This window comes from Platichthys flesus, chromosome 20 (genome assembly GCF_949316205.1).
Source record: "Platichthys flesus chromosome 20, fPlaFle2.1, whole genome shotgun sequence".
Lineage (NCBI taxonomy): Eukaryota > Metazoa > Chordata > Actinopteri > Pleuronectiformes > Pleuronectidae > Platichthys > Platichthys flesus.
This window is the reverse complement of record NC_084964.1, coordinates 18,092,654-18,164,742: the sequence shown is the minus strand read 5'-3', so window position 1 is coordinate 18,164,742 and position 72,089 is coordinate 18,092,654. Positions and strand designations below refer to the sequence as shown.

General features: G+C 45.1%; 1 protein-coding gene across 1 annotated transcript; it reads left to right on the top strand.

Moving 5' to 3' along the window:
- Positions 1–17,219: 17,219 nt before the first annotated feature.
- LOC133931718 (glutamate receptor ionotropic, NMDA 2C-like) lies at positions 17,220–53,349 on the top strand. The gene is made up of 16 exons (XM_062378659.1): positions 17,220–17,566; positions 18,134–18,232; positions 25,561–25,626; positions 25,706–25,894; positions 26,254–26,594; positions 27,205–27,319; positions 30,885–31,096; positions 33,074–33,076; positions 39,803–39,971; positions 41,259–41,412; positions 41,801–41,926; positions 43,460–43,689; positions 46,338–46,498; positions 47,504–47,691; positions 48,816–49,048; positions 50,567–53,349. The coding sequence occupies exons 1-16, from the start codon at positions 17,222–17,224 to the stop codon at positions 52,106–52,108; spliced, it is 4,173 nt and encodes a 1,390-aa protein (XP_062234643.1). The 5' UTR covers positions 17,220–17,221; the 3' UTR covers positions 52,109–53,349.
- Positions 53,350–72,089: the final 18,740 nt, after the last annotated feature.

Below are 72,089 nucleotides of genomic sequence, written 5' to 3'. Positions count from 1 at the left end.
CTTTGATTTGAGTCAAACATGCATGGAGCCACTTCCTCTTCGTCTGATACAAATGCAAAACCAGTTCAGCATCAACAGGAAAGCAAAACATTTTGTGTGTTTGCTTAACAAACACACGCATATACACACAGCCACAGTGACACCTTGCACACACACACACACACACACACACACACACACACACCAACAAACACAAAGATAGTCTCTGCAGATATAAACATGTGTCGGCCGCTGTGTGTGACCTCGCCGTGACAAGATGAATGACCAAATCAGAAGCGTAATGAAACGCTGCACATTCGCCTGCTGCTGCTTCCCCATGTTCTCACGTGTGTGTGTGTGTATGTGTGTGTGTGTGTGTGTGCGCGCCCAGGACCTCAATCAGAATCACAGGTGACCTGGCGTCTCTCTCAGCCTCCTTGGTTTGACAAAAGAAGATAATTACCAGTGACCGACGACCCCCCACCTCGTAAAATCTACCGAGGAGTGAGAGCGAGTGATGGGGAAGAGGAGTAATGACCTTGAAACTTCCACCGTATCCAGGTCAACTTTAATGGCCTTCTCTTATTTACCTCCGTTAGCCCTTGACCCCTCACGCCATCATGACCTCCTTTAAATCTCCTGCGAAGCTCATGTCTCAACTCACATATAAACACACACAAAATAGTGAAATGCAGTAAAGGCTGTACTGATCCATATATCAAAACACAGAGGTGCCTTTTTCCAGGAAGTCCAGAGAACATAATAACAACATCAGTTAATTTAAAGGTAATAACATGTACACCAATGCTCCATACTACATGTAGTTCCTATTAGTTGATTTGCAGTTTTTGAAGTTTGAGGTTTGTTGAGGTTTCTGAAGATGTTTGAAAATCTTCTTCAGGTGAAACCTCTTCAAAGACCTCAACCGAGTCCATTTGTGTTTGTTTACACCTTCAGCTGTTTCCTCGCCACAGAAATGAGAGCTGCTGTCTGATTGGTCAAACACTTAAAATTATTTAAAATGTCTTCAGCAGATTCCTCTTGTGGTCACCGAAACAAAAATGAGTTTTCAATGAATGAATAAACAGAAGAGAGACCCGATCTGACCCGAGGATAATAAAGTCTGACCCAAACTCATACAGAGCAGCTATATAATTATAATAATGACCCAAATATCCATTTAAGTCACTAAAAATAGTAATTAAAAATCTTATCTTCACCTTCTGCACCAACAATAAAACTTTATGTCACCAGATGAACCTCAGTTCAAATCGTATAGTTGTGTGTAATAGTTTCTGTCACAGGGATTATGATGTAATACCGATGCTCAGTATCGTCCACTATTGGACATTGTGGACCTGAGACAAGTGTTAGTAAAACAAACTGACCCATTTAGACTGAGTGTGACCTGGAACCAGTTCAACTCAGGTCCTGGTTCCGTCAGAGCAGACTGGACCTGTGGAGCCTTGTGATCCCGGTGATTAATTACATGTATGAAGTGGGACATCCTGCAAAAAAACTTCTAACTATGACGACCTGAACCTGATTCAAACCAAGAACTTTATTACTTAAAACTAATGAAACAATACTTAAATGATAAATAAATTCTCTAATAGGACGTTTTGATCAGTGATAAAGACGTTTATTTTCTTTTAGCTCGAAGGATTCGTTAAAATATAAACACCTCAACGAGAAAGTATTTGAAAAGTATTTGAAACCAGAGATAACCATAGTTAGAGTGAGAGGGGGTGGAGACTGACCTGTCAATCACACTGTTTCCACGCCCATTGCTGTGCTTTCTCTTCTATTTGACTCTACACAGGATCTTACTTCAATAAAACAACAACATGCTGAATTGAAGAAGACTTGAACCTAGAGATCGGGACGATAAACTATTTAGGGAAATATTTAATGACATTGTAAATCAACTGAGAAGTAAAACCTTCTTCTTTTGAATTCTATAGAAACTTATTTTTTGCAACCGGTGGAGTTGCCGTCTGCTGGTCTGATATGTTTCTGCCTCTGATTACATTTTTCGGGTAAGACGTTCGAATGATGATCCCCTGTCTGCCGGAGGAGGATCTACTAAAGGGCACCTGGCAGCTCCCCACAGACGCACCCTGAGTCACAGAGATAGAAACCCTGGGAGATTTCACCATGTCACCGAGCACCTGAGGAGCGTGCTGGTGGGGAAATTATGCAAACTTTGAGAAGATGAGCAAATGTGACCTTTTCTCCACATTTCCTCTGTCTCCCTCCTGCGACTTGTGGCCTTTAACCCTCACACAGGTCCTTAAGTTCTCCCTCTGTACCTGCAGGACTTTGCTCGTCTCACGCAGAGAAACAAACACGTCCAAACGAGGTTGTAATGAAGTGCACGTTACAATTCTCTGTCGACACTGATTCAGACGCTCTGATGTGTTAATGTGCTCAGGAGCCTGATCATGTGAACCTTCATTCACATCGGCTGTGGCCAGGTCTCACTGGCTTCTCATCCAAAACTTTAAGTGCATAAAAAGAGACAGGAAGAGAGGAGGCACTTTGGTCATGACCGTGTCAGGGTGTCAGGGTGTCAGGGTGTCAAGGTGTCAGTGGAATATGAAGCAGAACAAAACTGTAAAATCATCTGAGCCTCAGGGTGAAGTTTAGCAATATAACAATCCAAACCCCCCCCCCCCTCCCTCTGCATTACACACACTGCAAGATATGCATGGGTGCATTATATATACAAACACACATACACACACACACACACAGGCAAGCATTCATGTATTTATGCACGCCCACGCATACAATCTTTGTCTCCTGAGAAATGTTATTAATACCTGGCAGACTTTAAAATGTCAGCGAGTCTCAAACAAGGTGCACAAAGACCCAATTTATTTATGGATCTGACACTTGTCTTGTCTTTGTGATCTTGAGCTATTTTTGATTTCAAAGTGTCCTCAGAGGGAGGAGGAGGACGAGGAGGATGATGATGAAGAAGAGGAGGAGGAGGAGGAGAGATGGAGATGGAGATGTGGACATACAGATGGACTGAGGGCTGGGAGAGGTGTGTCGGCCAGAGGCCAACGAGATCAGCCCATGAAGTCCTGAGGATTTGGTGTTTTAACCTCCACATGGGGTAAAAGGTCCCTCAGGGTGATTCTTCATCCTCTGATCAAAGTGTTGTTTCATCGGGTGACAAAAATACCACAAATGTGGGCTAATCACAAATCTGCATTCAGCCCTGATGGCGATTTTCTGATACGTGCTGATGGTATTTATTTACTCTCTCTCTCTCCTCTCGCCGGCCGCCACTCGCTTTCCATCCTCACCGCTCTGTATTCACCTCCACACGCGTTCACACATTAGTCCATTCTCCAGAGCTGTTTACCCATTGAGTGATGATTGCCTGTTTAAACAGCTGACCTCACCAGTTTAAACACACATGCACACACATACACACAGCCACACACACACACACACACACACACACACGTAATTCCATGTCGATAAAATCAGTGTCCACCGAGCTTTAAGATCTGGATCATTTAGAGAAGAATCTGGAATATTGTGTATCTTGATGTGTCGATTGATTTTTCATTAAATAGTTGCCCCCCCCCTTCTGTCCTTACAGAATGGACGAAGACTCCGGGTTCTGTAAGTGAAGCCAATGTGCCTGAAGCCTGTATTCTCTCAATTGACCAGCAGAGGGCAGCTCCACTGGTAGCAGAAAGAAGTCAGTTCCTATTGAGCTCTATGAGAAAAGGACTTTATCGTTCAATAGACGATAGAATACTCTACGTATATAAAGTGTTTTTGTATTTCATGAAACATAAAAAACAGAATGTTGTGTCTCTACCTTCAGAGCCACCGTAAGAAACCCAACAATCGCTCAAATTCAAATTTGCGAGTAACGTTCTGGACAAACTTGATGCAGACGACTCTCCTCATCTCATTCAGGTTTCAAATGATCCTCTGCTGGCCGCTGATACTGTTCAATGTTTGATTTTTGTTCTTCTTATGCAAATAGACCGAAGCTCTGCCTCCGACACAGCTGACACTACAATCCCTGTTCAACCCTCTGGAAAGAATCGGCCGGTCACACAGACTCTGACTTCCAGTGTCTCTGTAATGGAGGCTCTTGAGTTTGTGGAACTGCTGCCTCATCTCTGGCTCCCACTCGACACTCGTCAGGGTGGATCTTTTGGAACGCATTGTTTTTTTTTTTACATTTGCATTCCTCCTTCAGGGCATTTCATTTGTAGGCACAGTCACGTGTGAGCATAAAATTGTTTCTAATTGCGATGCAGATGACACTTCATTGTCTGCCTCTGCAACACAACCACGATTGCAGCTTTATTGTCGCTCCACGGCTTGTTGCCTCGCAGACATTTAGTCTGGCTTTTCTGGAAACTTCCCTCAGCTCCGATATTAAATCACAGATTGTTTATTCATTCACCTTAAAAACCACAATCAACGACAAAGTCCACATCGAATAAAGATTCTTCGCTCCGAGCTCTCGTTTATTAATCAGCCCGAGATGGTTGTTCGGCCTTTTTAGCTGTGGTACATCTTCAGAAAATTAAAGATGATTCACTTCAATAGGTTTTTCTTTGCTTTTATCTGTAATTATAACTCTCTACACTTTACACTATCAAGGCCATTCCTGTGAGGCTTTTATCACAGAAATGGGTCATGTTATATATATCAGTGCTTGTCTTTATGGTTTTAGAGGCAGTAGGATTTATTCGTTAGAATGTGGGCATTTAAACATATTTATTATACAACCTGTCTTTATCTTTTTGTTTTCTTGGTTTATTCTCCTGTTATTATTCTCAGTGATATTTTATCCACAATCCACTCTTCCTGTAAAACACTTCCCACCTCGTCACTGGGCCCATTGATCTCATGCTGGTTCTTTAGCTCCCAGTTGAACTGTAACTCTGACGGGGTGGTTTCAGCCACTGAAGATTACTGATACGAGAATAGAGCGCAGCCGTTGAGAGTGTTGGCTCTGCCCTCATCACCTCCTGCAGCCGATGAGCCCCCACACAGAAAGATTGGGGAGTGATGATAGCAGACATCTCCCCCCCCGAAGAGCAAACAGGTTGACTCTGGTGGTGTGTGGGGGGGGGGGGGGGGTTCTGATTAAATGCTAAGTAGACGGTAGAGATACTCGCCGAGAGGAAGCAGCAGCTCGGGGTCGAATGAAAACAGGACATTTTAGAGAATGTCCACCTGAGGAAAGCCACAGCATCAGTTCACTGCCTCAAACGACCTTTATCTGTATTTTACTTGTGTTTGTGAGATACACATTTTTTTATTTATCGCTTAGTTTGGAGAATTATTTGTCATTTTGGAGTAAAAGAAGTCATTTCAATACCGAGGTTTTGATGTCATGGTGTCAAGTTCCATCAGTACCACTCTCTTGTCTCTATATTTTATTGGAAGCTCACAGAAGCAGCTGGCTAGCTTAGCTAAGCATTCATGGACTTAGCATAGCATACACCTCTAAGCTGGAGGTGCAGGTGGGCAGTTGTTATTACTTTTGGACAAGGGACAGGCTAAGCTGACCAGATGCTGATCATATTTCCCAAATTATGTGTGAATATGGAGGATGTTTCCTCTTTCCTTCCCATTCTTCACCCTGAACGCCTGTTCTATGTAACTCTGGTGAGTGGGTTTGATCTCCTGTGATAAGAACTGATTGATTGTCACAGCTTGAACAGAATCAGATGTGGGTCAATATGTAGATTGAACTAGAAATACATCCTTTGAGTATATGTCATGGAGAGTGGAGGTTTTTCATAGTTTTTTCATGGAGCCACTCTCAAAAACAATTTGTACAACTGGGCCCTAAAAATAATCCGACCTCTGGCTCAATAGCAGATTTGTCAGAGGACGATTCCCCGGACGTGTCAGGACCTCGAGGAACGCCGTCTCGCCCGAGCTTCTGGAGTGACCACATCGTGAAGAGCTGTCCGTGGTGCTGAACCCTTCACCAGGTGTTTTACACATGAAGAGGATTATTTCAATTTTTGGTTCACTTTCCTCTAATGAACCTCTTGTACAAAATGTTTAACACGTCCTCCACACATGCTGATGACATGTTTGCTGTCGTCCTGATCAACAGAAGGACTTAAAATGCTTGTGCCTTTTGAACTCTAATGCAAAAAGCTTTGGTTAAGCTTTAGTTAGGTCAAAGTCCCACGTTAGAGGTTATGTTTACTCTTATTTGGCAAAAAAATGTATATAAAACCTTAAATTCCTACGGCCACTCAAGTTCTTTGTCACTTTCTGGTCATTTTCTGTACCTGTTTTAAAACTGTAAAAAGTTTCCTGGGTCCAATATCAACACTGCACTTCGTGGGTCTTTAACAAAACACATAACAAGTGAGAAGCTGATAAGATAAGATGACGTTTCTCAAAATATGTGAGTCAGAGACAGACGGATATATCTGGAATTATTGATTCAAGGTTCAAACTTTTTTGTTTTTTTTAGGAGGACAGTCATTAAAGAATGGTGACGTCTTCCAATAGTTTCTTTTGTCCAATCAATCTTCCAAAACCCTGAAAATATTAAAGTTAGAATGACACAGAACAGAAGAATACATTAAATCCTTTAAACGTTTCCCACTTTTGCTCGAAAATCACTTTTCTTGATGATTCAAGTTCCGTCGATAAACTATTTGTTTAGTTGACAAATTGCTTCATATCCACACATGACAGAAAATGTGTTGTGTTGTGGGGGCTGCAGATGGTACAGACGGGAGCTGGATTTGTTGGGAGCCAATACTCTATTGGTTCTCAACAAATCCACATCTCGCAAGAAGCATATAACATAAATCCTTCTTGACAACACATAAAATTGTGGAATTAATTATTTGCTTGTCGGCCAGCTTTCCCCAGTAAACATCATTTTGTTACTTGCTGCATCAATCTGAGTTAATCTGTGGAAGTGATCGTGCTGCCGGCAGCCGGACACATGTTCTCCCCTGGCTGGTTCTCACACTGTCCAGCTGCTGAGGGCGAGCGAGCCTCGATCCTTCGACACATCTGTCCGCCATCGTCTCTCTCACTGTACCTATCCACACACGTCCCATACGGATATAGACGCCGCATCACGTCACACATCTCGCATCTCAAACACTCTATTTTAACACTCGTCAGTATTTATAGTGCCGTGTTAAAAGGCCTGTCACCTGACCAGGCTGCCTGCCGAGGAACAGAGAAGAAAGCAGCTTTTATTAGGAGTGATGGTAACCTGCGGAAGACAGAACTCTTTAGAGCCGCGACGCGCCTGTCCGACAGAGTGAGGGAGAAGAGGGGAGGAGAGCAAACAGAAGTCGTTTGTTCTTCCTCCGTGAAAATCACTGTCATCACGAGCCTGACATGAAAAGACGAGAGAGGGAAGAGTGAGAGAAATCCGATAGTTCTCTCTCTTTCTCTCTCTCTCTCTCTCCTTCTCTCTCTCTCTCTTTCACACTCAGCATCCCCCCCCCCGCCCGACACACAACTTTCACATGTCAACACCAGTCCAAATTACCCTAAAAACCCCAGTTTGCGTTTTCACTTTGCAGAATGAAAGGAATGAGAATTATAATCTTTCGTCTCCTGCTGATAAGATTCCTAGAATGCCTTTGTCAATGAACGTATGCAACACACATCACGCAACACAACACACACACATTAGTATGGATGCAGCTGTTCCAGGTTCATTGTTGTGTTTGCTTTTTTATCTGGAGGTTAATGTGGTGATTGTTGGCTCGTTGATTTTACGGGCTGCAAACAATCATTAGTTTATTTATAGATTCATCTGTCACTTATGAATAAAACCTCTGAAGTACTAAGATCACACTTAGTTACTGAGAGGAAATGCACGTAGAGCAATGACACTCCTTCTGTTGATCAGGACGACAGCAAACATGTCATCAGCATGTGTGGAGGACGTGTTAAACATTTTGTACAAATCATAAACACTGCCTCCTCCATGTTAGTGGATGGGCCGTGGACAAAATTAAAAAGTACATTTTCAATGAGCTCACTGAGCGGAAAAACTTTATTGTCACAGACTTCACGTTTCTACTTCACCAATACAGAGATGTGAAGAAAAAAGACACAACTGGATTTCCTGGTGCATTCTGGGAGGATAAGGTGCCACAAAAAACGCACACACAAGGTCAGTTTGTACGTTACAAGCAAGCGGGCCGGGAGTAAATCGGCTCAGACAAACATTCTGCACTGGAAATGATTTAGCACTTTCTCTTGCCTTGTAAATATCTTCTTTCAGATTCAAGCTGTTTTCAGTGTCGTTCTCTGCAGAGAAAGAGAGAGAGAGAAACCAACACGCTGCCTCGTTAATGGACCCGTAGTTAAAGCACCAGCAGAAGTTCGCTGTGATGTTTGGTTTGTCTGTTTATGGGCCACTGGCTGCAGAGTTCTCTGTCAATGCTCCAAGGTAAACGTGACGTCTGTTGACTCATTGGCTTTGTGAAAATGTATTCTCACTGATAAACAATGGTCAGAGCCTCAGGGGAGGGGAGGGGGGGGGGGCGATGCTATTAATGGGATTCATTTTGAACCTGTTGATAGTGAAGTGAAGGGAAAGGAGGCAGAGATTGGGGATGAAACAGCAGAGCAATATATTGAGGTGATTTGGGGAAAAGAAGGCAGGATACGTGACAGGATGAAGGTGAATAATAAAGAGAAAACAGGAGCAAAAGTGGGCTGGGGGAGGAGGAGGAGGAGGAGGACTAGGACGTGGAGGAGGAGGGGTTGTGCTGAAGTGAGCGAGGGAGAGGAGAGGAAGGGAGGCAGACTAAATCCTCACACCATTATTATCAGGACTCACATGCAGCCCCTCCTGTGATGGAGTGAGAGCAGATAGAGGGCGATAAAGAAAAGATGGAGTTAAAAAGGAAATGGAAAGCAGGATTACTAGTGTGACAGCGCTGGCAGATGAGCGGCGGAGCGGTGTTGAGGGAGGGAGAGAAACTCCGGTGGAGAGAGGCAAAAAAACAAATCAGTGCAACAGGATGAGGACCTGCTAGTGCACAGCCCGACCCCGCAGACCTGCCATCTGTCCCGCCGTTCTCTCCGTTCTCCCAGCGCTCCCACCATCAACCAACATCTGGACCAGCTCGCATCCATATGGGGAAGAGGGCGAGGGGGAGCTAACAGAAAAACCCAAATATCATCCTCCCCTCATCCTTTTTCTATCACACAGGACCTGGAAGGTGCAGCATCTCTTTTGGGGGGGAGGAGGGGGGTCCCTCGCTGCGGAGTACCACCAACACCACCACCACCACCACCACCACCACCGCCACAGGGGCTGATAACTGGATTGGAGAGAGGGAAAACTTTTGCTCCAGAGATGCAGAGGCTGGCACAGGACCCTTCTTCATCTGTGCGTGAGATTCCCTAACTTCCCATGGATCTGTCGTTTGTGTTGCCCCCGTGCAGGGAGAGGGAAAAGGAGACGGAGGAGGCGGAGAGGGGGAGAAGGGGGGAAGTGGCGGGGAAGCGTCGCCGCCACCGCTGAAGTGTTACCGGCTGTTTGTGCTCCTCTGCTGAAGAGGCACTGTATCATTCTTCCTCCCCCTCTTTTTTTTCCGCTCTCTTCTCCTCATCCGACCAGCAGGGAGCCTGAAGGATACAGACAGAGAGCTAAACACAGTGGGTCTATGCACATATGCACACACACACACACACACACACACACACAGACACACACTTACACATTTTGGCTGGCTGCTCATCTAGGGGCTCCGACACCTCTCTTCTTCTGTCACCCTGTCTCTTCCCTCACTTTCCTCTCCTCCCCTCATTTTGATGTCCTGTCTTCACCTTCATGACCACTTGTAAATGCTTCCTCAGTGACTCACACACACACACACACACACACACACACACACACACACACACACAGAAAAAGAAACCGAGACGTGAGATGAGGGTGAAGAAAGTGAGGAGTTGGAAAGAGAGAATTTTTGTGCGTACGTCAAAAGCTTCTACACAGACACAGTCACAGTCACACACACTCTCACATACACTCACACACACACACAGTCACTGATAACTCACACACGCTCCCTCTCACACCAAGCCTTGGTCTACATGCGTACTCCTACAGGTGCTGAGAGCAGAGAGAGGCAGGTGAAAACCAGGCGAAAAGGAAAGAAACAGAAATAAAGAGAGAGAGAGAGAGAGAGAGACATTTGAGGAGAAGAAGTCGGAGGACGATGGAGCAGCAGGAGTTCAAGTTGGATGACAGCAGAGAGCACAGGTACGTCTGCCACACACACACACATGTACACACACACACACACACACACACACACACACACACACACACACACACACACACACACACACACTCACATACACTCCCTCACACTCTTATCCTGTCACTTCACCCTGATCCACTGCAGGAATCCATAGGTTCTGTGTAAGTGGCGGGGACGGATGTGCAGCAGCAGATCACCACAGAGCTGATAGACGGGGGGGGGAGCTCAGGGGGAACGTGAGTGTAGACACAGTGTAAGTGCACTGATTCCTTCAGGTTTCACAAGTGAAGAGTTTCCTCAGGAGAACGCTCCCATCAGCTGCTGCTGACAGAAACAGAGCGGCCGATTGTGATTACACCAGGAACCTCTAGAAGAGCATTTTATCTCCTTGAGCTTTGGTGGTTAGCTGCGATTGTGTGTGTGCGCGTTTGTGTGCGTGTGTGTGTGTGTGTGTGTACGTACCTGCGTGCTCACTCAATATGACTCATTTACTTATTGATTGGATGTTATAGTTGCATCAGTTACCTGGTGATGCTCTTTGATTCGTCCCATTAGCTGCAACAAGCAGCTCTCGTTTTTATTCATTACTGACCGGAGCTTTCTCTTCTGGTTCCCACGGATCATTTTTCAACACCAGTCGTAAACCACAGCTTCTGTTAGCTGCACGGTAACAGAGACCAGTGGTAGATGTATATACCTCCTCGCTTGCCTGAAAGTACTCCGCTGAAAAATGATCATGTTCAAACACCTTTTGCCACAATTTCTGGTGGTTTCCACCTAGATTTGTCATTCCTACATGGGGACATCAAGATGGTTAAAGGATAATATATTAAAAAAAAGATATTTAACGCTTTAAATTCAACATATTGTTATCTCCAATTCTTGCTCTGATTTGGTCTCCACCTTGAATCTGGCTCTTTAGCAGGAGAAATGACTCAAGGGACAATACCAAAATTAAACTAAAATATACCTGTGATATTTTACCCCCTCAATCTTCTGAGAATATTATCTTGTTGCATTATAATGTTTCACAATGTCTTTAAGCAGCATAGTTCAAAGTCTCATTGGTTTCGGGGTAGATAAATGTCTCCCAAGACAATTTACTAGAAAAATACATATTCATACACATTTTCTGACTTTTTTCCGCATTTTTGCTTTTTGCTTCTGAAATATTGGACAGTATGAAAACTGCTCTTGTTTATCAGGTTGCAAGTTATTATTTTGACATGGGTCTGTTTTTTTTAATTTAAATTTGATTTCTTTAGGCATCTGAAATCCTGAAGCTACAAACTGTTGTGGTTTCCAACATAGGGCTAGGGGTCTGATTACAGGGTCACACGATGAGAGGACTTAAGGACGTTAAAATACAGAAATTGTTTTCCTAACGTTTTTACTCTTAACTGATGGAAAATAACACAACTCATGTCCACATTGCAGATATGAATTTATTGTGTTAAAATTTGCAAACCAATTACATACATAACCAGGAAATGTTTAAAAAATAAATTTTGTATGTTTTCAGTAGCGGTAGCTGGAGATTGGTTGCCGCCGAGATTTGCTTTACATTTTGAGTGGCAGGGGGCCAAGCCAGCGTAGAAATACCCCCTCCCCCCCTCCTCCTCCTCCTCCACGTCAGTGTCACTCATACGTCGGGGGCCACAACGATTTCCTATAAAGCTGTCAAATCTTTATGTGCGAGAGCAGGAACCCACAGAGGGATGAGGTTACGATGTTACCAGTTAAAACCTCTAATTATGATAAATTCCTGAGACGGGCGTTATGTGAAACGTTTCGTAAGAAGCTCGGGGGGGGGGGGGGGGTTGAGTGCGACACGCTCATTTATTCATATTGTGATTTTAATTTGTATGTGGATGGTTTATTAGCCGGGATGATACATGAGCGTGGCGTGGTGAGAGAGCTGCCTGTGACACTCGCTCGCACATCAGCCTCCGCAAGTCATCCACGAGGAGCAGGAGGAATGGAGGGATGAGAAGAGGAGTGGAAGGGTGGAGCGGTGAAGGTGCTTGACGTTGACAGAGCGCCGGCGCCTCGTGAACGGTCTGTGGTGCGTTTACTGTCGTACACATAACTGATAGTGTAACTGATTTAATGATGACTCCAGTGACGGGAGAGCTTCATTCCCTCGGGTCTCATGAACCCAAAGTATGAACAGAGACAGGGCCTTTCTTACACAATATTAATTGAAGTGTGTCGTGTCCAAATGTTTAACATGGAGCAGCCTGCGGTGGCATCTAAGGGAGCTCCACCATAGACTTGACATATGAGCTTCCCAAAAGCCAAAGTGTAGTTATTTCCTGGTGGTTGGCTGCAGTATAACCCCTGCTTCCTCCATGTTAGCAGATGGGACCTGAAACAAACTGAAAGGTCAAAGTACAAGTTAAATATTTTTTAGTGTATGTGTCAGCGGGACCTTGCAACCGAGGCTCAATCCCTCGGTTGCTACCATGCAGATTGATTTCAACGTTTATGGCTTCATTTCTCGACAGTGGGAGGATGTAGAGACGTATTGTCCATGTTTCTATACAGTTTCCATCAACTCGGAAGATCTCTGGCTCTAGTTGCTAAATGCTCCACTATCTCCACCGATACTTTGTCATTCGGTGCAGAGCAGGTAGCAACAAGTGGGATCTTCAAAGTTTTTTCTCTTGCAAACAATTCACATTAGACCACAGAGAGTGAAGCACAAGAATGAGGCCAAAGATGGTAAATTGCTCCCATGAGCTGAGGGGAGCAGCACAGTGGGTGAATCATGAGTGTGTTTGTCACCATGAGCGACTTCTTTCACTTGCACATGCATCGTTTGATCCACTTCGGCTTGTCTACATTACTGCAGATATGTTTTTGACCTGATATTTTACTCTCCTTGTAATTAGACCGAGCAGCGGTGGCCAAACGTAGAGAAACCGGGACTTAGCCGCAATTGTTGTTGTTTCTGACACATGCTCATTTGACAGGGCAACACAAATGTACAAAGAAATGGGAGTTTAAAAAAATGCTGCTCCGTGGAATTTGTATAATATAAAAGTTATCTGCTATAATAGAATTCAGGTGATACAAACCATATTTAATCCAATATGGCAGATAATTTCCTCCTCAGTGCTGCCCCTGGTGGTAGTAAGTTGTGACACAAATCTTTGAAGTGGTAATATACAGTGAAATACTTGCTGAATTTCCAGTATCAACCTAAATATGACTAGAAATAAATCATAGTTGCTGGATACATTTTCACACAGGGATCTTTTTGTTGGGGACTTCTCAGGTTCGCATAAGTGAGGCTCTGGAGAATCCTGATGTTTCCTGCAACTGTCAGAGCGCAGCGCCGGCAGTATGTTGATGAGCGTGAGGCTGTCTACTGTATTAATACTACCCCACTAATTCAACACCCCTAATTAATGCAATCAAATCACTCTTTCAAAGGTACCGGGGAATAAAAAAAAAAGAACAAGGTTGAAGTCAGACATGTTGATAATTCTGCAGTGATGATGCTCATCCCATCAACTAGATCCTCTCCGCTCATTTCCTCTCCGCCCCCTGGGGACTCGGCATAGGGACTCCATCATATCCCCGCTAAGTAGTTAAATGACTGTGAGTCCCAGGAGCTTCAGTATGTGGTGCTTTAACAGAACAGACCTCGGCATCGGCTGAAAACGTGGTGCGACACGTGGTCCGACAGATTAACGTACGCGAGGGGAGACAGAGTTGACGTTGAGATTTTCTGGAATTAGTAGAACAACATTATCGTACAAATTTTCCCTTTATCTTAGGGAACTGAAAGGATTAAGATGATTATGGTCAAATACGACTTTCAAACAATGCATCCAATTCAATTCCATCTCTCTATCAAGGCCTGTTCTACTCTTCTACATGAGCAGGAGGAAAATATACTTTTGAATAACGTTTTGTTTGTTTCATTGCCCGACACTAAGAGGATAATAAATGTTCTGTATCAGTTGAAAAACAATAATAAAAAAAGATTATATATTTGTGTTGGGCTTCTCCTGAGTAGGGGGAGATGAAAGTTGTCGTCATGTTTCTCAGAGTAATCACGTTGTTCATTTCTACCCTCGCTCCGGCTTGTTTTCCAAAACGTGTGTCACTGCAGTTACGAGTTCTTTTGAATAGTACACTGCTGTGTGTGTCTGTGTGTGTGTGTGTGTCTGAGTGTGTGTGTGTAGTCATGTCGCTGACGCAGGTTCAACCCTACCTGAGTCACAGGGAGTTTATCTTCCATGGCAGAGCTGTACTTCATCTGGAAATCTCCATAATAATGTAAAACCTGCTCATGCACGGCCGTACTCAGTCTGCACATATATTAATATTATTTTACCATTTAAATGCACAAACATAACAGGTGGGATTATGCAATATTTGACATCAGAATTTTTTTTTCCATATTCATCTCCATAGCTGCTCAATTCATCTAAAATATTTGTCTTTATTGAATTTACTTGTGCGATTCAGTTAAAAACAAGATACTGATCAGATTCCTGTTGTGTGTTTATGTGTGTGATTGAAATTCAGAGGCAACACATTGCGGTCGGTCCCTGGTGGTCACAGCCTCTACTTGGTGTAATCACACTCTGTTCTGCTGCTGCCAATCTGGAGCAGATACACTTACACTCCTTTAATTTACTAACTACCACACACACACACACACACACACACACACACACACACACACACACACACTCACACTGCTAATCTGAGGCACCATTATGCTGCTTTTTTTTCCAGAGATTACGATGTTAAATGAACATTTGACCCGCTCTCCAGTCATGTGATCCACCCAGTCAGCGCTGCCTGTTCCTCTCTCTCTCTCTCTCTCTCTCTCTCTCTCTCTCTCTCTCTCTCTCTCTCTCTCTCTCTCTCTCTCTCGCTGTTTGACCTTCGTCTCCACATTTAACTCAACTCAACTCAAAGCTGCTATTAGTAGATTTGAGTTGCTACAGGCTGGCGAATTGTTACCGAATCGTATAGGGATTTCTGAGATCTCCACATTTTTTACGATTATGATGCTTATGCAGAGTTGTGCCAGGTCTGTGCGTTTTCTGCCAAAAGTTGCTTTCAGTTTAATGATTCACTGGATACAGATAAAGTCTCAATGATTCAAAACCAACAATCACAGGATTATTAGAAATATGTCTGATTCTGATGAAGTCTCTCAAATCTGCTCAAACTCCCCAGAGGATCTGTATAGAAACCAAATGGTCAGATGAAGTATTTTTGCCTTTTATTCTCAAATATTTTCTTGATTTAAGTATAAACTGGAGCTAAAATAACCAAATAAATTTAATTAAAATGTCACTATATGCAGACGACACTGCCTGATACATTTCTAAAACAAGGAAAACATGCAAAATATCTAATCTAAGAAAACTTTAAGTATCATCCACCTGCCCACAGAACATAACCCACTAGATCTATGATGAAATCCTTCAAAAAGCCTGTTCCACCTCCATATTCCTGCCGTGACCCTGTATTGATCGGGGCCTGTATCTAATAACGGGGATGGATTGTCTCTAAAAGGTTCAAACTGTATATTTATTTCTTTGGGCACCTAAAGCCTGGGAGCTTCAAACCTTATTAAAGAGAATGATTGATATGCCAGGAGCATGAACCGTGAGGGAGTTGGGGGGGCGGGGGGGACACGTGTTGCTTGAATCAAAGGAGGGAGGATCTGTTAATTAACACGGAGTCTCTGATGGCCGCGGATGAGACAGACACTCTATAGAAAACTATAACAAAAAGCATGAGTGTGTGGAGATCTCCTACTTGCTGTAAGAAAAGGCCGCCTGCCTTTATCAAAGGTTCAAAGGTATTGATTCGCTGAAGAAAGATCTTCAAACAGCAAACGTATGATTGAAGTGGCTCCAGCAGATGTAGCCCAGAGATAAATGTATGTGTAGAGCGAAGAGGACACGTTACGGCTCAACAAGATGTTAATGCCCAAAAGCTGAATATCAGGGATATTTGGAAAATACATGTGAATATTAAGGTGTCGGTTTCAACTCATTGTTAGTACTCGCAAACGTTTTAATTTAACAGAGTTATAGATACAATCTGGAGAATTGTCTTATCGACCCCACACTTGTCTTGTGTGTTGTTCAGGGTCCAAACAAGAGCAGTGTTGAATTTTGTACTTTTTTGGAAATGTAATGGTTTCAATTTTAATAAACTTTGGATAAATAGACGACCAGTGCTCTGTAGCAGCTGCGGCCCGGACTCATCGATGTAAATCACGTTGTTGATAATGACAACAGCAAAACAACCGGTTCTCCACTCATGGCTCCTGTGTGCCGAGTCAAGCTTCTATGAACTCTGAACAAACCGGTGAGCAGCTCTTTGTCCTGTGGAGTCCAGCAGCAGGTCTTCACTTCGACTCATTTACTCCACAGGGCCACTTTGACAGTTTCAGAAGGAAAAGCTGGAACCAGGTCAAACAGCTCATGTTTGAAAAGTTTATTTTACTGAAGTAAGGTAATGTAATCCTGGTGAGGACAGTCGAGGACCTGTGGGGAGATGGCATGGCATCATGCTTACTCTGCGTCTGTGTGCGTGTGTGTGTGTGTGTGTGTGGTGTGTGTGTGTGTGTGTGTGTGTGTGTGTGCGCTGAATTAAAGATATGTGGAGATGGAGAGGTGATTACAGTCATGACACTGGGGGATGGATTACAGAGGATTACATGCACGGACACTTACACACTTACACACTTACACACTTACACACATACACACACACACACACACACACACACACCCACACACAGTTTTACTCATGACACAGGAGTCTAAACGCGGAGCTAATACTGAAGTAGAAAAAAGTCAGAGAGCAATCGACAATCGATGGATTATGTTCAAAACATCATAAAAAGTAAAGCAACACATTTGTGTGACTGTCGTTCTTTCCCTTCTCTCTCTGCCCCCTTCCTTTCCAGGCAGTAGGCTGGCAACATGGCCATACCTCCTCCCTCTCCTTGGTCTCCACTCTTCCTCCTCCTCGTCTTCCTCCTGCTCCTCATCTCCTCCCCGCTCCCCCTGCAGGCCCGGCCTCTCCTCCTCCAATCGTCCATCAACGTGGCGGTGGTCTTCAGCGGCTCCAGCTACCAGAATGAGGTCAGGGGTCGTCTCAGCGGGGAGAACTTCGTGGACCTGCCCGTGGTGGTCAGCCCCGTGACGGTGCTGGTCAACGACACCAACCCCCGCGACCTGCTGACGCGCCTGTGTGACACCATGACCACAGAGAAGCTGCACGGCGTGGTGTTCGAGGACGACGTGGGCTCCGGGACCGGAGTTCAGGTACGAAGCTCCTCGGCAGAGTCTCGGTGTTCAGTCGCTCACATCCTGGTTTCCTAAAGCTGCACGAGGAAACAGCTGTCCCATCCTGTCGGCTCACATCACAACACAGAGCTGCAAAACTAAAGAACCAATTGAGATGCCAGGCATGAACTACCTTTGCTCAAATTAAATGTTGTTGCCATGTTTTTTGTGAGGGAGAACATCTGAAACATTATGCAGATAGTTAATCAATCCAGGGGAAGGAGCCCTTAGTTTAAAGTAAAGAGTATTTTATTTGAAATGGGAAGTCCAATTTCCAAATGTACAATATATTTAGCACTTTACTCTTCTCACTTCACTGGAGAAAAGCTTTTTTATTATATCTTACATGATGGCGTTGACACCAGAATATTAAAAAATCACTCCACAGGAAACTTGTTAGGACTTTTCCTTCATGTGCTCTTCAAAGCTGGAATTGAAAGTGGATCAATTCTTATTTTACGATACGATCCAAAGCCTCACTGAGCTGGAGCAACATTCTCAACTTTCTCTCTGGAAAAACATGAACCCCGTCTGTTTTGTCTTCAGGTGGCAGAAGTGGCCCAGATCCTGGACTTCCTCTCCACTCAGACAGCTCTGCCAATCGTGGGCATCAGCGGTGGCTCGGCAGTGGTCATACCATACAAGGTAATGTCGAAATAATGAGCCTGTCTCTTCAGCTCCGGCCTGTCCCCGGCATGGAGACTGGATTTCTCTGCTTTCACTTGCTATGCCACAGAAACCGCATTTCACCCGGAGGTATTGATGTAACATTAGAAACATAGAGTATAATGTGCAATTAAAGAAGAAAGGACAAAGAGATTGTGGGAATGAATTGAACAACAGCCTCTAGTGGAGCCTGTCGCTGCAGCGCTGGCTCCTCTCAGCCTCCTGTCTTCGTCAGAACTCTTCCACACCGGCGTCATTCAGCTTAAAACAACTTAAGTAGGTCAGAGCAGTGAAACCTACTTTGGCGAGCAACTCCCTGCATGCAAATATTGGGATATGAGCAATACAGATGGGTGAATTGTCAGTGATGACTGCAGCCATCGACCCTCATCAGCTCCTCTAATCCCTGGCTGAGAAAAGTCGGTGAGCTGTGGGAAAGGGAAACTTTGCGAAGGGGAGACGAGTGCTGAGGGCGAATCTGCGCCTCGATCAATCATCCCTGAGCAATTGAGGAGCAGCGGGTTTTTCCTGCTATGATTTAGCAAGTATCTGGCTGATGAATGGATACGGAGAAGCAGTGAGAGCTGTGTAGTTAGACAGTAAAGAAGAGATTAATGGCGCCAGGCTGGATTCTTAATCTACGCCTTTTCTCCACTCATGAGCAGCGTAATGGCTTCCTCTCGCTCCTCCTGTTCTTCTGCTCGTCTTCCCCTTCCCTTCTTTAACTGTTTCGCTATCATCAACACCTTGTATTTATAGAAGTGACTCTCACACGTAGAAACACACATGCAAATGAGCCTCCTCACGCACGAGATCACACCCCCAAACGGGTGAATCCTGGGATCGGTGCAGAATCACAACCTGAGATTCAAAGTGTAGTAATGAAAGTGCAGGATTTCTGCCCCGAGCCCCAGGCAACATTTTGTTAACCCCTCCCCGAGTTGCGTTTATCAGATTCACATTAATCAAAAGTATTTGGAGGCGTCATGTCGTACGTCGGACGGGTGTTAAACAGAGGGAGTTGTCAGGAGAGAAGTTGATTTGCTGTATTTTGATGGCGGAGCGGGAAACACATAGTGAGTGAGTGAGTGAGTAAGAGGCGGAGAGAGGAGTGAAATGACAGCTGCCTGAAGGATGAGTTTCAGAGTCTCACAGATGCAGCTCCCTTTCCCTCTTCATTCTTGTTTCCTCGCTTTCTCCCCCACTTCATTCTACTTCCCACCTCGTCTCCTATCTCCTGTTGCTCTCCATATTTCCTTTAAGGCCCTTCAAACCCTCCAATTTTATTACCATATATCCCTCCTGAACAAATTTAAATCCAGGTTTTGGGCTCTTTTGTGCACTGAATCCATTAAGAGACAGCGCTGTGCTCCTCCCTGCTCTCTCAGAGCTCCAGGACCCTATTAAACAGTTAATTAGACCCTTCAGGAGACTGAAACCCCCCATAGCCCTTCATCATTCACCCCCAAATCAAAACCACTCGCTCTTCTCCTCCTTCTATTTTTCTGTTTAGCTGCCTTCCTTTTGTATTCTCCATCTTTCTCCTATCGTAGCTGCTTCACCTTAAATTGAGTGGAGCTCGTATCCCAGATGTGCTGTTCGTCCCCCGGGCAAAAGTATCTACGAGCCAAAGTACTCCAAAGTATTTGGGGCAAAGTTTGTCACTCGTCTACAATCTCTATTATGTCATTTTTTGAAGCCGATCACGGCCGGCTCAGTCTGGCTTATTTAACCTCTCCGCTTGACGGAGGCAGAGGAAAACAAACGCACAGATGGGACGTTGTCTGTTGTGCCGAGCGACCGCTTGCCTGGCGAGCTCAGAGGGCTGAGTGACAGTTCTCTATATAGCTCAAAGACTTATGCTCTCTCCTCTGAGGTGCGCCTGTCGAAGGCCTCGTTCAGCCCTCCTCCTCCTCGCTCCCATTCTCTCTTACACGCTCCTTTGTTGCCAGCACGGGGAGAAAGAAGCTCGTCGGAGGTGTTTGGCACAATGGGACAGGTGGATTGGACGGAGAAAGACATATGTCTGAGTGCGCGAGTCTCTTAGGGGATAAAAGAGCTCAATAGTGCTTGATTATCAATAGCCTGATGATGATGAATGTCTTTGATGGTGGGTTTAAAAAGAAGCAGCAGCCGTCCGGGGCCACCTATTTATGGCTCCTGTCTCAGTGATCTCTCTATGGCAAACAACAAGGAAAGGAGTGAATGAGACGAGGATGAAAAGACGGAAGGGAGGAGAGGAAGTGTGTCTTTTGTCAGGCGGCGCACACATCAAGCGAAAGGAAATGAGAAAGCGTGAGGAACGGCTGAGAAGAAGCATGAAGAGCGTTCAATAGGGCCAGTGAGCGAAAAGAGAGGAAAAACAACGCAACATATTTCACACAGAAGCTGGAAATTAGAGATTGAGTGTGTTTTCTCTTTATGTATATGTGTGTGTGTGTTTGTATGTATGTGTGTGTGTGTGTGTCGGTTGTCTGGTGAGTCACTGCAGTGTGCTGGGTGATCATTAGAGGGGGCTGCATCCAGATGTCGCGTCTTGGGAGTTGTACAGTCGGAGTGAACAGGAGACGAGTTAAAGGGATAGTTCCCAGAAAAAAAAAAAAAAAAAAAAAACATTATTAAGGGTTTGAGTGACTTTCGAGGTCTCAGGGGTAAACAGCGTAAATATCAATTCTTCAAACATAGATGTGTGAATGAAGATGTTTCGAGTCAAATTTGAAATCCCCTGAAACTCAATATGTGTTTTCTGGACTCAAACACATATTTCCGGGTGTACTATCCCTTTAAGAAAGGGAGGATACTGGTAAACGAGGCTGTGTTGAGGGGGGAGAACGGGTGACGACCACAATCTCTAAAGTGTAACGTCAACTTTTGGTTGAATTGTCTCCCCCTGGAAATTCAAAAAAAGTTGATTAAAGATTAATGTCTCATCCAAGAAGTACACACTTTTTTAACGGCACACTTTTTTAAGTGTGCCGTGTCTTTAATGACCATATCTGATAAATGATGTTCAAGTTATGATGAACAATGATTGTGATAGTGATTGACTTCAGTCTCCTGGAAATCATGTGTCTCTAAATTCTGTTCACGTAAAAACTACATGGTGAAAAAGACTGAAATATGATCCACATGCTGGAACGTCTCATTGTGAAACAACCTGCTGCTGTAACAGCCTCCACTCGGTGAAACGGTTCAAACTCGATTTCTCCCTGAAGCCAAACAAGTATTTTTGTTGCCCAAACAACAGCGGCTGAAAACCGGAGACGGTCGAATGTCTCTGCCCGGGAGGCCAACTTGTCCCCGACAGCAGAATGGAGGTTTCACCAGATTTCATAATGTGGCTGCAGGCATCTACCTCCCGTTCAGCCTCAAACGTGTAACAGTGGAGTCAGACGTCAGTGTTTCACTTCATCCACACTAAACTCAGAAACCTATAAATATATATCCTTGTAATGTCAACACATCCAATGAAAGGACCTTAAATACCTGTGTATTTACTGAATATAAAGATGGACGACATAACAGCTCCAAGGAAGTGAAGCCAAATCATCTGGATCGCCCCCTGGTGGCTCGCTCCATTGAAACTGGCACCAGTGACTTTATGATCCTGAGAAAAACCCCCACACACCCAAAACAAAGATTATCACTCTGCTTCAAAAACGTTGGAAAAAGATAATTTTGCATTTGTGAATCTAGTATTCACTGACTCCTTGTTAAATAATAAACGTGTCATAAAAACGATTGGGCTGCTGAGTAACGTTTAGGGAGAGAACAGATGAATTAACAATACGTGATAACTCGCATCTGTTTTCACGAAGCATTATTAAATGTCCCCGTTGAACAGAGTGAGTGTTTATCACCCGTCAACCAGATTTAGCTCATTACGGTTCTGAGCATCAAATAACGAGCGGTTGTGGTCGTAGCCGGTGATAAAGTCTGGAACAAACGGGGCTGACAGCTTTTACGTGTTTGCCAGTAAACAAGAGCTAAAGCTTTTTAAGAGAGGACCTGATGGATTTCTGAGGAGAAGCTCGAGAATTCTGAACATGAAACATCGATTATTACGATTTGAAGCCGTCCTTGGATCCGGGATGTCGGACCGAACGTCTCTCATCAGAGTTTCTTCTTTCTGGTTTTGTCTCCGTGCTCGGACTGACCTGCTTTCTCCGGTTATCCTTCCGTACTCCCGGCTCCAACCCCCCCCCCCCCCCCCCCTCTGTCTCTCTCTTGGCCTCATGGTCCAGAAACCAGAAGCTCCAGAAGCAGGACACGAGGAGCCCAGAGCCGCCGCGCTGTATTCCCACCTGAAACTGGTTTTTATCGCTGGGAATGAAATTACGTTCGAGGCCAGGCAGCCTTCCGAGTTTCACAGCATGGTCCAGTAATTTCAATAAGGCACTCTGTTAAATTGCTAAAGCTGCGGCTTTTAATGTAGTTTCAGGAGTGATTTTTTTTCCGTTAAAGGTTATATATGGAGTGGGGGGGGGGGGGGGGGGGGGGTAAGACAGGAAGGCTTCTCTCCAGTTTAGAGCCTCACGAGCTGAGATAGAGTTTAAAATCCTTTTTCTACCCATCTAAAAAGATTGTTTCTATTTAAAGGGTCAAGTCACACAAATGCATATTTTTCTACTTGTCTTAAAATGAAGAATGGTTTGGTTTGAGGTTTTGGTTTTGACATTAATATTGAGAGTGTTTCGCCCGCAACGTCAGTGCAAGAGAAGTGTCTTTTTTCATTCACTGGACAAAAGTACTGGAGTCACTTTCCATTCCAGTACTGGAGTCACTTTCCATTACTGGAAAGTGACTCCAGCGAGGGGCGGGTTCAGTGCAGAGTTCTCCTGGTGAGAGGAGTGTATGAGCAGCCACCGTGTCCACCATCTCCCTGTCACATTACCATACGCTTCTGCAGCAGGACTGCTAATTACGTGTGTGTGTGACAGCCGCATTGCCAAGGTGGTGAGAAGGCTGGGAAGTGAAGGTTGGGGGGGGGGTTGCTGGGTACCTGTATGTATGTAGGTGTGTGTGTTTGTGTGTGTGTGTGTGTGTTTGAAGTTCAAAAAGAAGCAAATTTCCTTCAGATTTCACTCAGATATTCGGTTATTTGACACATTTGCTGCTAATTAGAAAAATGATGAAACAAGTGATCGACACGTCATTTTCTATGTTTTAAAGCTTAGACCCAACTCATTGGATTTTAATGACGCAGCTCGCCACTCCTCCGTCACTGCAGCTGAAGTGGGACACCGGCTTTAACCCGGACTTCCATCGTGGAGACATTTTTTATTCATTCCCTGGCAGCCCGACATGGCTGTGTACACGCTCTTTTTATAACTATTCTGGTGCACAGCCCAGTCAGTGGTCTGCTGGAGGTTTGATCCCCTGGAGGTGAGTCTCCAACAGGCTCTGGCAGAGATAAAACCCGGTGAAAATTGAGTGAAGGAGAGTCAGGCTGTGATATTCCTGTGGTATTCCTCCGGCTGCACGGCTCCCCGGGGATTTGCAGAACTCTCTGAGCCGTGGGAGAGGGGAAGAGCAACAGGAAGAGGAGATGACAGTCAGTCACCTCTGAGCTGAGGAGAGACGATCCGAGACCTGCTCCCAAACGGCACTCGACAGTTGAACACTATCTGCTCTCTCACTCTCTTCAGCACAGCTCCCGTCCTCGGATGTCGCTGTTCAGATTGGGGATGTGACAAAGAGAGAGGAAGCCACATCACTCTGATCTTCACCCTCTTGCACCAGCTCGCTGTCCGCTATTGAGTCAAATTTAGAATATTACTCCTCGTGTTGAACCCGGCACAGTGTTGCTCCTGATTACATCACAGGTCCTCTCATCCCTCACAGAGATGTCAGGCCGCTTGGCTCTTTCATCCACGCTGCTACTGCACAGGCCCCAGATCAGAAAGGGGCAGACGGATGGTTTGAATCTGCTGAAACAGTTTTCAAGCTTTGCTGTTAATTCACATCTTGTACACGTCAGTCTCAGCTGTCCATCACAATGTTTCACCCCATTTCATAGCATTAATTAACTCATTAACTCATATCATTAATTAATACCTTTGTCATTTGAAGGTTTCATCCATGTTTTATATGTGTCTGACCCCCTTGTTATAATTGAACATTTCGCTTCTGTCCACATCTGATTGTGTCTCATCTTCCTCCCGTCCCTCCCTCACTCTTCCTCAATGGCCTACATTTTATGAATGATATTTGAAGGACATCCAATGGCCTCTAATTCAAATGGCCCTATTAACTCTACATCTCACATACGACGCACAAAAATACACATAGAAGTGTGTATGCAAATGCGTGCACACACACCAGCGGACCACCCCTCCTTGACAGAACGAGAACAGCGGGACTGAGCGTTTGTAGTTCAGAGACATTTGTACCAGACAGTGGCTGAATATGGAAAATCAAAGCTCTTTTGTAAAATGTAAGAGGCTGTAAAAGTGCAAACAGAATAAATATCCATGGTGACTGCTCTACATACTACACACAACTCAGCATCTGAGTCTTTATCAGCTTAATGGGTTTATTGTGTGTGTCTGTCCCTCCCAGTCAAACCATGTTCTCTTGTTTGGATGTGGTTTTAGTGATTTCTAAACTTTCCAATGAGGCTCTTGGACGTCATCGTAAACATGTCACAAAATCGCCAACTGGAAATATATGAAGATTTTTAAAGATATCGTGAATTCAAGTGTCCTCTGTCCAAGCTCACTTATAATTGACTTCTCTCTTTTCGCTCCATTTGTTTCTTCTTTTCAACTTAATTGGTTTAAGAGGCCGTTCCACTGTGTTGCCTGTGTGACTTTTAATGGAAACACTTTCACAAGTTATAGACGCCCTATTAATTGAGATCAAGTGATTAAGATTCAGTCCAGTTCTGTTCAGGTTTCATGTGAATTAAAACTATTCTGCAGCAGTGACAGCGTTTGATTTTGTGTGAATACCTTTTCGTCAGTTTTCTTCAGTTGTGACAGAAACGCAGATGTTACAGATCTTTGTTTTACTGATTCACTCCAGATATTTTTACCTGAGCAGAGTTTATCTTCTCACAGACGAAGAACATTTCATCACCCGAGGGCTCGTTCAGAACTCGTGATGTTCTCACAGAAGTGAAGTGAAATCTTGAAATGAAATATTTTTTCTGCATTTTTTGAGAAATAAAGTCCGACAATGACGAGACAACATTTCAAAACCATTTTCACAGCTGAAACGACGGCAGCGCTGAAGTTGCTGTTGCATCCCCCATATTTGATTTCCTAAAAGATTCTCTCCACCTGAATCCTCTTTACTCTTTACAGTCAGAGGGTTCCTCCTTCCTGCAGATGGGAGCGTCTCTGGAGCAGCAGATCCTCTGCATGTTCAAGGTACACAAATAAAAACAACTGACGATTAGACCTCATTCAAACAGTCGAGAGTCTCATCAAAACTTAATCCCTGTTTCAGATCATGGAGGAGTACGACTGGGGCGAGTTTGCGGTGATCACCAGCTTGATGCCGGGATACGACACCTTTGTGGATATAGTGGAGGCCTACACAGATACCTCCTATTTCCTGTGGAGGCTACAGGACATATTGACCCTGGAAATGTCTGTTGGGTCGAATGATGCGAGGACAAAGCGCATGCTGCAGCAGGTACGATGAGAAACACACAAAACCGTGGATAAAGCTGTTTTCAGTCAGGAACGACATGTTCTCATCTTCATCAGCATCTTCTACCCGGTCATATTTAGCAATTCAACTTTGTAACTTAACAACAGTGACAGTTGTTGGGTTTTAATATTCAGCATCACATGATTTAAGAAGTACTTTCTGTTATTCACTGTTTTGTTTCTGTAACTTAGAGAAAACTTCAAATCTGCAGTTAGCAAACTTCACTGAGTTTAGAGGAACATCTGGAGCTGCTGTCTCCTGGTGGCCTCAGGTGCTGCTCCACGTTCAGGTTCTATCTTCTCCGTGAGTCCCCTCTGAGAGGTTTTTCCTTGCGTCTGCAGGTGGACTCTCAGGTCCTGATGGCGTATTGCTCCCACGACGAGGCTCAGTATCTGTTCAGTCAGGCAGCGGAGGTGGGCCTGCTGGGGCCGGGCTACATCTGGATCCTGCCCAGTTCGGCCGTGGGCAACCCCGACAGCCCTCCACCTGTCAGCTTCCCCATCGGCGTGATCGGCGTGATAACGGACCAGTGGAGGAAGAGCTTGCGGCAGAGGGTGAGGGAGGGAGTCGCCATCGTAGCCAAGGGGGCCGAAAGCTTCAAGAATCAGTACGGCTTCATTCCTGAGGGACACGGGGACTGCAGCAAGCCGGCGAAGCCCTCCAACAACAACACTCTGTTCAGGTGAGGCGTTACTCACAGACTATTTCTATTTGAGGGATCCTCACTGATGCATAGACTCGAGAGCACAGCTTTAGTTTTCACCTTTTTTTGTTTGAAATGCAAACTTAATGCCACTGTAATCAAGTTATAAGGTTGGATTCATTATTCATGGGTGGGCCGAGACGACTCATCAGGCAAAAGCCACAACACAACCGCTAACACAACGAAAAGAGCAAAGTGACTCACTTCCACTGATGCTCTGAGCATTCAATAAAAGTTTGTGTTCTTCGCCTTGGAAGGAAAAGTTGTGTCGTCACTTTTGCGTTACTGTTTCCTGTCAATGGGCTCGTGTGTTAGTCTGTCATGGACATCAACAGACAGTGGAAACACTCAGTACTGACAGGGTGCCCTCCACCAATCACCTGCCCCCGTCGTCCCCTGATGAACCACTTCCAGTCTCCCACGTTAGATTAAACCCAGCGGAGCTTTAGGTTTAATTAGGAGCTGATGATTACGTGTGTTTATCTTTGCACATGAATATGTAAATATGTGATGTAGAAGTTTCTTTGATTACGTGCGACAGTACTTTCCCTCCCCGTGTTTGAGAGTGTGTTTTTTCTCTGGGCGGCAGGCACATGCTGAATGTGACGTGGGAACGGAGAGACCTGTCCTTCAACAGCCAGGGCTTCCTCTCCCACCCCTCCATGATCATCATCGCCCTGGACAGGGAGAGACTCTGGGACAAGGTACGAGCCCCAGAGACACACTGACACAGCACAGTAACCTGAGAGGGGCCAATGGCATCAGTTGTTCCGAGGACAACGTGATGTACCTGGGAGCGGCACGGTGGTGCAGTGGTTAGCCGGAAGGGTCCGGGTTTGAACCTGCTGGCCGCCCGGGGCATTTCTGTGTGTGAAGATGGCAGCTTAGACGGTTTATAAAAAGATGGACGACACGACTGCTCCACCTTGTCTACTCCATGTTAATTGATGGGACATGGACCAATCTAATTAGACACAGTACAGGTCAAACTATTACTTCTCAATCTAAGTTCAGTTTTGATTAGTTACTTTGTGTCATAAGAGCACGACATGAGTGACAGCTCCAACTGACTCCCGATTGGTCGATGAATTCTGTTCAGGCTCCGTCAACAAAGACACAAAATGGTGATGGGTTCATCGGTTTCATGAAGACGTCTAGACGTGTCGTCCATCTTTATTCACGGTCTGTGGTTTCCATGTTCTCCCTGTGTCAGTGTGGCTTCCTTCCACGTTCTGTGTATATCTGGAACTTAGGTTCATTGAACACGTCCTGGGTGGTTGTGTGTCTTTGTGTGTTCGTCCTGTAATTGACTGACAACCTCTCCGAGCTGTAGCCAACCTCTCGGCCCTCAGAAGATAAGGGGTAATATAAATAATGGATGGATCACGTAGCTCACAAAGTATCTGACGCTCATTGCTCTCCCTCTGTGTCCTCAACTCTGGATGATGTTGATGTCGCTGGACACAACCAGTTGTGCGCACGTAAACATTTTTAAATGAGTGATCTGAAAACAACAATGTGTGAGTTTCCTGCTGGAGCCCCGACACACACACACACACACACACACACACACACACACACACACACTCACACACTTATCAAAGCCCGAGGGTGTATTGAAAAAGTGAGACAACACAAAGAGACCTGAGTGTAATCTCACAGCTACAGTTGAACTCATTTATTTCTACCCTGGAAAGACCAACCTACTTTGTCAATGTCACCTCGCTGGCTGGTGTGTGTGTAAACGTGTGTGTGTACGAACCTGGACATTGAGTTGTGCTGCAGTGGGCCTTTGTTTTGTGAGTGTGTGGATGTTAAAGACGCACTTAAAGCCGACATCTTTACACACACACACGTCATCCATGTGTTTTGTGTTCATGTCCAGGGGCGATGCAGCCGCACAACAGAACCGGTCACATCCCAACACGTGCCTGAACTCAGTGAATCTGCTTCTCAGTGTCATTACAGCTCGGTCTGTCACATCCTCCTCTTCTTCTCCTCCTCTTCCCCTTCTCCTCCTCTCGTCCTGTCGCTCGTCTGTGAAGATGACAGCTCGTGGCGTGCTCTCTCTTTTCAAGTCTTTCTCCTCCATTGTGACACCCTGACAATTTAACATGATCTTTTTCCCTGACGAGCGCTGCTGGGAGACACTTTGGACAGGAAAGTCCACAATTCTCTTCTCGGCCCCTTCTCAGAGTTTCCCGTCTCCGTCCTCCTTAATTATTTTCCACCTGTAGAATAACCACAACCGGTTTGAAGCTGGATCTGTTTTCTGCAAGTGACATAAAATATGTGTTATTTCGACTCAGCACTTAACTGTCTGGCTTCTCTCTCTATGAACCATCAGTTTCATTTCCAGCCACAGCATACAGCTGCTTTCAGCGAAATAGCATATCTCCAGTAAAGTGACTGTGCACTGCGTTCCCAGCACTAAAGAGCAGACGGGCAAAGTTAGCGACCAGCTGGGGAACAACCAGATGTTTGCCTCGTAGGGTGGAGGAGACCAAAACACAGTTAGAGGGAAAGTGGATATTAGTTTTTATTAATCACTGGTGGACAAATGCTACTGCTGCTCAGTCTGTGTAAATACGCAGCTGTTTGTTGATATATTTGAAAGTTATTTTGGATGTGTGCAGTTTGAAGGAAACATGGATTTTGAAGTGTTTAAAGTGGAGCAATACCCAATCTGCTAAATAAGGGACCTTGATCCAATCCAGGTTCTTCATGAAGAATCTCAAGAATAAAGACTAGTGACAAACACTGAAAACAAAATGATTTGAGTAAATCCCCTTCAGCTTGTGGAGCCCAAAACAAGTCTTGTACGAGCCTCACTCCTCTGATTTCTGACTCCTCATTAATTCTCAGATAATAAAGCTGCTCTACACGAATCAACATTCCAAAAAAACAACATTATATAATACATTTATGTCCTGGAGGATTTGGGGGAATTCCTGCATTTTAACAGAGCATCCAGAAATAAAAATAAGAAGTTCTAGCTGCTTCCAGTCACATCCTCTGTGAGACGCTAAGACGCATGAGAATCCCATAAGAGACGGACAGTGATTCACAGATGGCGCCGAGGAAACAAATCACCCTCCTCCACATCAGACTGTACCTTCGCCGCAGATTTGTAAACCATCCGTGTACGGCGAGGGGAAGAGCGTTAGCGCGAGGGAGCCGAGGAACAAATCAGGAAGCCGCTGTGAGAAAGAGGTCTCATTAAAACGGCGAGGGAGCGAGTGTGGCGTGCAGTAAGTCAGAGCGGGCTGAGCTCAGTACGCCTCATTAGGCCGGGCTGATGTGACAAACAGTCCTGCTCCTCACAGAGAGTTCCACTGAGCTTAGTGCAGACTGCGATGGGATTATTCATTCCGTGATGTGATATTTTTCAGCAATTCTGGTCAGAAGTGGTTTCCCCCCTCCGACATAAAAACTCAATATATTGCCCCACCCCCCCCCCAAAATATTTGTTGCCGTGCCTGCAGCTCGTCGGCATCACATTTTTCATTTTGCAGAAACTCTTCATCACTTAAACCTTTTATTTTCATATTATTGAAGCAGCGAAGACAGAAAAAGTAAATCGCACTTAATCACTCGAACGGTTTTCATTTACGAACAGTGACATTTAAATCTGTTTCTTTAGCTGGACCAAAAAAAGAAAAAAAATCATAATTGAATAATCAGTCAACAGAATGAAAACGGATTGAAGGCAACACATGCTGGCATGTATTATTAATGTGATGCAGGCAGTTTTGCACGTTGTATTAGTTTCTGGCTTTTCCCCCCCAATACGTCTAAGTCAAAGACTTTAGAGTCTCAGTGTGCATTAACGAACCCGCTCTTCATCTTCTAATCCTCTTCCTCCAGGTCAGCCAATGCAAATTATCCTTTTTAACATAAAATTAACTAATGGTACTCAGTAGAGCCCCCCCCCAAAGGGTTCCCTTAAATCCAATCAAGCTGTACCAAATTTCACACACTCATAGATATCAGTTCTCTAAATATGCCCGAGTTCTGTCATCAAGATCCATGAAATGTTCACTGGGAAATCAATGATTATGTCAAGAAAACGATTTAAAGATATGTTTGGATCTGCCCTGATATTTGAGGGTTTCTGGTGTTTCAAAAAACAAACCTCCTCGGTGCAGGTAAACATTTTTCAACTCCCTGAGTAGTCCAAGACAGACAGGTGAAGACAGACGGGGTTGCCATAAATTAGAAGTCAACCATGTACATGAGCTCTTTCTCTCCCCCCCCTCTTGTCTGCAGGTGGGCACATACTCTCGGGGGATCCTCCAGGTCCGCTATCCTGTCTGGCCTCGGTACGGCAGCTTCCTGGAGCAGGTGTCTGACGACCGGCACCTGACCGTGGCCACGCTGGAGGAGCATCCCTTCGTCATGGTGGAGAACGTGGACCCCGGCACCGGCACGTGCGTCCGCAACACGGTGCCCTGCAGGCGTCAGTCCAACCGCACAGAGAGGTACAACACAAAAACACATGCTCCCCTTTTCACATCTGTACTCAGTCCCAGATGTTCGTATCCAATTGTTGAAGTTTAACCAACTTGTGCCTCGTAGTTGCATGACAGTGGCGTCAATCTGTTCATTTATTTCTAATAAATATAAATTAAAAAGTCGGTTTGTGGCCCCAGATAAATTTTGATGAAGCCAAACCCCCGATATCAGTGGAGCTGATAGCAGATATATCTCTGAGCTCATGATTGTCATTATTCAGATGCAACAGAGACTGAATCTCAAAGCTTTCTGTGTCCCACTGTCGTCATCAGCACATCCACATTTACTCCTTCTCATCAGGAGCTCAATGTCCACATTATTTTAAGCATTTGTCTCTCTCACCCCGTATTTGTTCTTATTAATAGTCAATCAATGAAAACATGTAATTCAAAGTCGAGCAGTATTTTGGATTGAGCTCAGAAAACCAGGTTTCTTACGGCTCGATGAGTGTTGACACATTTCAGATAATACCCAGCGCTGCACGCAGACATCTGCACCCTCCCTCTCCCGTTCCTCTGCCCTAGTTTAGTTCTGACTAGACACCGCAAACCTCCACACTTCATTAAACACAGAGTAATTTTGTGTGCTGAGTGTCTACGCACTTTTAAAAACACACCTCTGGTGTCACACACAGATCGCATTATGGCAGACAACAACCATTACACAGCTATTAGCTCTGATTCCCTACAACAGGTGCTCGCCAGGAATACACAACGTCTTCATCGTGTTCAAACAACCACGGAAAACAGAAATAGTGTTTAAATACTCAGTCGTGAGTTTAATGATGGAGGTGAGAAAGAAGCAGCTCAGCTTTATTGTTCCAAGTCTGACAAAACACACATTTTCCAACATGGTCCTCAATCAGAATCCGTGGTTTGATCCCCGGCTCCTCCAGTCCACATGGCAAAGTGTCCTTGGGCAGGACACTGAAGACATATTGCCCCTGACAGGTTTGCTGACAGTGTGTGAAGAAGCCCAGCATGTGGCAGCGCTGTGGGATTGTGTGTGACTGGGTGGGTGTGGCTCTCAAGAGGACGAGGAGACTAGAAAAGCTTTAAACACATTTATTTATCATTTTTACAATAACTTGAAAACATTAAAAGTTGTGCGTCCTGAGAATAAAAATGAGAGCAGGACTAAATCACTCTGGAGCTTGTGTATGTTTACATATCTTACTACCCTGCTCTATATACTGATATATTTAGGTGTATATTATTATTTAGCATAGAGGAAAATGAAATATGTTGTTTTAATTGCACTTGATAAAAGTATATAATGATATTATACCTTTCAGTGTTATGGCCTGAAAGTGCACCCAGTATGAACCATTAAAAAAACACACACGCAAACATCCAATTACATGTGTGTGCAGTAATAAAGGTCTGGTCTGTTAGTGTCTGCAAACATAGTTTAAAACTGGTTCGGAGAAAAGTAATAAAGAAAAGTGTGTGTGTGAGTGTGTGTGTGTGTGTGTGTGTGTGTGTGTGTGTGTGTTATGCAGATTGCAGTGCTGACTGTGGCTTGCACATTAATTACAGAGCGAGATATACAGTATGTAATGGTTGTTGTTGGGAGTAATGGCACATCGATTGCCAGTAAAGAAGATTTATTTGTCCACCATGAAGACATCTGTCTTAGCAGTGGACAATGTGACCCCCATCCCACCGTCTCCCTGCTCCTCTCTCACCGTCCCTCTCCGGCGGCCTTGTCCCATTTGGACGGTGTCCAGCAGAGAGCGGGAGAAGGGAAGAGACAGAAGTCTGCAGCTTTAGAAATCTTTTAATCTCGCTGCAGCTTCTCCGCGGAGCAGATGTTTTACGTGATTAAAACTTTTTGTCTCGCTCATTAAAAACCTTTTCTTCGGACAGATGACGGCTTCTGTTGCCAGAGTCTGAGCTGATCCGGAGTCAGAGCCCTGCACTGAGCAGTCTCCTCCACTGCAGCTCGTTCAGCTCATTTAGTAAATGATGGTAAAGCATAACATGCAGGGACCAGATGGGGAATATCCACCAATTCAAAACAAGTATTATTGTTATTGTAATTACAGTTAGATTATCTGTGATGCAATGATATTTTGTGCTTTGACAGAAAATTACACACTAAGATCTTTTTTTAATATAACAATAGATACTTTATTGATGCCGAGGGACACTTGGTTTTGTGTTTTAAATATTTTAGCCTTATTCTGCTGTTATTCTATGAACGTAAACAGGATGTACTATAAGGCCAAAAGTATGTGGACAAACGTCTTGTCTTAAAGGGCACAGGTTATGAAAATTTCACTTTTGTAGTGCTTCTAAACTTTAATTTGGGTATCTGGCATGTCTACCGTCCCCAAAACTCTGGAAAAAAACAACTCCAGCAAGTTGTTGTGGTTCCTCTATTTCAGAAACGATACGCTAGAGTGCGTCGAATGGGAATATGACCAAAATAAATGGTCACTCCATGCCCATGTAGGGAGTCTTGCTACGTGGCCTTGGATGAGCGAGCTAACGCTAGCCCGGCTACACCGGCCGGGTTAGCGCGCAAGCTAACTCTAGCTCCCTATGGCTCCCTCCGGCTAGCGTTCTGGTTGTGATGGTTTCCTTTCTGTTTCCTGTCCCACACTCACCTGAGAATCCTCCTCGCTCGCTCTCTCCCCTCCAACTCCCTCACAAACACACTGCGCAACACAACTGCTGCTAATCCCTCAGAGGAATCCTGTGCTGTACGTGTGCATGTGTATGTGTGCGGGACGGACAGACACGGCCCAGTTTGAGTGTTGAATGTGATTCCAATGTGTGTGTAAGTGTTTGTGTGTGTGCATTGTTAGTGGAGTGTGAATAATGGCGACAGTTGGCCGGCTCCAGCAGCAATTTAATTAACGCTGCCTTTATCGGAGCTATTGACTCCCATGAAAGCAACAAGCTGCTCAAAGACACGTGAAATGCGTCTAAAATTAATGATCACACTTCTAAAACATAGTCACTGTTAATTACCGGTTTGTCTATTTTCCATTCAATCTCCTGCTCATTCATTCACGCAGCACATTGTCTTTTTATTATTTGTCGGCTCTGGTGCTGTGTCATTGACATACTCACACACACACACACACACACACACACACACACACATTGTGACTGTGGTGTATCTGATCGAGTGTTCTGTGCTCGACTGTATTAGCCTGCGGTACCCCGGGTGCTGGATCGATAGCTGATGCCTGGGTGTTGTAGTACTACTACTAAAGCGTGCCTACAAGTCACCTCGCCTCCGTGTACGTTATTGATTATCAAAGAGTACTAGTAACCCACGGTCCAGTTTGAGACATACCTCCAACACTCTTTATATAACATAAAGAACCACAACATGGTGTCAGAAGACAGAGTTACGGAGTGAGCCGAGTGACTACATGCAAGGTGAAAAAAGATTAGCATCCTGCTAACACCGGACGGCTACGGGGCGAGCATGGAGCAGTTCAGACCACCGTCACAGCTGATGCTCACGGGGAATATCGCTGAAAACTGGCGCAGATGGGAACAACGCTTTCGCCTGTACATGACTGCTTCAGGTGCGTCAGAGAAAGAGGAGGAGGTTAAAATAGCCATCCTACTTCATACCATAGGCGATGAAGCATTAGAAGTGTATAACACACTCCATGTTGTTCCGTCCGAAGAAGATGACATAACGGTGGAAGACGTTCTCAAGGCATTCAAAGAGTACTGCAGCCCACTGAAGAATGTTGTGTTTGAACGACATCAGTTCTGGTCTCATGCGATGTCATCAGGAATTACAGTGGACAGATTCATTACAGAACTGCGTCAGAAAAGTAAAGACTGTGAGTTCGGCCGAAGTGAAGATGACATGATGAGGGACAAGTTAGTGTTCAGCATTAATGATCCTCGTCTGAAAGAGAGATTACTCCGTGAAAACGGACTTACACTTCAAAGAGCCATTGACATATGCAGGTCAACAGAACTTGCCAAGACACAAATACAGGTGATGCAGATGACCCCAGTCACGTATGATGCACCAATTGATGCTGTGGAGAAAACAAAAAGACACAAACAAACAAGCAGCAGGTTCAACATGGGCAAGAAGCAGACGACAGTGAACTGCCAGAGATGTGGGAGACAGCATGAGCCCCGCCAATGCCCAGCTTACGGAGCAATGTGTCACAAGTGTGGAAAAAACAACCACTTCTCCAAGGTATGTCGCGCAGTTGCAGAGAAACGTGACAACTATAAGTTCAAGACTGTGAACAACATTGAAAGTGAAATGGATTCCTTGTATATTGGCATGGTAGACAGCAATGAGAAAACAGCAGCGAGCCTCACAAAGAACGGCAATTGGTTTGAAACAGCCAGCATCCGAGGAGTACCAATAAAATTCAAACTTGACACAGGTGCTGATGCAAGTGTGCTGCCCATGTCTATTTTCAAGCAGATACCAGGTCCCATTCGACTGCGGCCCACAAAGACTGTATTGATTGCTTTTGGTGGAGCCCGCCTGCCTTCATGTGGGGTTGCATCCCTGCAGTGTGAAACCGCGAGACACACAGCCACTGTAGAGTTCCATGTAACCGGACAGGCAGACAAAGCGATTCTGGGAGGTGAAGCATGTACAGAGTTGAGGTTGGTAAAGAGGGTTGAAGCACTGACAACGACACCCCCACAGCCATCAAATCCTCCATTCACCAAAGAGGATCTGATTGAAAAGTATGCTGAGGTCTTCACCGGACTGGGCGAGTTTCCTGGAGTACATCACATACATGTTGACTCATCTGTCCCCCCTGTGATTCATGGCTGCAGAAACATACCTCTTTCAATCATGGACTCACTGAGACGCACACTTCAGGATATGGAGAAGAGAGAGGTGATAAAACCGGTGAACGAGCCAACTGAATGGGTGAACAGTCTCGTCGTCACGAAAAAAAAAAATGGTTCACTAAGGGTGTGTTTGGACCCTAGTAACCTGAATGAAGCTGTCAAACGCCAGCATTACTCCATACCTACCCCTGAAGATGTGCGCAGTAAGCTCGCCGGGAAAAACATCTTCACCATCCTGGATGAAAAAGATGGTTACTGGCAGATCAAGTTGGACGAGCCATCTTCGAAACTGTGCACCTTTAATACACCTTGGGGCCGATACCGCTTTCTCAGGCTTCCGTTTGGGATTAAGTCAGCCAGTGAAGTGTTCCAGCAAAAGAACTGCGAGACCTTTGGTGACATCCCAGGTGTGCACATCGTTGCAGATGACATGATCATAGCTGCCTCCTCAGAGCTTGAACATGACAAAATCCTTCATGAAGTGATGGAGAGAGCATAGGCAGCAAATGTGAAGCTTAACAAGGACAAAATACAGTACAAGGTTGACACAGTGAAATACATGGGACACATAATTACCTCAGCCGGACAGAGGCCTGACGATGCAAAGATCAAAGCAATCATCGACATGCCGCCCCCAGTGGACAAACAAGGCCTCCTACGCCTGTTGGGAATGACCAAGTTCTTGGCCCAGTATGTGCCAAATGAGGCCTCACTGACAGCGCCGCTCAGACAGCTGCTCAAGAAAGACGCAGTATGGCAGTGGTGTCCACACCACGATGCAGCGCTGGAGACTCTGAAAACTGCTCTCACACAGGCACCAGTGTTGAGGTACTACGACCACAAAAAGCCGCTCACACTGCAAGCAGACTCATCAAAGGATGGACTCGGTGCATGTCTGCTACAGGACGGACAACCTCTCTCCTATGCCTCGCGTGCACTCACAGATACGGAAAAGAGGTATGCTCAAATAGAGAAGGAGCTGCTGGCCATTGTTTTTGCGGCCAAAAGATTTCATCAGTATGTCTTTGGCAGACCAGTGACTGTGCAGTCAGATCATAAGCCTCTGGAAGTCATAGTCAAGAAACCACTGAACAAAGCACCAGCACGACTACAAAGCATGTTGTTACAACTGCAAAGATACGATTTGTACATCACTTACACCCCAGGCAAACACATGTATATCGCAGACGCACTGTCACGAGCCACGACGAGCAAAGATGGTGACAATGTGAACGAGAACACCTGTGATGAGAAAGTTGTGTACGCCATGGAGGCCACAGATGCATTAAGTGAGGAGACACTCAACCAGCTGAAATCCGCCTCTGCTGCAGACAGTGTATTACAAGCTGTGTGTGAGAAACACCTGAACGGCTGGCCTGCAAGAAGACGGAGCCTGGACAGAAGTCTTCACAGCTACTGGCCACTGCGACACGACATCAGCATCCATAATGACATCATCATGGTGGGAGATAGAATAATCATACCACAGAGCTTCAGGAAAGTTATCTTAGAGAAGCTTCACATAGCTCACCAGGGTGTCCAGCGCACAAAGGCCAAAGCTAGAATAGCCCTCTACTGGCCTGGCATGACACGGGACATAGAGATGACAGTGGAGAAATGTAAGCAGTGCCAGCTGTTTCAGCCGCAACAGCAGAAAGAGCCACTCATCACACATGAAGTTCCTGAACTCCCATGGATGAAAGTTGGAGCTGACATCTTCCATCTGAAAGGTCAGTCTTACCTGTTGCTAGTGGATTATCTGACAAAATATCCTGAAGTGCTGAACTTGCCCGATTTAACAGCTCAAACAGTAATCCAGAAAATGAAGTCAGTTTTCGCCAGGCACGGGATTCCCAGAGAGCTGGTGAGTGATCACGTTCCTTTTGCCAGCTACGAGATGAGGTCGTTTGCAGCCTCATGGGAATTCAAGCTTACGCACTCCAGCCCTGGATATCCGCAGTCCAATGGACTTGCGGAGAGGTCTATAAAGACTGTGAAACATGCACTACAAAAAGCAATGCAAACTGGCACAGACCCGCATCTTGTACTGCTGTCACTGAGGAACACACCAGTGACAGGGCTGAACATGACACCTGCACAGATGTTGATGGGAAGAGCTCTGCGCAGCACGCTTCCATATTCCAGTGCTTTGCTAAAGCAGTCCACCCCACGGCACATGCACAGCAGGTTACAGGTTTTGCAATCACGCCAGCGTCTATCCTATGACCAAAACGCCAAGCCGCTGCCTGCATTGGACCCAGGTACCACAGTACACATGCAGACACGACGTGGTTGGGAGCCAGCCATAGTGACAGGCCAGAGATCCGAGCCACGCTCCTACAACGTGCTGACTCCAGCAGGAAAGGCTTTACGGAGGAACAGACGACATCTTAGGAGGATACATCCGAGTCTGTTCAGAGACACGGACTTAAGTGACGGTCCAGAAGAAACACACTCTGAGACACATGAGTCTACTGACCTGTCACCCCAAGATCCACCACCACAGGTTTTGCCGCCTGTGAGCGTGAACAGTTCGGAATTCCACACCAGAAGTGGCAGAGTGGTGAGACGTCCTGTCAGGTTCAGAGACTAGTTCATGGTCTAATGATAATGAGTGTCACTTTATTTTTTAAAAAAAAAAGAGAAAAGAAAAACAGAGAAAGTGAACAGACAAAATGTGAAAGTCTTTTGTCATAAATGTTTATTGACATGTTTATAAAAGAATGCTTATTAAGAAAGCAGGTTGTTCTGTTGAGAGACATGTTCATCTGATATGTTTACATAGATGTTGGGAAGTGACTCGTTGATACTGAGTAAGCACTATATTTCAAGGAAATGTTTGATATTGAGCACATTACAGTTTTGCCAATCAAGTTGTTTCAGCTAAGTGCATCAACACATCTCATTCTTGGAAAAGAGGGATGTGGTGTATCTGATCGAGTGTTCTGTGCTCGACTGTATTAGCCTGCGGTACCCCGGGTGCTGGATCGATAGCTGATGCCTGGGTGTTGTAGTACTACTACTAAAGCGTGCCTACAAGTCACCTCGCCTCCGTGTACGTTATTGATTATCAAAGAGTACTAGTAACCCACGGTCCAGTTTGAGACATACCTCCAACACTCTTTATATAACATAAAGAACCACAACAGTGACTCAGCCCTCATAGGGTTTATTTTTCAGGAAATGCATCTTCACATCTAGGATCTGTCGGTCAGGGTCAGGAAACTTCTGTTTTTCGGTTTCTAGTTTCACCAGTCACATTTGAGCTGTGGTTTCCAGTAGGTATAGATTAAAAAAGGCAGAACACACTGAGCAAAATGCATCGGCTATCGGCTTTATGTCAAATACTGGCCCCTACACCAACAGGCTGACGGGCTCCGAGAATTTCTTTCCCTCTGCTTTCAACTTCCACCGCTGTTCTCCTTTGCTGTTACTTCTATTATTTTTCACCATTTCCTGTCGTCTGTCGTCTTCTTCTACACCCCATTAAGTAGCGAGGCCACACGGAGGAAGAATGTGTCCCTCAAAAGCTGCACATCATAATGGCCTTTGATTAGAGGCCATCACAGTCACTCAACCGCTCACCATGGGCCTTGTCCGGCTGCCTGTGTGTGTGTGTGTGTCCTCGTCCGTCTCCCTGAAAGACACCTTCTGAACAGGTATTGATTTGAGCTAATGAACCGGCCATCGCTTGCCCTTCACTTGGTGTGTGAGCCCGCGACCATTTAGCGCTCGCACCGTGAAACCAAGTGAAACAACAGCTTCAGTTTGCCGATAAGCTTCAGACGGCAGCTGCCAGCCGAGGGTTGTTTTTTTGGATCGCAAGAAGAAACTGAGTGACTCTTTCCTTATCATCCTTTTCCACAGCTTTACCGGCCAGTCGGAGTCCTACATCAAACTGTGCTGTAAGGGCTTCTGCATAGACATCCTGAAGAAGCTGTCCCGCACCATCAAGTTCTCCTACGACCTCTACCTGGTCACCAACGGAAAACACGGCAAGCTGGTGCGTGGGACCTGGAACGGCATGATCGGGGAGGTGAGTGTATTTGAAGCAGGAGAAATCCCTGAAGGCAGCAGCCGTGTTAATTTCTCCCCTGGACTTCTACTGACACTTACTAGAGCAAGGGGTTTTAAAACTAAAATCTAAAATAAATGTAGCTTTGGGCGATGGCATGACCTCATTACGCGGAAGTAATAAAGGTAATTTATTCACCAAAATACAGCAGGGAATGTTGACCCACAGTTTTCGGAATAAAAGCAAAGTTTACTTACATTTATATTTAAAAACAGAACAAAGTCTGTAGCTAAAATAAGACTTTATTTAAAGCTGCATTGATTTCATGATGTCCCACAATTATTAGCATCTAGCCTGTCACGCCCCCCAACATAGGCCAGTCAGGAAGTAGTTGACCAATCAGAACAGAGTAAGCCAGTGGGCCTCAAAGAGAAATGACCAAAAACCCTTCAGACAGTATCATTCACAGTTTTCTATTGAATAATACTTCTGATAGTCAAATATAAAGTAATTGAGTCACCAGCCCCTCAAAGCAGGACTTGTGCAGATGTAGCTTCTCACCTGTGGATGATGGTGCTGGTGTCACCAGAGACGAGAACAACGCTGCTCGGCCCAGAGAGTCAGTCTTTGGGTCTTTGATGGATTTGTATCTAGGTCAGTGGCCATGCATATACATACGGAGCTAACGCTCACTTTCTCTGCCACTCTCCTACACGGCGAGCCACATCAAACACAGCTGCATCTGAAAGTGAGATGCCCTGAACAGGTGTTCCTCAGGAGAGAGTTTTTTGCTTGTGTTTCCATGCCTGCAGGCGCTCTGCTCTGGGACTGTATCTCGCTCTTTGTGTGTGTGTGTGTGTGTGTGTGTGTGTGTGTGTGTGTGTGTGTGGTGTGTGTGTGTGTGTGTGGTGTGTGTGTGTGTGTGTGCGTGTGTGTGTGTGTGTTTACTACATCTGCGAGGAAAGACGACTGCGCCATATACCAAATTCCTGCTTTTCAGAAACGCCACCTTGAGTGTGAGCACTCCTGGGCTGCAGCCTTCTCATCCCATTTGTCTGTGCACACAGCCATTATAAGAGTCGTGGCGTCTTGTACAGCACAAAGTGTTTGCCGCATTCAGAAAGGATTGTTCATGAATTCCACAGTTTGCTCTCTTTTCAGCGAAGCACAGACGTCCTCCGGGAAGTCCTGTTGAGTCAAAATAATCCCATTCCGGTCTCTTTAAGAACAGTGTGGAACAAATGCAGAATAAATACATGAAATTAGTTTTTTTTTTCGCTCTACTTTATTTCCTCCTCCCTCTCTCAGGTTGTGTACAGACGAGCTGACATGGCCATCGGCTCCCTCACCATCAACGAGGAGCGCTCGGAGATCATCGACTTCTCGGTTCCGTTCGTGGAGACGGGCATCAGCGTCATGGTCGCCCGCAGCAATGGGACGGTTTCTCCATCTGCCTTTCTGGGTGAGAACAAAAAAACAACAACTGCAGTGGTCGCCATGATGCTTCCTCTCAGGATGGCCTACTTAAGCAAGTTCTGTCTCGGCAGCAGCTTCAGGAAACTTCCCATTAAGCTTTTATCCCACTGATAACTGTAGCCTACAACTATATCCCCTCACACACCTAAATCCCCCCCTTTCCCAAAACCCCCAAACATTCAGCAAAAAACTGAACGCTGCAATTTCACTCTTCTCATTGTCACACCGTCGGTTTCTCCTGCTATCCTCCGACCACACATGGTGACCTCCATCACCAAAGAAGTTTAGAAGCAGAGACTTACTTTCATCTTTTTTGTTTGTTCCTCCTCCTCTTCCTCCTCGGCCTCCTCCTCCTCCTCCTTCTCCCCCCCCAGAGCCCTACAGCCCAGCAGTGTGGGTCATGATGTTCGTGATGTGCCTGACCGTTGTGGCGGTGACGGTTTTCGTGTTCGAGTACCTCAGCCCAGTTGGCTACAATCGCAGTTTGGTCAGGGCCAAAGGTGAGTGTGACACGTCTTTGTGACACTTTCACTGGTGGAATCCCTCCGTCCTGATTGGATGCAGCACAGAAGAGTGATAGAGATAAATCTGTAGCCAATAAAGTTCATTTTTACCCACGTTTTCATATTTATTTAGTTAATCCCACACAAACACACACATCTGCTGCTGTTTTCTGAGTGTAAAATGACATGGGTATATCTAGTCTTCTGTATTTATTGAATCTAAATATATCCACGGCTGTAGAAAACAAAAAAAATCAAGAGGTCATACTTAGTTTGGATCTTAGGAGGCGTTGAATCGGTGAGCCTGCGTGCGGTCCGCTAGCATCCGGTTCCGTCTGCACGTCCTGCGACGCCAAGAGTTCCTCAGCAGGATTTTGGGGGGAGAGGGCTAATCAATCCCAGAATGCAGCGCTGACAGAGCATGCCTTGTCTCCAGGTCCGAAAGGTCATTTTCCTGTTTTAATTAGCATTCGTCGCAGCGTTAATCGAAGTGTGATTGATGGCGGCGGCACCCGTCGACGCTGCACATGAGCAGCGGTGGCAGAGAGCGATGGAAACGAGCCGAGGCCGGGAAATTGTGACGTTGTTTGGAAGTTTGCAGAAGGGCACGAGGTAGCGGTGGTGGATATGTTTTGTCAGGTGAGCGTGTGCGATGGATTTAAAACCATGTGACAGTTATCTCATGTAGAGCAGGTGAAGTTTGTGATCACTCACACACGACCCGCTTTCCTGTCAGACCCACAATCTGAAATACGTTCTTTATTTTCCAAGAGTTTCCGACATCTGGGACATCTCTTTGATTTTGCTCTTTTCTACTCTCAACACTCTGAGCTGCATTTCTAATAATGAAAAGGTGCTGTTTAATTAACGTTTGTTATTATAAGATAAGCTGCAGGAATCAGAACTTCTGTCCATCAGGAGAAAAGAATGAAATAACAAATGTTCTAATAGATCCACAAACTCTGTGGTTGGATCGGTCGGTAAAACATTGGACACCAAACGCAGCAGCTTACTTTCAATTTCCCACCACGAGTCATTATCGGCTTCATTTTAAAACTGGCCGTCCCAAATGTCCCTAAACTTAACCGAACCCTGGCACCCGCGTGGAAACCTTGGCTTCGGCAGCTCTGCGTTAAATGTGTTTTTCGTCCCTGCTGGATTCAGACTTCAAACAAACTGCGCACATTCAGTTTGAAAGCTCCAAGTCTCCTGATTCTATCTGAGCAAAGCACTTTAGGATCCTCATATCACTGCAACAGCTGGTGACACAGAATTGGTTCAGACTCGACAACTGCAGACCTTATGTTGCCGGCTCTTCTGCCAGGAAACACAAGAAGAGAAGAGGAGAAAAGGAAAAGTTGGGTGAAATTTAAAATAGGGATATATTGTCAGAGTGGGTTGTTTGACCGGAGAGAGTTAGTGGCTCTGTACCATTGGGTCAGAATCTCTTAAACTCATTTGGTTTCATTTTGTACACAATTTGTGGTTTCTGTGTGAGTGGTCATCATGTCACTCTTATCACTTCTTCAGATCCTGGAGGTCCAACCTTCACCATTGGGAAATCTGTGTGGCTCCTGTGGGGCATCGTCTTCAACAACTCGGTCCCCATCGAGAACCCCAAGGGAACCACCAGTAAGATCATGGTCCTGGTGTGGGCCTTCTTCGCCGTCATCTTCCTGGCGTCCTACACCGCCAACCTGGCTGCCTTCATGATCCAGGAGCAATATATCGACACAGTGTCCGGCCTCTCCGACAAGAAGGTAAGAGACTGAACAGACAATAACGACGGAGTCGTTACGAGACGGGGCCGTCATTGAAAGTTTCCCTCCATCCTCGTCTCCGCATCGACTCACAAGCCATGCAAGGAGCAGACAAAAGACAGAAAGCCTTGAAAGGACTCGTGCTATGAACGTGTCTGTCCTTTCCCCATCAGCGGGAAGCCCAGGGGCATGAGTGACGAATCAATTGCGCCCTTCTGCCAATGCAGATGGTGTCTGAGTCCCCGACTTGTCCTGTCAGTATTTCGGTCCGTCCATCAATATCCCCCCTGTGCCGTCTCCCATCGCTCGTCTCACTCACACGCGGCTGAAACAAGATCGCAAAATGTCAAACGACTAAAAAACAGCCAGGAATTTGTCTTACTCTTGACTGCATGTGTGTTTGTGTGTGTTTGTGTGTGTGTGTGTGTGTGTGTGTGTGGACAGAGACACACACTCATCGTGGAATCAGGGCCTCAGAGGAGCTTTACAAGAAAGCATTTCATTCCTCACAGATCGTGAAAAAACCACTCGCAGGCAGGGATCAGCCGAGCCACCTCAGTGATCTACGCTCGTATTAACCGACTGTATTAACTTTATGCAGATGCATCATGTCCCCCAGCGTCAAAGAAGGGACTAATATAAATAACCACACAGCCTCAGATGCTCCCTCTTCCCTGAGATCCTACACAGCCGAGGATTAGGTGGGTTTAGATCGTGGGATGGCTGGGTTCACATCCTGCAGGTTTAAAGGATCACGCCTGCTGGTCGTCTGTTTTATTCTCATTGTCGATAAACGCCAGAACCAACCATGTGTTTCTAGAGATAGTTCTTTTTTTTCATTCACCCTCCTGCACTCATTTGTGGCGCTCGGTTCTAAAACAAAAGCAATAATCAGAAAAATATTGCCAGCTGAATCTGAGGAGACCTGAGGAGAATGACAAAATTCATTTGGTTTTTATATTTATATTATAATATAATTTGTCCTCAGCCCTCAGCTGAGCTGAACTCATTCTACAAATACACTTGAGCATTTAATTGGCATCAATTAACTGGAAGAGTACTAATTGGCAACAAGTGTTATGATGTAGTTACACATTTACTTTATAATACTGTACTTAATTACATTTTTCATGTATCTGTACTTAACTTAAGTAGATTTACTTTCAGGTACTTCTCACTTTTACCTGATATCAGCAAATATCTGCACTTTGTTCTCGGCTACATCTTTACAATGCGTTGCACGTTCACATAGTTTTTCATATTTCAACTACGCTCTGCAAGTGATATTACTTTTAAAAGTACAGTATATGTGAAAACAAGTACCTAATAACTTTGACTCAAGTAGAAGAGTTCCTCTAACTGAAACTTTACTCAACTTTAAAATACATTTTTGTGCACGACCACAGTGGAAATCTGCCTCCGATCAGAATATCGACAGAACCTCTTGGCTCCCGGCAGCGGAGGAACATTAACGTCGACTTATAACCGTGTCACTGTGAGAACTGCTCATCTGAACTGATCATTTCTAACCTCTGTGACGCTTTTGTTCAAACAGCTGCGCGTGATTATATTAGCACTCTCACATTTTGATTGGCCCATTCATTTGCGCTCGGCTCGAAAGGTCGTCGGCGTACCGGTGATGAATGGCTCTTTCCTGTTTACGGTTTAATTGAGCTCGAACAGACGAGTTTCTGCCTCATCCGGCGTCGCGAGGCGTCGGGTTGAAGTGGAGCATCAGCGTCTGTGAGCGGCGACATGATTCAGAGTGACGCGTGTGGACTCATGTCAGATTTAATCAAACCGAGGTGAGTGAGTGGCGTCCGGCTCGTTTCTGCAGGATTGAGCTTCGGCCGACGATTCGATCAGATTTGAGGATAAAAATGAAATGAGTGGAAAATGGATTTCGTTTAACTGAGTAGATCCTCGTCCTCTTTACTCTCTTCTGCCTCTTCTTCATTCTGGTTCCGCTCTTCTCCTCTTTTTACAATTTCTCTTCTTGGGTTTCTTTCATGTTTCACTCTCTCCTCTTTACTATTTCCTGTCCTGTCTTCTCCCCTTTTCTCCTCTTGTTTACTTTCCTTCCTTGTCTTTTTATCTTATCTATTCTTACTCTTCTCTCATTTCTTATTCCTGGGTTCACTCCCTCTTTTCTTGTTTGCTTTCTTTTCCTATTTTGTCTTCATGTTTCCTTTTCCCTTTTCTTATCTTCTCCATCCCTTATTTTCTTTCTTGTCTCATGTTTCCTCACCTTTATTTTCATCCTTTCTCTCCTCATCTCATTTCCTCTCTCCTCATTCCTTTCCTTGCCATTCTTCTCTTGTTTTATCCTCATGTGTCATTTCCTTTTTGTCTTCCTTTCTCCTCCCTTTGTACTACTCCTCTCATTTTTCTCTCTCCTCATTCATTTTCTACTCTTTTGCTTTATTTTCCCGTCTCTTCCTCTTTCTGTCGTCTCCTCCGTTCCTCCCATCTCCCCCTATTCTGCTCTCCCTCCCTTCAGTCTCTTTTCCTCTCTTTCTGTTTTCTCCTCACTCCCTTCTCTCTCTCTCCTCTCCTGCTGTACCTCCCTCTACTCTCCCGTCTTCTCATCTTCTCATATCTCCTCCCCCTCTCCCTTTCCTCACCCCCACCTCTCTCTCTCCCTACAGTTCCAGAAGCCACACGAGCATTACCCTCCCTTTCGCTTCGGGACGGTCCCCAACGGGAGCACGGAGAGGAACATCCGCAGCAACTATCCCGACATGCACATGCACATGATGAAGTACAACCAGAAGGGGGTGGAGGAAGCACTCGAAAGCCTCAAAACCGGGTACAGTCTACTTGTATACGTATAACACAATCAAATATGAGGTCATTTGGATCATAAAGTGGATGATTCAGCAGAGACTTTTATGCTTTTTGTGTTGTTGCAGCTATTTCTGTATCGGGCCGATGTGACGGGTGTATTTTTAGATGAAAAAGTCTTGTGTTGTGTTAATTTGTATAGAAACGTGCTGTCAAATGTCTCATCCCCTCAAATAACAAACTCAAACACATCTGAAGGGCTGCAATAGTGATTTCGCACATTTTCAACTCAACATCCACAAATTGTGTCTGTGTGTTTTTTTTTTTAAACTCGTCTTTAATCCATCAACGTGAACATTTTGGCACTTTTATTTTTAGTGGAGCTAACTGCGTGGCTGGGTGGAACGAAGGCGGCGGTGGATTGATCTCCTTTAAAAGACCGTCATGGTCACCAGATGATGAACGCCACCTCAGGGCGTCTGCAGCTATAAACCAGTTCAATTTTAGATGTTTTTAACATCATTTTTATTCCACTTGAAATTGAATTTGTACCCAAAAGTGAAAATACACATTCAGGTCCTTTAGAGTCCACCACCTTCATCTCCATTGTCCCAAGTTTGAAGGCCTTTGAAACCACAGTGCAGTTTGTGCTTCAAAAGAACTTCCAGGAACCGGCTCTAACCGGCATGAGACCTCGTCTTTCACAGGCCACCTATCATTAAACTTGCATGTCCATAAATTAGCTAACAGAATAGAAAGGCCTCAGTTTAATGCATAAACTTAACCAAAAGTAGACCAGCCACACAGCACATCTGGTAACCAATAATCATTTGGAGAAGAGACATTTCCATGGTGAAGTTTGGGAGCCAAAACAATTAAGAACCATCCAATCTAAGTTTAGGACAATTTAATTATCTTCAATCCCTTTAATTTGTAAAATTTATATTTTAAGACTTTTTCTAAACTCCTGCTTTCCCTTAACTCTGGATATAAGGTCTAAGATTTGATCGAATGATTTATTTACTTGCAGGAAGCTGGACGCCTTCATCTACGACGCTGCCGTTCTGAACTACATGGCCGGGAAGGACGAGGGCTGCAAGCTGGTGACCATCGGCAGCGGCAAAGTGTTCGCCACCACGGGATACGGCATCGCGCTGCAGAAGGACTCCCGCTGGAAACGGCTCATTGACCTGGCGCTGCTGCAGTTCCTCGGAGATGGTGGGTGGGCGGTGGGCGCCTAAACAAACCAGACACAATACAGAATACACGGTTTTATCTGCATGTGTTTGTTTCCGTTTCCCCGTGTGAGTGCTGCATCAGCAGGGAAGTGATGTCACAGAGAAGAGTTTATATCCTGCAGAACCACAGGGAGCGTTAGTGATATGACTATTTCTACGAACCTCTCACAAACACACACACATCCCACCAAGCTCCACAAACACACTCACCATGACGGCCGCCCGGTGAGGACTTAATACCCTCTGTCCTCTGAGAGATTAAGACCAACCCACACACAGACACACTCACCCTGAGCTGCCTGCAATGATATAATGAATAGTGTGTTTATGGTTGACATACGGTGAAAGAGAGATAAAATGGCTGCGTTCTCCAAGAGGCCTCCTGGGAGAACGCAGCTAAAGAGGTGGCCACCTGTCCACAGACCTTCAGGAGAAGCTTTGGCTAATGGAGATGTGTTAGCTGTTAATTCTCCTCATTCAAAACGAGCTTTATCGGCATTTAAACCATGAATAAAGATAAAGAATAAGAAAAATGGAATACTAATGTTTAGAACGACGCAAAGAGGTCAAAGGTCAATGCTGCAATGACATCGCAGGGCAACATTTTGCCTTCTGAACGCAGTATCTCAGGAATGACTGAAGGGAACCTTTTCAAACTTGGACCAAATATTCACTTAGTCTCAAAGATGAGCTGATTACATTTTGGTGTTTTTAAAGGTCAAAGGTCAAATACATTGTGACCTCAACAATAAGTTTTGGGTCTCTTGAACAAGATAACTGCCTCCAGGGAAAATCTTCAAACTTTGAAGTTTTTTCACTTGGAGTCAAAGTAAAATAAATATTATAGAGACTGAAACTACACTGGGTGGCAGAGGCGTGAAACACAAAGGCGATTCCTGTACTTCAGCCCCTGCAAGCACTTTATATCTGAACTTAAATTTGGTTTACTGTCAGCACTTGAACCGGAGTCTAGTTTCTCCTTCCACAAAACATCCAAACAACAGATGGCTGTGCTGGACTGGTCCTGTCTGATTGGATTTGTCCTCTCATTCTTTCTGTGTCTTCCCCCACCCCCCCCCCCGTTATTTTCCTACGTCCCCACAGGAGACACCCAGCGCTTGGAGACGGTTTGGTTATCGGGCATCTGCCAGAACGAGAAGAACGAGGTGATGAGCAGCAAGCTGGACATCGACAACATGGCGGGTGTCTTCTACATGCTGCTGGTGGCCATGGGCCTTAGCCTGCTGGTGTTCGCCTGGGAACACCTGCTCTACTGGAAGCTGAGACACTCCCTCCACAAGTCTCACAAGCTTGACTGCCTGTTGGGCATCAGCAGGGTGAGACTTCACAATAAGTCAATCCATTACATTTTATTTGTACGGCTCATATTCGCAAATCCAGAGGGTGTTTATTATTTATGAATCCTTGTTTAGCCCGATTGCTGATTGCTTGGTTTATGGAGGTGATTTAGAAAATTTGCTTCACTGGATTTCACATTGATTATTTATTAAAGTGACTGATTGGCCGGCTGTAATTAGATTAGTTGAATAACAGCTTTGTTGAGTGATTGAAAGATTGGTGGAATGTTTAGACTTTAAGCTGCTGTTTGATGCTTTTTCCCATTTAAAATGCAGCTTTTAATAAAGTGTCTTTAATGTGATGATAAATGAGGGAAGATGGACGTGTATTTGCATGTAATTACATAGTATCCTTGCAGGGCTTTATTATTAAATTAGCTAAAACGGCACTGCATTCTTAGTAGAGGGAAGGGAAAGAGAGGAGGGATAAGAGAAAGACAAGCGGCACTAATTCTGCTGTTTACTCAGCATTTAACTTTGATTGCTTAATGCTCGTCCCCAGATGCTGTTGTTTTGGGAGCGTGGGCACCGAGGCAAAGAGCTGAGGCTGAAGTTACAGCCAGGGACACGTCCATGGTCACCACCCTCTCAGCTGTGATAATTACACTATTGTGCCTGGATCTGGGTTTTATCAGATTAACGGCTAAATGATGATCTGATCATTAATCCGTACAGGGCGGCCCCAAGGGCCAAATTAAATTTGCCTCTTTCAGGATCCCTCAGTGAACAGAAAGCAGTCCTGGGATTTGGCTCAGTTTGTCCGTGCAGTTGGAGACGTTTTTTTTGTGCGGGGAGGGGGGGGGGGGGGGGGGTTATGGTGCATGTGTCCATGTGCGTTTATTGGGGCAATCCTCTCAGCTTAAACTGTTTTGCTTTGAGTCCCAGGAGGATGCATAATGAATTTGTGATACTGTGAGATGTAAATGGAATCAGTTTTTTTTTCATTTTACCGCCAGTGGGATTTTTATTAGTTGGGAATTCGGTCGTCGATTTGAGATGCACAAAATCTCGTCTGTGAAATTATAACTCACTGGACCAGTCGGTTGATTTAAGGTTATACAGTTTGTAGTAGCGACTAATTTAGAATTCAAATATGAATTCATAGTCTTCTCCTCCTTTTATTTTACTACCTCTTGAGATGCTTTTAAACATAAACTCAGGAGAATGGCTGCATAATTGGGTCCGGGGTTTTTCTGGTTTGCCTTTCACGTATGAATCACGCAGCAGGGAAACAGACCAAAAGCTCTCGAATCCTATCGTCTATCCAAGTCGTCTGGGTTTATGACTCTTCTTTTTCATCCCTTCTTCTTTATTTCCATTTTGCGTCCGACACGTGATCGTCACTGACACGCTCACTCGCTCGCGGTGAATCCCCTGAATAGTTTCCTGCTGTGTTTACTTGTGGGCTCACTAGTTTTTACTTGGGGACTGGCAGGAGAAACTCTAACTGACTCTCTTTATGTTTTTCATTCTCTGTGCATCTCCTCTGTCTCTCAGGGTATTTACAGTTGTTACAACGGAGTGGAGGAAACGGGGCGTTCTTCCGGTATGGCCAAACCTGACCTGACCTCCAACTACGCTCAAGCAAACATGCTGAAGATGCTTCGTACTGCCAAAGATCTGGTCTCCACTGCCAATGTGGAGAGCTCCCTGGACAATGCCACCAAGACGATAGAACACTTGAGCCGTCATGGCGGCAGCTTGCCTCTTCGTGTGCCACAGATCTCCACTGAGTCCGTACCTGGAGGATTTGCGTATATAACTGAGAATCACTCCTCCCTCCCGCAGCGCTCGATGACCCCACCTCTGGTAGCTGTTACCTCTCTGAAGCAGCATAGGAGCATGAGGCCCACGCCGCTGCGTTACACCCTCCCTACTCGCTCTACTCCCTGTCTGTATGACCGTCCACTTCCTGTATCCAGCCTTAGCAACCCCCACTTGGCCGTGGGTGAGCCCCTCCCTCATCAACACCCACACCATTACCAGACCACCGGGCGACTTTACGTAGACTCTCATTCACCGTTCGTCCCCTATGGTGATCTACAACTACCCGACATCTACGCCTCCCACCCGGTCGCCCCACCTCAGAACCAGCACGTCCCAGCCGGCCTCACCCGACGGAAAAGGAGGTCCAAGAGTTTCCAGTGTGAGGAGGAGGAGTTGGAGAGGCGGAAACACAGGGACCAGGAGATGAACAACCAAAGTCCCGTCTGTATGAGCGAGCTGAAAGTCAACCACCTCCAAGAAAACCACCTCTCTGCAGCCAGCGCTGAAAGCATATACACAGGGGAGGGTGTGGGTCCTCGGGTGGAGAACTACGGCTCCTGGCCGCCAGAGGACCTCATGCTGAGAGGGAGACGAAGACACCGCCGCCCCTCTTTCCTTAAAGCCACGTGGGGCAGCGAGCAAATCCGCCAGCTCGACGAATCCCAGTCATCCCTCTCCAGCCAGTCACCTTCCACCCTGCCAGACCTGTTCCCATGCATTCTCACACCAACCACGCCCGCCAAGGCACACAACCCCGCCCAGCTTCGAAACAACCTGTGCCTCTCACGGAACCAGGCCTACCTCCACATCAGGCAGGACCAGAGGAGGCCCACAGGCCGTAAGGGCCAGAGGCTGCGCTACTCCCACTCCGCCCACCTGCCCTCGTATGGAGAAGCAGTGCGACATGGGACTGGGTTTGGACGGGGGATGGTGCGGAGGGCTACCAGCCTGCTCACCAGACAGTACGCCCACTACCTGAACTCATATCCAGGACTACCCCTCTACCATGGCCCACTGGACCTACAGCACCACAGCCAGGCTTCCAACAACCCCAGCCCAGTGTGCCAGCTGTTGGCATGTGGCGGTGGGCGATGCGGGGGCCAGCGGGCACTGCTTTACCAGGACAGTGTATATGGGGGCTACGGAGTCTATCAGGGGTCCCAGACTGGTTTAGAGGCACAGGGCTGCCAGGGAGCGGGGGGCCAGCCTGCAGGGAGCCCCTGTGTTCTCCGCCCCTGGCGACGGGTGTCCAGCCTGGAGTCTGAGGTCTGATGGGAAAACAAAAGGACTTCATGAGATGGGTACTGTGGATTTCCAGAGGTTGAAACCACTATGGAGAGGGTGTAGTGGTGTGATTAATGAAACAGGGAAAAATTAGGACTTGAAGTAAGTGGTCATTTTCTGTGACTTTGCTTGGTAAATAAAAAAGTTTGGGGCTGCACATTTGACAGAAGACGAGGATGGACGAGGACCACACTGGTGTCATCCTCCAGAAAGCTGTGGGAAGCTGGAGCTGGCACGTTTCACTCGCCGCTTTCCTACAACATCGCTTCTGTGTTTTTCCCTGTGCTTTAATGTGCACCAAGATTTAAAGTCTACGGTGTTGGCGCATGGTCTGTGTGTGTGTGTGTGTGTGTGCGTGCGTGTTGTGCGTATTTTATTGTGGTTGGTTGGGATTCGGTCGTGGGTGTCGTCTGGTAGAGGAACTGTTTACAGCTGGGGTAGAAAATATGGGAGGAATAAAGAATTGTAGCCACTGAAATACAAGCAGCAGTTGTAGCAAGATTTTGTGAAGACAGTGGAGTTTAAGTCCAAAGTAAAAAAAAACACATACCTGGAAGAACTCATCATTCTGAGACGTCTGTTTTGTGAACATCAGGTAACTTCTTGGAGTATTTACACCGTTTTTTGGAGCTAAACCCTTCACGTCCTCATCGTGACGAGTCACGGGAAGCAGAGACTTTGTGGAAACAGTCAATGTGAACACAGTCTGTAAAGTGATGAAGATGTGGGGGGCAGGGGGGGGGGGCAGCGTTGACCAGCACTAGGTGTCTTAAACCTTGGACTCTTCCTCACTGGGTCTCGGCGTGAGGCCACAGTACAGCACAACATCACACAGGGCCTCACAGTAAATAACTTCTGTATTCAAAGTACTGCATCGATATAGATAAGATGTTCTATTTGAGGCTGGTTAGTGTCATATTCATGTATTCTACATATGATAGGAATTTATAGTCACTCTTTAAAATTTTCTAATTACACTTCTGGCACATTCTAATGTTTTCTTTTTTGTAAAGCTATTGCTAATCTACTGGAATATTTGTTATTATTGTATTAATTCTCATCAGTTGGCCTATATTAACATTTTCATCACTCTCTCTCTTTTCCACTCTTTTATATTCCCTCATCACCCCCCTCTTCTCCCCTCCCACCCCCCCCCATTCCTTTTAACTGTTTAATGATTAAATTTAAATGAGTTAATTGAAAGCTATTCTAGTATCTATATTACCTGGCTCCCTTACCCTGTAATTAATCACCTAGACCAATTAAAGAGCCTTTTTGGATGAACCAGCGTTCTCGTGTGTGTCGTCTTTGGAGAGACTTGAACTTTCTATTTCTCAATGCTCGCTTCAAGGAGACATATTCTCCTCGTATTCAGGCTCATGGTTTTTATTTGATGTTTCCCTTGAAAAGGTTTTCATGCTCAAATGTTCAGAAAACTCATCGGATTCCTCAGATGGTTTAAAATGCTGCAGCTCCTCTGTTCAGCCTCTGTCTGAAACTCTTGGTTTGAGCTCCTGTCTCTTTACGGTCGATCTCTCGTTAAAGCCCAGTCTGCCCTGATTGGCTGGGGGGCCATATGACATCACATCGATGAGGAAATATCAATCACCACTGAAGAAGTGTTTCAGGAGTTTGGCATTATGGGAAATGTTCTTATACTTTATTCGGATCTGCTCCAAAATTGAAAGGTTTCTTTTGTGACCCATGCTTCATCTTTCCACTAAGTTTTGTGTTAATCGATCAAATAGTTTTTGCGTAATCTTGCCGAATAAAAGAAAAACAAACGCAGATGAAAGGAATAAAAATGACAGGAAAAGGACGGCGCAGAACAAAACCTGTGAAAGACGTTCTGATGGTGAATCAAAGCCTCTTGTCAGTTTGTCATCTGCTGCAGCATCCTGGAGGAACGTCCCCCTGGCGTCCGGGTCACATGTCACCTGGTGACTGACACCACAGAGAAGAGGCTGAAGAAGATCTTCTCCTTTTACCTCCAATCTGCCGTCAAACTTTACAACTCCCGACAAGGTTTCTCACAGGTTTCGCTAAAACCTGACACCAGCGGCGTTCACCTGTAGCAGCTTTAAAGACGAGCTGCTCCAGGCCAAGGTGACCGGTTGCAATGGCAATTACTCTCTCTCTCCATGCTGTTGGCATGATGAGATAAGAAGTCTCCATTCGCGAGGCCAGATGAGTAATGTTGCTGAGTGCCAACATTGACTGCTTTGATTTTTCCATTACTCTGCTTTGTTACTGGAGCTCTGCTTTAGATTGGACCATTATATTGATTTAATCCTCCACCGTGCTACTGATCCCATTTTTTCAGAGTTCAAGATAATTGGAGTCCTTTTCATCCCTGAGGAGCGACGAGGGTCGGTTCGCCCCGATGATTGTGTAATTAGGAGAAACGCTTGTCGGCCTGGATTCGTGCAGGCACAGGTGGACTTGATCTTTTTCTGTCGACTGCGTATATCTGTTTGTACGGACGGATGAATTCTAAATGTGTCCTCATCACTGACATATTCTGTGTTTTTAAACCCGCTATTTATAGAGAGTTAAATATGACAAAGTCGAGGATGAGAGAGAAAGTGACGTTAAGCTCAACTTTGTGTTTTTTAAGAACAAATCATTTCCCAAAATAACAACTTTCTTACACTCAAACGTCAAAACACATCATCTCCTCGAATACGAATTAGAGCTGAAGTCTTTCACTGCGAAATGAAGCCCCATGTGTTTGGAATAAAAAATCATCTTGTTTCATTTTAATTAACACAGTTCAGTTAGACACTTTAATTAGCTAATTAACTATTGATTTGGAATCTTTTTTTCTTTTCTACTTTTTTCAACTTTGGTCAAAATAATGTAAAACGCATCCAAATGTCCACATTCACAACTTTTTTTAAAACAACACGGTGTAACTTTGACTGAGCAACGGCGCCCCCTGCAGACACATGTGGTGGTTAATTCAGTGTTTTTGTATTATAAACAATCTAACATCTAATGTGAAACAATTCTTATTTACTAAATTATAGTTTCTAATTTCATTTCTTAAGTGCTGTAATAAGAAACACAATGATGAGGATTTAATGCAGCCGCTCGGATCAGTGTGTGTCCCTGTGTGTGTCCCTGTGTGTTTGTTTGTTTGTGTCAGCTACATGTTTGTATTGGCTCCCTCAGGATTGATGAAGAGCCTGTCTTTCCAAATGATGAAAGATGTGAGTCGTGCATATGAAAAAACATCAATGGAAACACCTGGGACGAGCGGCAGACATCACATCACACACACACACACACACACACTAATACACAAACATCAACATGTGCACATTCAAACAGTCGCCCTCTCACATACATCAACTCTTGAAATGTGAAGCCAAGGCAATGATGATGAGCCTAGATGACAATTAGGCTCCGTCACCAGCTTGAGGATTTAATATTCATGTCAGGAGGACACTGGAGTCTGTGAGGACCAACCTCAAACATTATTCATGTATTCACTCATGCGCACACACACACACACACACACACACACACGGCACTTCATAATCTTCCACCAGAGACTTTCAACTCTTTTATCCATCTGCTTATTTCTGAACTCTTTTTTTGAAATAGGATTAATGTCAAGAGCTGCAGACCGGCGTCCCAGTGGATTTAAAAGTACACAGATGCTGTTTATATGTATATAAACAACAAGCAGCAACCTTGACAGGGCACAACGTCTGGAGGCGCCAGAGGACCCGGGTCCGGTCTCCTCACGCCCCCCCCACCACACCTGAGAATAAATTGCTTCACATATCGCGGCAGCAGCTCCAGATGCTCCGAGTCACCTTGAGACAAAAGGCTGGCCTGGACCTCCCAGATAGGTGAGAAGGGAGCGGGAGAACAGAGGAGATAGAAAACAAATGTGGGAGGAAAGAGACAATAGCAGAAATATTTAGGACAAAGGTAAAGAGGATCATGAAAACTAGAAATAGCTGCGATGATGGACGGGAATCGTCAGAGACAAGAGGAGGAGATGAGATTTAGAGGAGATGGAGAGAATAAGGGAAAGAAGGTGAGACAGGGAGGGAGGAGGGGAACATAACAGAGCCATGTAGGACAGAGGATATCGGAACAGGTGGGACGTGGGGAGGGACGGAGGGACGGAGTGGAGGGACGGAGGGACGAGCCAATTTATTTCCACGTCTGACAGAGAAGAGGATTAGGATCTGAACTGCAGGACAATGAAAGTCCCCGGAAAAAGTTCTGACATATCTACAGTTGCAATGAAAGCCTCATTAAAGGGAGATCCCAGAATAAATCATTAGTATTTAACCGACATGTATAAATAAACATGACAGCTGCTCTCTATCCACCAGCACATTAACTGAATCATCAAAGCAGCACAGCGTTCTGACTGTGACAGCTGTCTGTGCATATGAGGAAACATATTATTGTGCTACACTACGCAGTTAAACTCTGAATTTCAGGATCGGTTGTGGGCGTGTGTGTGTGTGTGTGTTTTCCTATCAATGAATGTGTGTGCGTGTCTAGTATCCGAGACGATTGGATCTGCCGGCCAGCAGGAACGTTAATTACTTCAGCAATCTTCAGGCTCACTTCCCCAAATCACCGCCCCATCTCTGGTGTGGGAATGAACTCTGCCATTCAGGAGGCCGCGGGCCGAGCCTCCGATTCAGATCCGCTCAGAGCGAGGAGGAAATCTAATAAGCAGAACAATACAGATAGAGCATGTTCAAAATTGTGTTTCCCTTCCACTTCCAAAAACAGCTAAGTTTTGCTGTAAATCGTCAATTCTGGGTGATCGTCCTGGTCTCCTGATGAATATATGTTCAAATAATCATCCTCTTTTATCTCCGTTTTTGGTCTCCACCACCTCTTGATTGAAATTGCTGCCTCTTAAGCTGCTAATTGCACTACTAATGTTATCCAGCTTTGTGCTAAATCTGTGTCTGTACCACGTCTGTATAAAAATGTGTCATTAACATCATCAACCAGGCAGTAATTGTGTTTCTTTTCAGTAAACACATTAGAAGCCTACAGTGAGATTTCTCAGAGACCGGCTGGAGGAACGTGCTTCTACGTCCTGCTCCTCACGTGGCGTTTTTCCTTCAGCGTCTTTTTTGATCAGGCTGATTTTTCATCCCTTCCAAACTGCCACCAATCTCTATTAGAGCAGAGACTGCAATCCTGAGGGCGCACCAGTTTCTCAATGAGTTTTTCGGGGGGAGCAATTTCGGTGTGGCACGCGCAGGTCTGGCTTGTGTGAACACAGCCTATACATCATCCGTCTGAGAAACACACAGGAGCCGCGAGTTCTCCGCGCTAACCTCTAACCTCGTAGGAAAAATAAACTAGCTCCTTGTAAAAAAACATCTTGATTTCTACGTGAAGGGAAAGTGTGCAGGTGATTAGCAGGTGTCACGCTGTCGACGTCCTGTGAACGACACCATGAAGCTCTCGCTCCTCTTCTCCTTCCAAGGTGACAGCTCCTGGCGTGTTATTGGCAACGGCGACTTCAGTAAATTAACAAAACCCCACGATGAGCATCGCCAAGGAAGCAGGCCACACACGTCATATCATCACAGAGCGTGAACAGACATCCTCCCGCCTGCCAACGAGACACATTGACACACACACACACACACTGCAGGCTACAGAAGCCAAAACCATAGCCCTCTAATTAACCAGCCCCACCCTTCTGACCCGGTAGCCAAGAGCAGCCTTATTATCGGCCAGATCTCTGAGTCTTTTCCCGCTCTGGTAAAATGAGGTGCCGCCCTCTGCTTTCCTGCAGGAGCGCTGCCAAAGGAGACGTGAAGATGGTTAGTTGGGACGTCAGTCATGAAGACTTCTCACTTCCTCAGTTGGAGATGGTGAGAACAGAGTTTGAAGTCTGGTCTTTTCCTTCTTCGCTCAAACGCTCGTCTTTCTCCAACACTAATTATTTCTCTTCCTGCGTTCGTGTGCTTTCTTTCTTACATTCTCTCTTTCTTTTTCAATCTGTTGATGATTGATTATACGAGTTTGTTTGTGCAGGATCAACTTAAATCAGTCCTGTGATCGTCCGCTGTGTCCTCTCCAGCATGAGGTAATGACTTTCCTCTCAAGGTTGGAAATATGAAACAGTAATGACATTATTACTCAGGATACAACTTGTCCTTATCCTTGATGTATCCTCAGGGCTCTCGGTTCGAATCCCTGACCTTTCTTTGTGGAGTTTGCCTGTTCTCCGTGTGTCCATGTACTCCGGCTTCCTCAGTCCTAAGACATGCACACTTGTGAGGCTAATTGGCTGAGGCTGTTCCTGTCAAGCGTCTTTCCTGCCTCTCGCCCAATTTCAGCTGTGATTGAATCTAAAAATAAGTTTGATCCGTCTCCTTTAAAACCTACATCTTGAATTTTGATTCCATATAGACCATAACTGCCCAGTACACTTCCATCATCCAACCTCTAGTTACCACTTTTACTCATGTCTTTTTTACTTTCTTTTAGAAACTTGCACTTGCTTCATATTACACTTGAGGAATGGATAATATTAACTTTTAAGATTTTAGTTTTTGTGATAGTTTTTTGTTGGAATGTTTATATTTACTGTGTGAGTTCAGCATCACAGGACGAACACTGGGTGCAGGAGGGATCTTATCTGTATTGGATTGGATTGATTATATATATATTTGTGTTTAGAATCCTATTGGTTTATCTCAAGCAGTTTATAAAAAGACCATATATTTGTTGGATAATAAATCATTGACTTCACTTAACACCTTTTTGTACGAGTGGACACGAGGATGATAAAGCTGCTTGCAGACCAGATCACGTAACGTAGATTAAAGTGAGGAGTCTCAGAGATAGAAAAAGAAGAGGAAGAAAGAAAAGAAAAGAAAAACAACACATGACGTGTCCTGACTTTAGCAAAGTCCATTTCAGTTTGTAGCCCTGAGGAAATCAATGAGGAAGCAGCAACTATTAGAAATTTGGAACAATGATTCCGACCCAGTGGCTACAGGGACACAGCAACCTTCACCAGACGCACACACACACACTGAGACACACACACACACACACTGAGACATATACACACTCAGACACACACAAAGACACACACGTACCCTCATTCATCTGTAATCATGATAGAAATAATTCTTTAGACATCAGCCGGTGTGCAGCAGGGGAAATCTGTGTGATTGTTTTGCAGGTGAAATGAGACGATGGACCACTCAGGGTTTGGACTCCAGTGTCTCAGGGCGCCGACACACAAACCTACTGTCGACGCAAATGTCTGGAAAATATTTCTGTCCCTTGGTTTGACCTCGAAGTTCCTGTTTTATAAATGCATTCGATTAAGTTTAGAAATTATTTTTGTGTTTCACCAAAGGGATCGGAGTCCGGAGAAAGAGGGTTTCAGAGCAGAAGGACAATTTGTCTGTGGATAGAACCGGTGCAGGAACTTGTTACCTTGCACTTATATTCCCACCCTGACATATTGACACATTTATTTGTCACGTAAACTCTGAAAGCATCAATATGAAAAGATGGACGGCACTTTTAACCCAGTTTCTAAAGCCTGAATATCACATGGGACGATCATGGCTGTGAGTTTGATGAGATAGGATGAAAACTTAGTGCTGCCTTGTTTTGTGGTGATGGCTCCAACAGAAAATGAGACCAGAAGCAGTTTCAACACAATAAAATTACTGTACATATTATTTTTTAAAACGAAGTAGACACTTTTCATTTTAGGTGTTTTTCCGACTGATTCCCATTTTATAAAACCGAAAAAATACTGATCAATGCAAGCAGATAGTATTGGGGATAAGAGGCGATGAGTTTGTGGAAGGTCATGTGTAACAGAAGGATGTGCGTGTGTGTGTGTGTTTGTGTGTGTATGTGTGTGTGTGTGTGTATGTGAGAGAGAGAGCAGAGCTGATCAATGTGGACAAGTTCGCACTCTGGACGATAAGACGGTTGCACCTTATCTGAGTCAGCACAAAGCACCTCTAACAACACTGATAATACTCCTGGGTGTGTGTGTGTGTGTGTGTGTGTGTGTGTGTGTGTGTGTGACTGGGGAGATAGTATCCATGCTACCTTTCAGGACAAGACCAATTTCACCCAAGTAAGTTTCAGACTGTGATCTCTCTCTCTCTCTCTCTCTCTCTCTCTCTCTCTCTCTCTCTCTCTCTGATAAACCAGGTCAGTCCGAGGTCACAGTACGTTAAACCTCTAAACCAGAGAAATCTGAAAATCTGAACTGCTCTATAAACGAGACAAAAGATGGACGACATGACACCCTCCCAAAAAGTGAAGCCAAATCTCTCTATCTTCACCTGCACTCGCTGGTTTCGTTCCCACTCCCGATAAAACTCTTCCCATAAATTCATGGAGGAGAGAACATTGCTCTTTCTGATCACTCCCCCTGATTTGTCAGGCGCCGAGCTGAGGACGTGGAGCGGATTGTACCTGTCGGAGATCAGCATCAGGCCAAGATCAAACCAGACAGATTCAGAGGTACAGAAGAGGACAGAGGAGAGGAAGAAAACACAGAGATAAAAGAGGAGTGGAAAGAAGAAGAGGAGGAAAAGGAAAATACAGAAGATGATTGGACACGATAGGTAAGTCAGGGAAGGGAAAAGGAGCAGAGGAAGGAAAATACAGAAAGGAAACAGGGAAAGGAAATGAGATGAGAGGAAAGGTGACAAGAGGAAAGGAAATGAAAGCAAACAAAAGCACAGGAAAGATAAGGACAGGAAAGGAAAGGAAAGGAAAGGAAAATGAGTAGGAGCAGGTTGAGACAGATGTTCACACTCGGTCAGTTCTGCAGCACTGACAGGTGAACGCTCACATGTCCCAGCGGAGAGCGGCTCCCTTACTCTGAATTCTTATATCTGTGCATGTGTGTGTCTGCACGTACATGTGCAGGGACTCTACCTGCTCTCTGTCCAATCAGCCACGCTACATCACTTTCTTTTTATGCGTTTTTCTGAATGTGTTCATGCCTGAATAAGCACGACCACTGAACCGCATGCTGAAAAGAAAACGCCAGTTCGGCCACTGGGAACCGAGCCAGGAGGTATCTGACCTGTCGGCCGTCGCCATGGCCCACGAACCTGAGACAACAACACACCGATAAGAGCGAGCACACAAACAGTGGGAGACAAAGGGCGGGAGGGACAATGAAAAAGCTTTCAGAGGAGGTCGTAAGGGTCAAACGAGACGAGGAGAGAAAACAAGCAGGAGAAGAGAATCAGAGGTGTCAGATACTTAAAGTCCAGATGTAGAAATCCAGTTTAAAACAGGACGTATGAGACGCTGCTGCTCTCCTCTTGTTAAACAACCTCGACTCTGCTGCTGTCGATTAATATCCAGCATGTGGCCGCTCCTCATCAACCCGGATTCGGCGGTTGTTGTTTGTTTGCTGATTTATTCATGCTGATTTCATTTCTGACGACAGAGCCATGTGCCTCGCTGTGTTTAAATAAAGCCTGATGCATTCATCTATTACAAAAACGCTCACACACACCGTGAGGGAGTAATTGCGGCGCCGCGTTTAATACTCTTTAATTCACCGCAATCACATTATGAACCGCGGGTTTGTCTGTGTCTGTGGAAGAAGCAGCTTCCTCTTTCATTCTTTCCTCAATTCTCAAGGGATGGAAGAGTAAAGAAATCTCTCTGTTGAATCTGGGTCTACAGCTGCTGAAACCTAAATACTTAAAGGTACCGACAAAGCAGCGTCAAAAGTGGTTCAAACAGCTCATATCTTTCCATCGAAATTATGGTTTGTTGATATTCTAGTACCTTATTAGCACTAGTGTTGACGCCACTGCCATAAAACAACTCAGGGCCTAAGAATATCTGCCTTAAAAATATAAATACACAATCATACCTCCAAAAAAAGACACTGATCCATTTGGTTTATAGTTCTATAAAAGCTGAAGGCTTTTATAGAACTATAAACATTCCTCACTGATTCCTCACTGATTCATTTGAATTCTGTTGCAACAGGTGAACGTTAAAAATCTGCTTCACGCTCACAGAAGAAACATGTTGATAGAATTGGTTAACGCGTGATTCTGTACGACCACAGCAGGGAGTGTGCTTCTCCGAGGGCGTACTGACCAGGAGGAGGAGACGTAATGAATATCTCTGTGAGGCTGGTGGACTTAAATGGCTTCACGCTCTACATCCCTCCTCATCTCCTGTGCCCTGCAACCTCACCAACACAAGAAAAGGGTCCATGCAACTGCCAGAAAATGAAAGTCAAAGTAAACCTGCCCATTGGAGGTTTTTTACATTGATATATCTGGGCACGTCTGTGTGTGTGTGTCTGTGTGAGTTTGTGGTTTTGCTGGGGACAGCATGTCTAACTGGGTTTGTCCCCATTTTATTTCTACTGTAGATTCATCGAGCATAATGTAAAGTGGATTCTGGTTGAGGTTAGTAGGCCAGGCTAGTAATTGGGGTTAAGGTTAACCCTCCAGGAAGCGAAGTTAATATATATAGATATATATATATATATATCTATATAAAGAGTCTACTGTAGATTCATCGAGCATAATGTAAAGTGTATGTGTGTCTGTGTGTGTGAGACCTCATGGACTAGGGGTGATTTTGGTGACCCTGCCATGAATCATAATATAATGTCTAAACACTATTTAAATGTAATTTAACTTTAGTCAAATGGGGATTGTGTGAGTTAAAGGTCAGGGGCAGCTGCAGCAGTGTGGATTATTCATAACCTGTCTCTGTAAACAGTATTTTTTTTAATTATCTTTTCGGATAAATATGTCATTTCTTGAAGAAAATGAAGAATTCAGGGGAATGGAAATATTTTAATGTTTAACAATGAGGATAAACGTAGAAATTCCAACATCTAAAGAGTGAAAGGCTTAAAAAAACTACTGCTCTGATATTTTCTAACAATTTGCTGAGGGTGTTAGAAAATTGGCGTGAATTACAAAAAAAGACTTGGAACTAAAGATTTAGATCCTAAACTCTTTGGGAAAATGTTCACTGATGTTATAAATCAACTGAGAAGTCGAGTCATTTTCTGAAAGACTTCTATTCAATCTAACCCGAGGAGCTGGCCCCTGCTGGTCATTCGAGAGAATGCAGCTTTCAGAGTCTATGTCAATTTTTATTTATAGTCTATTAGTAAACACATTAAGAATATATGGATTACACTTATATACACTCAATCGAAATAACTGTTAAAAAAGCATATATTCACTTATTATGGGGTAATTCAAGTTTTTCTGCGCTGTGCTCACATTGGCTTCAATTTTATGATATCACACATTCTGATCTATTATTTTTTGATTACCCACAAGATCTCTTTAACGTGTTCTCTGACAAGGCCGTGAAAGTCAACAGATCTTCTTTCTATTAATGGAGATAAACACGTTTCGTAATTGTTTCTAAAAATAATAAACCGTTTGAAGCCGTTTGACCTCGACATCTTCTGCTTTAAAAGACTCCGCTGACTTATTGAAATGAAAACACTTTCCAAATCCTTTTACCTGTGTGTGTGTGTGTGTGTGTGTGTGTGTGTGTGTGTGTGTGTGTGTGTGTTTTTGTGTGTGTGGCCCCTGAAGAGCCACATGTCAGGGCCAATCAGATTTAACAGTATCACTTGCATCGTGATCATTCAAGTCGACTTTCATTCATCTATCTTTTAATCCAGTGTTTTTACAATACTCTGAAGAAAAGATGCTACATTTTGAATCTGCAGGAGATTTTATGATATATAAGCTCACACACACTGTACATGAAGTGTGTGTGTGACTGGTGATGGTCCTTCTTCTTGTTAAAGGTCCCTTCCTGTGGGCCGACCCAGACTAATAGTTCTCATCCTCCTCTGTCCTGCAGTGTAAAGTGGTCTATTACATATCTCTCTCTCTTTACATTCTTTCAATTTTCTCTTTCCCTCGTCCCCCCTGGGGCTCAAATGAAAAGAGCATTAATGGGAATGTGACTCGTCCATTTCTCTCTCTGTCCTCTGCTGCTGTCGTTCCCTCACTTCGCTGTGGGGGAGAGCGAGGAGCTGGAGGAGCTGGAGGAGCTGGGGGAGCCGGAGGAGCTGGAGGAGGTGGAGGAGCTGGGGGAGCTGGAGGAGCTGGGGGAGCTGGAGGAGCTGGAGGAGCTGGAGGAGCTAGAGGAACTGGAGGAGCTGGAGGAGCCGGAGGAGCTAGAGTAGCTGGAGGAGCTGGAGGAGCTGGAGGAGCAGAAGGAGCTGGAGGAGCTGGGGGAGCTGGAGGAGCTAGGGGAGCTGGAGGAGCTGGAGGAGCTGGAGGAGCTGGAGGAGCTGGAGGACCTGGAGGAGCTGGAGGATCTGGAGGAGCTTGAGGAGGTGGAGGAGGTGGAGGAGCTGGAGGAGCTGGAGGAGCTAGAGGATCTGGAGGAGCTGGAGGAGCTGGAGGAGCTGGAGGAGCTGGAGGAGCTGGAGGAGCTATGGGAGCTGGAGGAGCTGGAGGAGCTGGGGGAGCTGGAGGAGCTGGAGGAGCTGGAGGAGCTGGAGGAGCTATGGGAGCTGGAGGAGCTGGAGGAGCTGGGGGAGCTGGAGGAGCTGGAGGAGCTGGGGGAGCTGGAGGAGCTGGAGGAGCTGGAGGTTTACGAGGAGAAAGAGGAGGAAGTGGCTAGCCGTGTGTCGTTGAATCAACTTCATGTGAACACACACGTGGACGTGTACACTCCCTGGAGAAATGCCCCTGCCCTGTATATCACACTAGCACGCAGCCTGGTGGGAAAACTGAAGATTTTTTGAATCAGTGGAGCTTCTGGTTTATTTTAGAAACACATGGGGGCTATTGATGTTCTTTTAAATATTGTGTATCAGTGTAAATAATGTTAAAAACATAAATATCCACTTTAAATGACTTCAAAAATTAAGAGCTTAACCCAAAGTTATAATTCAATTTGGTGAAAGAACTTTATTGTTATTTGTCCCGAGTGTTTTCTGGATGGGGAATCGCACCTGCTGAAAGGCCCAGAGCTGTGGTAACAGAGGCAGCGGCAGCCAAGGATCACCAGCGTTTGGCTGCGAGCAAGTTGATTTTCCACCCAGATCCTGAACATGGCGACTCTTTCCTCTATGAAAGTTTCATCTCTGTTTAATGACAGACCAGCCAGACGTGACTTCTTCACAGGAGTCTGAGTTTTATTAGTTGATGACTTGAATTTGAATTTGATAAACCTGAGTCTATTGGAGATTGGAATGATCTTTTTGATTTCTTTGATTGGACTGTAGTTTTTGGCCAGTTTGTGCAGTGCTGCACGTTCTCTATACTATTAGGATTTCTGTGAACTGTGTAGAATGTGAGAGGTCAGGATGGAGTGTGTGTACGTGTGTGTTATGTGTGTTAAATATAGTTTCTTTAGAGTATATGTGCCCTGGCAGTGTTTAGAGGATGTCAATTTAAGTTTTCATTACAGACTGAGAGTCGAGGGAACAGTTCCATGAACTTAAAGCAACAATGTGCCACTTTTTAACCTTAAATTAGCAGCTTCCGGATGAGTTTATGTGAATGTGGGGAAAGTTTCCTCCTTCGTTTCCTCTCTTTACCCTGAGCGTCTGTTCTGTGAAACTTTGGTGAGTGGGTTTGATCTCCTGTGAGAAGAACTGAGAGTCTCAGCTTCAAGTGTCAATCAGGTCCAGTTCATCCCCAGTTCAGCCTCAAACAATGCATCTGTGAACTCTTTTGTTTATTTTCCCGACATAAATCTTATTCTTTCACTATGGTTTCTTCCACGCCCTCCTGCAGTGGCCCCGGGCCCCTCCAGGGGGCCCTCCCCCCCAGTTGGAGAGCCGCTGCCTTTGTCTGATTTATTTTTAGCAGTGTAATTTGTCGACAACCTCATTCCAATTTAATGCCCACAATTGATTCCATGTTTTTTCTCCTTCTCCCCACCAGGTGTTGAGCTCTCTGGTGTTCGACACTCACTTTGAACCTTGTTTCCCAAAACCCATTGCAGTCTGACGACTGCACATCTATTCACAATGAAGCATGAAACCCACAAAACAATCTACATTTTTAAAATCCCTGCAACTGTACTCCACTGGTTTGCCTGGCTGCTGGACTATTATCAAAATAATCATGTTTTCACCTTCTCAAAACACATTGATAGTTTTGAAAATATGCGATAGAAAACACAGCCGTGCTTTTCCTGACTTAAGAACTTTTTAAACAAAATACAAATAAGTTTAAAAAGTGGTTGAGTCTTGAGCAAACAGAGGCTGAGGCATTTGGTTGGAGAGGAAAGCAGGAGGAGTAAACCCAGTGTGTTGTTTAAAGCTCCACGGAGGCTCAGACACATTTGTAATGTGTGGATGAGTTGCCACGGAGCAGCACTGCAGGGACAGTGGCTGTGTTTGCAGGAACAGGAGTTAAGTGAGATCACAGGGCGAGCAGCGGCCTGGCAGGAGGATGGGAGAGAGGCGTAGGAGCAGGGGGGGGGACAAGGAGCTGAGCGGTGAGGAGGTGGAGGAATACTTTACAATAACTAAAATAGTACTAGAATAATTTGTACCAGAAAACATAGTTTTTCAAATTCTTACCTCGATTGGGGAAAAGAAAGGACTTTTTTTTTAGGGTGATGTTGCTAAAATATTTCAAATGTGTATTTTGACTTTTAGGTCTGTTAAATAGTCCTTGATCTTCCTCAGTTGACCTCGATGTGTGTGTGAAAGTCCATAAACCGCTGCCCCGACATTAACCTGCTTTATTCCCCTCGCTCTGAAACACAAACTGACTGAGCCCAAAGTGACCCGGTACAGTCCCGGGGCACAACTGGAGGACACACACAGACACACACACACACACACACAGTCATACACAGTACTCTTCCTCACAGTGGCGTCATGCCGGGCGAAGCTGTGTCAGTTGTGTTCGGCTGCTGTGAACAGAGAACAGATGCAGCAGCTACAGACGAGCAGCGTCTCTCCCTCCACCTCGAACTCTCTCCTCCCCTGCTACGCTTTATATTCCCTAAACAACTGTCACGTTAAAGTCAACAAGTAAACAACAAAACACACACAAATAAAAAACGTCTGTCATGATCAGTTCTCAGTCAAACCAGTTTAGAATGTGATATTTGTACGAGCTAGAAAGTCTCTAAGTAGAGTGAATATCTCTGTCAAGGCCCGACAGTCCTTTAAATTCTGTAAAACTGCACTTCAAAGATATTCCTAAATATATTATATATAGTATTTCATGAAGAGCTTTTGATTATTCTCTGGGAAAACAGTGGAAATGTTGAAAAACACAGTTGTTAGAGAAAAGTGACAAATCTGGATCCGCACCCAAACGTTCTCTGATGCATCCTTTTCCTTAAATTTTTAGTAAATCCGAAAAACAAAACAAACACACAAACCAACCGACAAACAAGCGGACGGGGGTGAACACACAACCTCCTTGACAGAGGTATATATAAATACATATTTGTATCTAACCCTACCCCTAACCTAACAATGTTAAACGTGTTACCAGGTTAGAAACCGGTCATACATGAGGTCAAGTTAAAAGCTTGTTAACACGTGTGTGTGTGTGTGTGTGTGTGTGTGGTTGAACACAGGAGTGTGTCGGCGCTGGTGAGTGTTTACGTGCTGGCAGTTAAAAACAGGTCATTGAGGTAATACCTCACGGTTTCATTGATGTCTATGACGTCCTCTGGGACGAGCAGCCTCGATGGGAAATGTCTCAAACTGAGGTTTTCTTCGGCTGCAGAGCTTTGTCCCGTCCTGCACACAAGATACTCTGACAATCATTCCCCCCGTACTGGTGTGTGTGTCTATCCGGCCGCATGCTGTGTGTGCGTGACTCTTTTGTTCTGTCTTCAGGGGAAGGTGGATGAGGTATCTGATCTTGAAGTTGACATTAATCAGTTTATAGGGTCACGTATGAAAGGACGAAGAGGAGAGGCGGGGAGATTTATTCGATTCCCGTCTGTCTGTCATTGCTCCGGTGGGACAGGCCGGTCAGCGCGTGTCCATTATGACCCCATTGTTTTTGGGTCACTCTCGGTGGCGGGATGTAAACAGGAAGTGAGGACAGAGGACGACAGCACAGGGAGAGAGTGAAATGAGGAGAAGGTGAAAGGAACAATAGAATGATAATGACTCAATGTCCGTCTGTCTGTGGGTCAATGATGATCAGCTGACGTTTCTTCTTCTGGGCCTTAGTGGAGGTGACCACTGTTCCCAGTTCTGTTCCAGTTTGTATGTGATACCAGAGCTGTCAGTCATCTGCTGAGGGACAGCCTCTGAGTTTATATCAACACAAATAATAATTGCAAATAACCACAACTATTCACATGGGTGGTTTTACTCAGTGTTTTTCCCTGATGTGCACACACACACAAACCCAAATAATGTGTGTGGGGGGGTATCCCTCCTGTCCTGATACCTGACCTTCCAGCCAACCACAGGGCTGATGATTGACTGTGTGAAGCCTTTGAGAGGATGTGGTGAGGTGTGGGAGCATGTGTGTGTGTGTGTGTGTGTGTGTGTGTGTGTGAGTGCATAAATTTGCTGTTTAATCTCTGGGCAGCAACAGTTTTTAAATCAGGCCTGAAAAGTTTTAACATCAAGTTGCAGAGACCTGAAATCTTATTGTGTTGTTTTTTTGTGGTATTTCAATGTTAATCCTTGTTGTTGTATTCACGGAGGCCCTGACAATAAATATTCAAAGCGTAATTATAAAAGTTTTGGTCACTCGGGTCAGAAAAACACGTTAAAACACAGTCACGGTCATAGAAAATACCGAAACAACCTCTGTAGGAGTGACTGAGACAACTGGTGCCTCCTGGACAACATGGTCTTCAAGACACTGTCACAATAACTTGTTTGGTCTGAGGTGTGAAACTCTCCACAGACGACAGAACTGATCTGGAACCTTTCACAAGTCAAAAGTCTGCAGGTCCGGACCAAACTCGTTTGCTGACGAACATATTAAATAAAAAATGAAATGCTAAAGTTGCTGCTTGTTTTCAGGACGAGGAAACAGTCGACTCTAACTTTGTGAGCTGCCCCTGGCAAATCAGTCAACACTGCTTTAGGCCAAGGATCTAAACGCCTCCACCACCACTGTTTCATTTATTCAGCATGTTGTGCAGCTCTCGGTGTCGTGAGACGACTCTCTCACTCTCCTGCTGTTTGTTGTTTTTGCAGATTTCTTCACGGGGCAACTAAAAGACTTTAAACACATCAAACGATCGCATCAGAACTTTGTGCTCCGAACTGGATCTGAGCCTAAATATTGATGGAGACGATAACCCACCAGTGTTCTTCATATGGCTTCTAGACCCCCTAAGGGCATAATGCTCCGTCATGATACTCTTTGTACGTGAATATTATAAACCCGACATATGCTTGAGAGTGCACACGGGGATCAGGTCTAACTTTGCCATGAATTATGGGCTGTTTTGAGGGATTTGCACCTGCCTCAGATAAGCTCTGCAGTTTTGTTTAATATCTTTAAAAATAACTTTTTCCACTTCTATTATTCAGGCTCATATCATCTGGCACAATTAACTCCAGCAAATAAACTCCTGAAGTTATTCTAAAGTTCAGTTTTGCTTTGAGTGATTCACACAGAGATGTTGCATGCAACAACTGAACTGGATGTAAACCAGAGAAATAAATGATTCTAATAAACTTTAAAACTTGTTTCTCTTTTTATTACACTTAAGAAATGTGTTTATGACGAATCTATGACACAAAGAACCTGCTGCGCCAGATACCAGATAATATTCAGAGGATTAACGTGAATCATCACAACCGCTCGTTGCATTGGCAGTATTTTAATGTGGCTTTAATTTCTATTTAAAAAATGTGGCTGGGAACTAAATCAAGATCCCAAACTCTGAAGTGAGGGCATAAATGTTTGAGCCTGTGTTGATATAATGAGCAGGCAGCGGGTATGAATCATTTCCGTCATCGCAGGTATTACAGTTTTGCGCCCGGGGCCGAACGCCTTGATTGATAACTCGTCTGATTACGCTTTGCCATCGGGAGCGGGAGGAAGAGAGGAAGAGAGGAAGAGAGGAAGAGAGGAAGAGAGGAAGAGAGGAAGAGAGGAAGAGAGGAAGAGAGGAAGAGAGATAATTGATGATAATTACTGAAAAACTGATAACGGAATCTTTAATGAATTCGCTGATATCTTCGTCCCAGACATAACAAGACGTAGTTTAATCCCCCAAATGAAATATATATCTACAAGAACATATATATATATATATTAATATACACAAATGTGTGTGTATCCCTGTATATTGGTGTTCTATAAGTGTATTTGTGTATTAACGGGCGGGCACCTGCTTGTGTATGTTGTGTGTGTGTGTGTGTGTATGACGTGTGAATGACTCTTTGCTTCCTGATGAGAAAATCTGTCAATCACCCTCCAACAGTGACAGTCTGATAATCACCTCCCAATTAGCCAGACACACACATGCACACACACACACTCACACACACACACACAAACACACACACACACATGCAAACACACAAACACACACACACACACACACACACACACACACACACACACAGACTTTTGGCACAGAGTCACTTTTTTTAGAAGGATTATTCCCCGCTCTGATGTCACCCACCTGTTTGACCTTTGACCCCCCGTCTCTTCTTAATTAGTTCTCCAGGGGTTGAACCAGCGTGCACCCTGTAGAGGTGGAGGAGACGCAGCAGACAGCCGTAAGCCTGCAGGTATAAAATAACACTAATGGGTTTGCAAAACACCCACTGCAGTCCACCTCTCCAGCGCCATGAATCAATGGAGATAGAGTGCGAGGGAGTGGGGGGGGGGGATAAACGCAGTAAGCGATGGATCAAAGAGCACAAATAAAAAACACCTCGGAGTGAGAAATAGATTTCAGTGAATAGATTTGACTGGAAACAGAGAGGGGAGGTTGGACTATAGGGACGGATTGTTCACATCTCTCAGAGGAGACGAGACTCCAGGGTAGAGCTGAGTAGCGGGGGGAGGGGGGGGGGGTGATGTGAGGTTGTACAAGTACCTTCTTACTGTACTAAAGTAGGTATTATTTTACTTTTACCCCCGAGATTTTAACACAAATACATTTCCTTCCTTCCTCAGATCAACCTGAGTCTCAGTTTACTTTGCACACGTTTACTACTTGCGTAAATAAGCTTGAATTGGTACTTTTACTTTTTAAACACAAGTACTTCAGCTTGAGGAGAGAATGTACTTCTGCCACCTCCGCTGGACGAAGAGAGAGCCGGATAACCGAGAGAATAAAAGACTTGGTGGAGGGAGGTGGAGAGTTGAGGTGAGCTGGGTTTGTGGCAGACTGGTGCCAGCATCGCTCCGACCAGTCTCCCTGTACTGGCCGGCAGATGGGTCCTGTCGTGGTGCCGCCTGAAGGATGGTGTGCCATGCCGACACAAAAACACACACACACACACACACAATGGTCTCTTGCAATTCCACTTCCTCCCTTGCCAGCATGGCCGCAGCTCTGACAGATTGAGAGCAAACAGGCAGGCAGGCAATAAGCTGGGACACCTGAGAGCACCCGAAGGACCCCCAGCTCTCACTGGCAGGCAGAGGAGACTGCTGGCCACGCTGTGAAACATCAATTAGAGGCTCAGGAAAAAAAAAGGCTCTATTAAAAGACCAATTAAAGAACCATTACAGGACAATGAGGACGTGTTACCTGTTAGCTCCGACACCACAAACAGTGAATCAGCAGTGTCGTCTTATCAGAGAGGTCACATGGTCGGCTGGAGGGCGTGCTGACGGTGCACAGGACGCGACACGACAGAGGGTCCTAACTCGTCGTGTGGTCCGTTAACAGACTGGAAATAAAGATGGAGGATACCAGAGTTGGTGGAGGTCCCACCCATACACTCGTCAACCAATTACGAGAGAGTCAGCTGTCAATCATGATGTTTCACCCTGTTTACACAAGCACTTCAACATCCATCAGTCGAATAGGA

What these genes read in the sequence shown, in the direction of transcription:
- LOC133931718 (XM_062378659.1), top strand. Translation starts at nt 17,222, where the DNA reads ATGGCCATACCTCCTCCCTCTCCTTGGTCTCCACTCTTCCTCCTCCTC. An exon ending in AACAACAACACTCTGTTCAG is followed by an intron (nt 26,595 to 27,204) that starts GTGAGGCGTTAC and finishes TCTGGGCGGCAG; the next exon opens with GCACATGCTGAATGTGACGT. An exon ending in GCTGCAGTTCCTCGGAGATG is followed by an intron (nt 47,692 to 48,815) that starts GTGGGTGGGCGG and finishes ACGTCCCCACAG; the next exon opens with GAGACACCCAGCGCTTGGAG.